This window comes from Grampus griseus (genome assembly GCF_964374135.1).
Source record: "Grampus griseus genome assembly, chromosome: 1".
In the NCBI taxonomy this organism is placed as follows: domain Eukaryota; kingdom Metazoa; phylum Chordata; class Mammalia; order Artiodactyla; family Delphinidae; genus Grampus; species Grampus griseus.
Genome location: NC_139017.1, coordinates 48,064,791 through 48,123,492, shown reverse-complemented (window position 1 = coordinate 48,123,492; position 58,702 = coordinate 48,064,791). Strand labels below are relative to the sequence as shown.

Sequence of the window (58,702 nt, the reverse complement as noted above, 5' to 3'; positions counted from 1 at the left end):
TACAACAAACAATTAAACAACATTTCTGAGCTTTCCATAGGTATTTCTTTACTACTGTTCAATTGTCATCATCTAAACTTACTAACAGGCAAGTGATATTCAACTCCAAAGAAGAGAGGAAAAATTATGGAAGATGAGAAAATATAATTCATTAACTTAATTTTATTTATGAATTGGAAAAGATCACCATTACCAAGTTGAGCAGCAGAACATACCTCTTTCCAGCTCAAATTGATTTCCAAGGGAACTTGTTTGAGAAGCCCTGTTCTAGACAACCTTGCTCCCTTCTCAGCTTATTCTGTATATTGCTGGTGTGTTGCAGAGCAGTGCCTCTCAAACTTTAATGTGCACAAGACTCATGTGGGCATCTTGTTAAAATACACATGTGACTCAGTAGGTCTGGGGTAGGGCTTGGGATTCCACATTTATGACAAGCTCTCAGGTGATGCCAATGCTGCTGGTCTGTGGACCACACTTTGGGTAGAAAAAGTGTACAGAGACGGAACAGGAATCAGCAAAGTCTGAGGATTAAGGAAATAGGATTGGAGTCAAAGAGACCTGTGTTCAAATCCTAGTTCTACCCCTTCCCTTTTGTATGCCCTTGGAGACACTACTCATTATCTATAAGTCTTAGTTCCTCATCTGTAAGAGGGGAATAATAGTACCTTCTTCATAGGGTTATTATGAGCATTTAAAACAACAATGCCGGGACTTCCCGGGTGGGCCAGTGGGTAAGACTCCACACTCCCAATGCAGGGGGCCTGGGTTTGATCCCTGGTCAGGGAACTAGATCCTGCATGCCTGACGCAACTAAGAGTCCAGACCCGGTGCAGCCTAAATAAATAAATATTTTAAAAAATCAATGCCAATTATAAATCTCAAAGTATTTAGAAATAAAAAATCTTTTTAAGAAGCAGTATCTGACACATGATGTGTTTAATAAGTGACAACTGCTTTTATCAATTGTGGTATCATTTTTACAAACCCGATTTCTAGTCCTGACTTGCTACTGTATAGTCTTGGGCAAGTCATTCGCCCCTCGGAGTCTTGGTTTTCTCATCCATCAAATGGGATAATAATTATGACCACCTCATAAGGTTATTATGAGAATTGAAACAGGGAAAAAAGTATTAAAAATGCTTAGTACAGAGGCTTGCACATAGAAAGCATTCAATAAAAGATAACTGAGATGCTGATGATTGCTACAAGCTTACGTTCTTATCCTGGCTCTGTGACTTGCTAAAAGGGAGAATTCTATAATTGTGTTTAATCTCACTGTGTTTTGGGGAGGATGGAATGAGCCATAGGAAGAGAAAGTGCTTTGGAAATGAAATCCTGTAAAAATTTAGGAAAAAGCACGGGAGTCAGAATCTGACCTGAGTTCTGGTCTGAGCTGTGATGCTACTTACTTTGTGATCCTGGGCAAATCACTTAACTTTTTGGAGCCTCAGTTACTTCATCTGTATAGTGAAGCTAATGCCTACCTCACAGGGTTGGGAAGACTAAATGACATAATGTGTAAAGCAGTTAGTAACTCTCCTGGCACATAAGAGTGTTTTAATAAATGTTTTCTTTCCTCCCTGTACTAAATACATTCAGGATTATGTATTTTTCCAAGGAAATTATGTATTTCCAAGAACGTTTTGGTTTTGTTTATGAGATTCTCTACATGTAGGTTTATTAACTTGAAGATTAAAGGTCTATAAAACAGAATTGCTAAATGTATTCTATTTAATTATACATCAAGTATCATTCCAATGCTGAATATTTCATCAGTGGCATCCCTGGCTGTTAGGATACAGAGCATGGGAAGGAAAAACAATCAAAAGAAATTTAGTATAACCCCAAACAGAGGTAATCTTTGTTTTACTGCCAAGAAAAAGAACAACTAGAAGAACAAAGTAGAAGAAGAAAGTAGAAGAACAAAGTTTCCAGAAATTTTTTAGAGTAACTGACCCAAAGCTTTCCAGAAGAAGCGCTGAACATTGCTTTGCCACAATTCATTTCTCATCAGTAAGATTGGAAGACTAGTAATGCTTTTCCAAGTCTAAATGTTTTTGATCCTTTTTCCACTATGTTGCCTGGCATTTTGGTGGAACTCATTTTTGGTTAATTTCTTTACCTGCCACAAGACCTTGTAACACACGTTTTTATCTTTCTGGGCTGATCCTGGAAGGAGAAAGATGGATAGCTGAAAACCTATCAACACCCTTTTCTTTGTCTATATTATCTTTTTATTTTTTTAATTTGTTTTTTAATTTTTGTTTATTTATTTTTTGCAGTACGCGGGCCTCTCACTGTTGTGGCCTCTCCCGTTGCGGAGCACAGGCTCCGGACGCGCAGGCTCAGCGGCCATGGCTCACGGGCCCAGCCGCTCCGCAGCACGTGGGATCTTCTCGGACCGGGGCACGAACCCGTGTCCCCTGCATCGGCAGGCGAACTCTCAACCACTGCGCCACCAGGGAAGCCCTATTTATTTTTTAAAGCATTTTTTAAAAATTATTTATTTATTTTTGGCTGCTTTGGGTCTTTGTCACTGTGCGCGGGCTTTCTCTAGTTGCAGCGAGCGGGGCTACTCTTCACTGTGGTGCACGGGCTTCTCAATGCAGTGGCTTCTCTTGTTGCAGAGCATAGGTTCTAAGTGCGTGGCCTTCAGTAGTTGTGGTACACGGGCTCAGTAGTTGTGGCTTGCGGGCTCTAGAGTGCAGGCTCAGTAGTTGTGGCGCATGGACTTAGTTGCTCCACTGCATGTGGGATCTTCCCGGACCAGGGATGGAACCCGTGGCCCCTGAATTGGCAGGCAGATTCTTAAACCACTGTGCCATCAGGGAAGTCCCTGTCTATTTTATTTTGGTAGAGGTTTTCTGGAAAATTCTGAAACCTGAGTTCCAAAACATTTTCCAGCTGGCTTAGTATGTATCTATCCACATGTGCCAAACACAATGCCTGACACAGAGTATGCTCAATATATTTTAGCCAAAAGAAAATATTTCATATCATCCTCCTGCCTATCCCCTTTCTCAGGAATCAAGCTCTGCAAGATGGAGGCTTAATGCAGGTGAGGGTTAGGATTCTGAAGCAAAGGTGGATGGAAGGCATTCTGGTCATGAGAACATTCCCCGTCCCCAAACTGTAGAGGAGAGAGGGAGCACTACCCAACAAGCTTCACGTGCGAAAAGGGAACCCTCTTACACTGTTGGTGGGAATGTAAATTGATGGAGTATGGAGGTTCCTTAAAAAACTAAAAATAGAATTACCATATGACCCAGCAATCCCACTACTGGGCATATACCCTGAGAAAACCATAATTCAAAAAGAGTCATGTACCACAATGTTCATTGCAGCTCTGTTTACAATAGCCAGGACATGGAAGCAACCTAAGTGTCCATCAACAGATGAATGGATAAAGAAGATGTGGCTCATATATACAATGAAATATTACTCAGCCATAAAAAGGAATGAAACTGAGTTATTTGTAGTGAAGTGGATGGACCTAGAGACTGTCATTCAGAGTGAAGTAAGTCAGAAAGAGAAAAACAAATACCGTATGCTAAAACATATATATGGAATCTAAAAAAAAAAAAAAAGGTTCTGAAGAACCTAGGGGCAAGATGGGAATAAAGATGCAGACCTACTAGAGAATGGACACTTCAGGATACAGGGAGGGGGAAGGGTAAGCTGGGACGAGGTGAGAGAGTGGCATGGACATATATACACTACCAAATGTAAAATAGATAACTAGTGGGAAGCAACCGTATAGCACAGGGAGATCAGCTCTGTGCTTTGTGACCACCTAGAGGGATGGGATAGGGAGGGTGGGAGGGAGGGAGATGCAAGAGGGAAGAGATATGGGGACATATGTATATGTATAACTGATTCACTTTGTTATACAGCAGAAACTAACACACCATTGTAAAGCAATTATACTCCAAGAGAGATGTTTAAAAAAAAAAAAAAATCTCTAAGTGCCTGGAAAGCAGGCCTTGAACCTAGCTGAGTGACCTTCCTGTGTGTCAGTGTTTAGGGTTCCTGTCATTTTCCTGGAGCTGATTTCAGAAGCACTGATCTAGAACTTTCTCAAAATAGAGCTTAGTGATCCATTAGCAGGTTTCCAGATGACACGAACACACATATCCTGTGTAGGGAGTATGACCGTTTTTTAAGGGTGAGGAGGAATAAAGGAAAAAAAATTGTATTAAATTTAAAATATCATAAAAATAATTCATTTCAAATAAAATTTTCAATAGTCCCATATCTTGGCTTAAAATTTATGATTATTTCTTAGCACTCCCCTCCCATCTTTATCCAGGCTTTATCCAAAATTTTATCATTTCGTTTATATCATCTTTAATTCTTACAGCAACACTGGAAAGATATATATTTCTGTCCCTATTTTATAGATGAGGAAATTGAGACTCAGGTTAAGTGACTTGTCTAAGTTCATCCAGCTAGTAACACAGGTTCACCCAACCCCAAAGCCCTTATTCTAGCTCAACACAACTTTGCCTTCTAATGCTTTCCTTTTATATTAGTTAAAGGCGGCTTTTCGTGTCTCTAACTACTCTTCATATTTCTCTCTGTTAACAGCAGCTTGATATTCCATTACACTGCTGTGCCACTGTTAGTCATTCACTCCCTATCCTTGGGCATTTAGGTTGCTTCAGGTTTTTCACTGTTATAAACATTTTTTTGGTGTGTTGTTGCCTGTTTTCTTCTTTTGAATTATTTCCCAGGATAATTCCCAGGAGGGTTTTACTGGGTGAAAGGGTACAGACATTTATATGGCTCTAGCTATATATTACTGAATTGTGCTATGTCATTGTATCTTGAAAGAGAGTACTGTCTTCTTTCACCAGCACCCTGTGAGAGGTTTAAGGCACGCCTGGAAGATTCACCAATGAAAACAGCCCTTTGTCCCTCTATCTGCTTGGATATGCCCCAAGGCCATATGAGACTCCCTGAAAATGATTTATAACACAAGCATGCATGCTCCAGAATAAGATCTCATATGGGATAGTGTGATTCCCGCTTCCCAGGAAAGATTTCCTGGATTAAGTTGTCTTTTTCTCTTTGCAGTCACAAGATCAGCAGACGGTTTTTCAAGCAACTGACATTTCCCTCTTGATTCAGAGAGACTGAAGCTCTCCATTCCTGTGTCGGGAAGAGGTGTGGTAGCTATTAAAAATGAAGCATATGGGCTTCCCTGGTGGTGCAGTGGTTGAGAGTCCGCCTGCCGATGCAGGGGACACGGGTTCGTGCCCCGGTCCGGGAAGATCCCACATGCCGCGGAGCGGCCGACCAGTGAGCCGTGGCCGCTGAGCCTGCGCGTCCGGAGCCTGTGCTCCGCAACGGGAGAGGCCACAGCAGTGAGAGGCCCGTGTACCGCAAAAGAAAAAAATGAAGCATAGACTTCAACTTATGGTTTGCTATTCCGAACTAGGTGCGAAGGGTCAGGATAAATAACAACAAGGAAAGGAAGCCCCAATAGTCAAAGCTGAAAAGGGTTTTAGGAACTGTCAGGAGGAAGTAAAATTGAGGAAAAGTCATACTAGAATAAGAAGCTCTGTTCCAACTGGTGGAAGGTAATTTTGAGCTATATATTAATATCTCTGAATCTTAGTTATCTTACAATGCAAGAGTACCATTGGATGGTATTGAAAGGTTTAGACTGAAATTATATGACATATAATAGGCACTCAATCCCAAAGTAACAGTGCAGTAGGCATTGTGGGAAAAGTACAGACATTGAAGTCAAAAAAAACTGGTTTGGCTAGCTCTTTCTAGCCAGGTGACATGGGGCAAATTTTTAATCCTCTTTGAGCCTCAGTTTCCTTTACTGTAAAATGGAGATTGATACTTAACTACAAAGTTTGTTTTACAGACTAAGTAGGAGTGTGTTCCAAACATATAGTAAGTGCTTGATAAAAAAGGAGCTATTACTAATTGACAAATCTATCAATAAATGTGATCAACCAAGTCTTCCCCTACATCTGTGGTTCTCAAACTTAGTGAGCATAAGAACCACTTAGGATACTTGTTTCAAGGGCAGATTTTCAAGCTCCACCCCTGGAAATTCTGTTTCCATTAGTTTGGGGTGAGCCCAGGAATCAGCATTTGTAACTAAATTCCACGGTGATTTATGTCGCTGATAGTCCATGAACCATACTTTGAGAAACACTGCTCTATGGTCTCAGGGAATAAAAAGAAAAAAGGGGCTTCCCTGGTGGCGCAGTGGTTGGGAGTCCGCCTGCTGATGCAGGAGACACAGGTTCGTGCCCCGGTCAGCGAAGATCCCACATGCCGCGGAGCGGCTGGGCCCGTGAGCCATGGCCGCTGAGCCTGCGCGTCCGGAGCCTGTGCTCCGCAACGGGAGAGGCCACAACAGTGAGAGGCCCGCGTACCGCAAAAAAAAAAAAAAAGAAAAAAGAAGTTTTTCCCACCACTAACGTGCCATAAAAGTTCTGTAACATGCAGATGTAAAATTAAAGAGATTCAGATATTGAGTGATTCTATATTCAAGATGATTTATATAGTTCTTACCTACTTAAAGGCTTCAGAATCATTCTAAAGTGACATTTGATCCTTTTAACACTCGTGATATGGATGAATGTGCATAACACTCTTCCTTGGAGTCGTCTTAATCCCTCACAGAGATCGCTCTCTCTCTGGACTGTGGTACTTATCTCCCCCTTGGAGTATTGACAGACATTACCACTTCAATCTTATGTTGTTGTTTTACATTTCATTTGTGTCTCATTTCCCCAGCTGGACTTTAAGTCCAAAGGCAGGGACCAATGTCTTTTTTTGTTCTCTATCTTCCACAAGCATGTTGTAAAGCCTTTGTAAATGATATTTATTTCATGAATATATTTGAATGAATGGAGATACATCTAACTATAGCCTAATACTCACTGATAAATTCTTTACCACAAGAGTGGCTCAAAATTACAGTTGTGAAAGGACTATTAGGCTATTAGGCTTTTAGCTTTAGAGTCAGACAGAGCAGTGTGTAGCTCTCAGGCCTATGAAAGTGCTATAATCTCTCTGAGCCTGTTTGCTCAGTTGTAGAGTGAATAACCCTTACCTTGCAGATTTGACATGGGGATTAAGAGAGAGTTCACAGGGTTCCTAGCAAAATGCCTAACACGTATGGTTCTCTTTAAACACCTATAGTTCTCTGTGCTTGCTCTTATTATTATATTTAAAAGTACCGCATAGAATAATAGATGGAACTGCCATAGATATTTATCTTCAGATGTAAAATAATAAAAACTGATTCTCTCTGAGCAAAGCAGATACCTTCTCTTCTCTTTTTCTGATTTTTTAAGGTCTAGCATTTTCAGCTTTAAGTAACAGACTGTCCAGAGGTTTGTATGGGTTCCCTATGGAGATGGAGAAGGACACAAAGCAGCCATTTTACCAGTCCCAGGCTCTCACAGAGAGCAGTACAATCAGGATTTAAGTTCATGCTTCACAAACCTCCTCTGTTCATGGCCGTGATGCTTGTGACTTTTCTCCCATTACTGAGAAGCGACCAGCACCCAGAATGAAGAATATGCATCCTACCTGAAATGAGAAGCAGGAACTTCCCCTTTTTTGTATTACGGATAGGAGATTCACCGCTCCAAGGAAAGAGTCAAACTTTGGATCTCCCATGCAAGTCTTAGGAAAGCTGCTAGAAAGATGTGGACAAAAGTGGCGATCTGGGTTCGTTTACTCCTTTATAGCGTTGCTAGTTAGGTGTCAGAGAGTCTATGCTATGGAGGAAATAATATATATTATTTCTCGATAAAAATAGTAACTACAGTTTTATACCTGAAGGCAAAAAATTGAAACAAATAGCTAAGAATAAAGTGGATAGTGGTCAAATAAACCATGATACATTCACTTGATAGGATGGTAAACAATCATTTACAATGTTTACCAAGACATATGGAAATATGTCTAAGTAACAGCATATGGAATAACATGGAAAAATATAATAACATATTGGAAAATGCTTCTGAATACACTTTAAGTAAAAAACAGGGTAAAATTTAGTTTAGACTCAAGAGCTTTCTCCAACTCACGAGTGATGCAGAGCCTTCCCAGTCCTGCCTGCCTCTTACAATAGCCAATAAAAAGCCTGTACTTAGGTGGTGGGATTGTGACATCAGCAACAATCCAGCCAATCTCCCTGACGATTATTTGCGTAGTTTACACCTCCTAATCCAACGGAACCCAGTTTCTTTTAGGGAGAGCATTGAGTGGAAGTGGAAATCTCCAAAAGAAAGGGAAGAAAATTACATTAACAAAGGAATACTTGTAATGATGTTGGTATCAAAACACAGTGATCAAAATTATGATAACTGGTTTCTCAAGAGAGTACTTTTACCTTCTAAGCAAAGCACTCTAGTTAGTATGTTAAATCCTAAAATAGCTCTCTGACAACCCATTTGATGTTTAAATTTTTTTAAAGAATTTTTGCAGAATAGGATAATTAATTATCCTTGGATAATCTACAAGACTCTTGCTATTGGAAAAAGAGAAGCCTTTTATTTCTTAGAGTTAATTGATCTTACAAAAGAAAAAAAAATCTACTTTATGCTTACCTGTTGATCTTGGCACCTTATCTTCCACAATTAAAGCTGCATCAGTTTTTCAAGGTAAATGAAGTGGCTGTCGACAAGGATAACAGGATTCCATAACCCTAATCTTTATCCTCCTTGTTTACACACTTATTGGTTTAGCAAATTTGATATTAGCAGGATTGCCCCCTTCCATTAGCCTAACTGGGATTTCCTTTCACAAAAAGCATTAAATTTAGTGGGATAATCCCGCCTTTCTCATGTGGCAGACAGTGGGCTTGGACAAGTTTGTTAATTATTTTTGTTTCATTCAGGTTTACTGAGCACATACCATGTGTCAAGTGTTTTCACAAGCATTGTCTAATTTAATCCTTAAAATAACCATGTGAAGATAGATATTATTAGCCCCTGTTTACAGATGAGAAACCCAAGGATGAGAGAGGTTAAGTGATTTGGTTGCCCAAGAACACACAGGGAGTAACAGAACCAGAATTCTTACATGTATTTTCTAACACCAAGACCAGTGTCCTTCCCACTACACCATGTTATTTAATTATAATTAACCAGTGGTGCCAAAGCAAAATGGAAAATGCTACTCCTACATATTGAATATAATCTCTTGTATTGTAAACCTGTAAATGTTTGTCTTATCTTGAACGTCAAAAGATAGTATGTGCCTATATTTTCCCGAGAAACGTAGAATGATAGAATGATTTAATCCTTTAAACAAAATTTCAGTCAAAGTATTTTCAAGTTCTCTTTATTTTAGGTACTCAAGAATCGACTATGACTAATGAAAATTTGTCATCAGCTTCAAACTGGTGGTTGCAGGTCACACAGCTCTCTACACAACTTCTCACCCAAACTTCTTTGGCAGTAGCATATTTTTTCTATAATATGACACTCAGTGAAAGTCAGAAATGGGTGAGACACATTTGAACTCCCAAGGATAGAACCACTGGAGTGGAATGTTCAATGTTTTGAAGCTGGATGACATCTCTGTTTAAAACCAGGGAGCTCACTCTGTGCCAGGCAATGTCTAAGTGCTTTACATATATTACCCAACACCCTATAAGGTTGGTATCCCCACTTCTCAAAGAGGAAACTGGGGCTTAAAGAGGTTAGACAACTTGCCTCCAATCACATAGTCAGTGGAGAGCAGAGCCAGGATTTGTCCCCAAGCAGTCTGGCCACAGAGTCTGAGCTCTTAAGCTCTGCACAATGCTGCCTCTCCAAAATGGAATGTAAAGCATTGGCTGATTTCATGAAACCCACCACTTTTTTGTTGACCTGCTAAATATGGCCACAAACAGGAAATCTGTCCATCAGGCTATGGGTACAGGAAAATATTATAAACATCAAATTCAAGGTCAACTTCAACCTAGTATGGAAATGAGACATAATTCAAAATGATTATGGTCTCTGCTCCCTTAAAGCTTCACACCAACTGCCTCCACTTTTCTTCAGCCTAGAGTCAGGTCATGAACATGTGTCCACATGTGCTCACCATTTGCCACCCAGGGTCTGTAGGGCCCCTGCACTTCACTGGGGCGAGTCAGGCAGGGGGCAGTAGACTCTGACATCTTGCACTGAGGTCATCTGCCCCCACTGGTTCTATCTACTCCTGCCACCGACTTCAAAGGCACATTCTGCCTTTCCCTCACCATTGAAAATGCTAAAGGCTTGTGGCCTTGTGTTTCCACATTGTGCCTGATACTGTGTAGTGGAGGTGGGGGTGGTTCTACATTTCCAGCCCATCCTAAATTCCTGTTTTCTAGAAATGGAGCTGCCTTGTTTAGAAAGTAGCTGCTAGACTGAAGTAAATTCTTAACAACTTAGGCTCTTCTAGGACACACATTAAAATGAGTGGGAAAAAGACAGAACAGAGTCAGGAGACTTGCAGACTAGTAGGACTGAAGTGAGGCCAGAATGGTATGATGGGTGTGAAAGAGACTGGGAAACTGTGAAACACTTTAGAGATCACTGTGACTCACTGACTGAGTGGCCCCTTCACTACAGTCTAGGCCAGTGCTTCTCAAATGTTAGCTTACATCAGAATTACCTGGAGGACTTGTTAAAACAGATTTTGGGGCCCACTATTTTTGATTCAGTAGGTCTGGATGGTGTCCAATAATCTGCATTTCTATCAAGTTTCCAGGTGATGCGATGCTGATGCTGCTGGTCCCAGGACCTTACTTTGAGAACTGTTCGTCTAGGCTGCTGGGTGGACAAAAACCATGGTATCCACAGTTAGCACAGGGTAGGCACTCATATGGGGTTGTTATTATTACTAGGCTGAATATTTTGGTAACCCCAGTATTTGCTCTCTTGTGCCTCCAGATTAGTCGGCGCAGTTTGGCTGAGATTTATGGGAAAAAGAGATTGCATTCCTTTCCTCTCTTCCATGTCTCAACCTCCTGCCATAAATACCCCTTCTTATTTAAAAGCTGCTTCACAGTTTGCAAAAAACTCTCACATACATTATTGTGTTCAAAAATGAAATACATTCTCATTTCTGAGCATAAAGCTGAGACTCATAAGATAGTTTACTTAAAGTGGGGGGAAGGGAAGGGGCGATGGGGCAGAACACCCGCTTTCTTCTGCTTGCATTCGCAGCTCTGAATGTAGGCATTGGTAGGTGTTTCAGGTCAAGCGTCAGAGAGGATCCGCGTCTTCCTCATTGAAGAGATGTCATAATGTGCAAAGTTAGAGCAAAAAAGCAGCGATGATAAGCATCCCTATTCGTCTCCTCCCCGCCAAATAAAATGAGTGGGTGGGGGGAACCCCGACAGAGTCCTTCCTGGAAGACTCACGCATCTGAGTGAGTTTTAGCAGATCCTCACGCATCTGCTAAAACCGCGTTCCATTGGCCAGCCGCCCCTAGTCTCTACTCCGCAGCCCGCTCTCTGCAATGCTAAAACACAGCAGCCTTGCCCTCCAGACCTCTCCTGGGGGATTGCACGATGCAACCAACCCTAAAAACGTGGCCGCGCGACGCCCCCCTCAGCCCTCCGGGCTTCCCATTGGCCCGTTGCCGTTGTCACTCCCTCCTTGCCTCGCCTTCCCCCTCCCGGGCCGAGGCACTGGGCGGGGTAGGTTGCGCGCTTGCCGCTGGCTCTGGCGGCGGTCGAGGCTTTGCAGCAGGCGGCGCGGAGGGCGGGGAGTGGGTCTAGAGCGCGCGCGCGGGGGAGGGGCGGGGCGCGGCGAGCTGCGGGCTGCGCTGCCGGCCAGTGTGGGGCGGGGGCTCGCGGCAGGGCTGGGGGCCGCAGTCGGCGCCGAGGGCTGCCGACGAGGACTTGCCCGGCCGGCCGCGCCATGCCTGCCGCGCCCAGCAGCCCGGCCCGCCGGGAGGGATACGCTGTGCCGCCCAGCTCCCCTCCGCCCGGCCCTTGCCCTGAAGCAGAAAGTTTGGGGGCTGGGGGCTATCTCCTCCCGCTCCAATGACTGCCCAAGGACTCCTGCTGCCCAGCCTCGATTGTGATCTGTCTCCGCTCCCCAGGTCGTAATGAACTATTCCAAGCTGTAACCAAGGCTCCCCTCCTCTCCCCTCTCTCACCCTCCTTTAAAAAGGTTTATTTTTTTAATTCAAGAAATTGTGATCCGCCGACTCCTCTCCTCGTTAATCATTTAGACCCCGAGCCTCGTTTCTGAGTGTAAGAGGGGGTGCGGTCTCCCCCAAGAAGGCGCGCTGGAAGGACAGATTCCCCTTGCCGACCCACATACACCATGAAGAGGTGCAAATCGGACGAGCTGCAGCAACAACAGGGTGAGGAGGATGGAGCTGGGCTGGAAGATGCAGCTTGCCACCTGCCGGGCGCGGACCTCCGGCCTGGGGAGGCCACGGGTGCTAACTCCGCTGGCGGGCCAACTTTGGATGCGGGCGCTGCCGCGGCGCCCAACCCGGGTCCCCGAAGCAAGCCTCCCGATTTAAAGGTGAGCGCAGACCCTCCCCTTACGAGTCCAGCCGGCGACTTAGCTTTCCCCGCCCCACGCAGAAGTGCTTTAACAGGATAAAAGTGATGGGGAAGCCAGACAAAGGTCAGAGAGAATGAGCAGATGTTGGGCCAGACCCTGTGCTGGACGTCAGGTACCATTTGTGCCTCTTTCTTTCAGCTTATTTCGGGCCTCTGTGTTTGTTCCTCATTATTCAGCAGACGTTCTAGTGACTTACGCATCCGAGATTGTTTGAATAATGTGTGTGAAGTGCTATTCGCAGACAAAGGGCTGGAGAAATCCAAGATGCTAACTAAAAAGTTGACATCACTTTCCCTCCTGTAAAATGGCAGGGGAAGACAATGACAGCGTGGGAGCCCAAGCAAAAGACCGTTAGTTTCCTTTGCTGAATTAGTTTCCTCCTTTGGGGACCTTCCTGGAGTGAAGCTCAGTTTGTCCATCTGTGAAAGGGGAGTGTGGGTTTCTTGCCGTTAGGTGGAGCCAGAGGTTAAGCTAGTGCTTGGAGATCCCTGCCCGCTTGCTAAACCAACCCCAGCGTGGAGAACTGACAGGTGGCCGCTTAGTGCTTAGGCTGGCTTGGGGCCTCGGTTCAAGTTGCACACACGCAGAGCCGGCATTTAGAACCAGGATCCGAAAGAGGAGATTGCATGCAGCTGGGAGTCCTTTATTTTCCAGCCTGAGGTTGCCGAGACAATTATTGAGCTGTATTGGATGTCTCTATATTAATTAAAACAGCAGCTGTGATAAATAATGCACCTTTGCTGGAGCTGCCACAGGGACTGCAGGCTCAGGCTTCTCAAGCCAGCTCACCACAGTGGTGAGAGAGATGTCAGCCCAAGGAAGGAACTTAGATGCATCGGAGATTGATGCCTGGGGTCATTTTCTCCAGAGAGGGTGCAAGGTCTTAGCTAGGGGAGCAAAAGGACTCCGTCCGTTATGTTAAATAAAGCCTGTATCCTATGGCAGCAGCCACTAAGGAGCTCACCAGAATAAACCAATGACATTCCTCGTTTGGCCTGAGCGGCACAGAGTCAGGAAGTTTAGAGCGCAGGTGAGTGTGCTCTTACCTGTGTGTTACCTGTCTGTGTTTCTTGGGGAGGGGTGAGAACGTAACTGCTACCTCCATGTATGTACTTTAAAAATTTGTGGTAGTTATTGGAATGTGACCTCTGGTTTTGCTGCTGTCCTTTTCAGAGTTTTGGGGCTAGCCTTATGTCTAAGATGAGCTCCACTGGGTAGGCTGTGCGCAGGAAGTCCTTGGTACCTGGCACACCTGCCACTTCTGAGCCCACCCTGTGTGGTCAGGAGGTGTGGTTCCTGTTTTAACTGAGATGGTGAAGGAAAAGAGCTGCTCTTAATGCTGATGTGGGGAGGGGGCCAGCCTTCTGCTGCAGACTTCATCTTCATTCTGGGCCGATCCAGATGGGTCTGGCCAGCAAACCCTGATTCCTTGACCAGGTGGGATTCTCACGCTGAGTCCATGAGCAGCAGCCTTGGAAACTCCCCGACTCTTCAGCTCAGGCAGCACTGGAAACGGCCAGCTCCATTCATTCCCCCAGCTGCCTTCGTGAGGGAAGGTGGACTGGTTGTGGTATGGGGCTGCAGTGTCTTTGTCTCTGTAGATAAAGCTGCTTAAAGAAGCTCGTTCATCTCCACCCTCTTATACTCCCTCTCTTTTTCTCTCTTTTTTTTTTTTTGTGACACTCTCATTCTGGTTGGGGCAGACATAGCAACAACTCTACATTTGATGTTAAATGCTGACTTTCCCCGAACCAAAATTGTGATCAGGTGTGAGAAAAGATGTTGTCCTTCCAAGTTATCCTCCACCCCCACCAGAAAGCGTATCACCGAGGTGACCACTGCCATGTGGACCCAGGCTGGCAGCCCAGAGAAAACCTAGCTGCTGCCTGCTCAGTGGGAGCACAGGGAGACAATCAGGGCCTTTTCCTGTTTATCTCTGTCTGCTTTATCACGTGTTTACAGCGTAGGGACTTCAGAACCAGGCATGAACTTGGGGGCTGTCGCAATTTGATTTGCTCTGTGATCTCAGGCACATCACTCAACTTTTCTGAGCCTTTTTTCTGGGGGAAAGGGACCAGGAATATTGAAGTGTGTCCAAACTCGTTTACCAGTGCTGGCACAGTTTTCCAATGATGGAAAAATTCCATCTTCGGCTCTAGCACTGGGTAGAAGCTAACTTGTTTTAGATTTGATGGTGGTACCAAAACGGGGTAAGTTTGATTTTTAACACCCACCCTGTCTCATACCTGTGTTTGGCCTGGAGCAACCAGCAGTTCTGGCTTGCTTTTGTTTTCATTTTAAACTTTGGAGATAGGAACTTTTGGTCCCTTAAGTCCCACTTCTGTTTTCTTCTGACAGCTCCAGGCATTGTGATGGATTAGGTGCAATGGAGGAAATCATCTTGAGAAAGGGGGGAAAAAAAAAGGCTTTGTGTGAAGCACCTCTGAGGAAGTTGTGCAGAGGGAGAGGAGAGAATTTTGGTCTGAATGTGCCCTAGCTAGTGGCAGCCAGAGCTTTCAGGGACTCCCGTGGTCTCCCTCCATGGTCCTTCAGTGTTGTGGAGAACCGCACTGTAAATTTCTCCTATGGTGGCCCGGGATCTGTGATTATGGGGTGGGGAGGACCAGTGAAAAGAAGGAAAAATAATTAAGCAGCAATCTTAAAGGAGCACTCATAAAACTGTAACTGTATGCAGGTACTTTGGGGGCCTTCTCAGCTACTCCACACATTTGATGTGACCTTCAGGGGTGATCTCAGCAGACGCTCCTGCAACAGGAGCCCAACAATTCGGAGTCACATCCCCTGCCCCCTGTGGCTTGGATTCCTGTTGAACCACTTGAGTTCATGTCTTGATTCATTTGTGATCATTATCCAGTCCTTTGCTGCTGCCAGGTTCCTTGCTAGTTGGGAGGAGATGCTAGATTGCTGGTCACAGAGAGTGTCGGCTGACCAAAAGTACACCAAGATTTTCCGGCAAGTAAATGCAGTACCAGTGAGAGTGGGAGTGGGAGGGGCTCAGGGAAAAACTGCAGAAAGGGACACGAAGCACACGTTCCTGTTAAAAATACAGCATGTGGTAGATGTTGCTGAGGCCTGGGATGAGTGGCTCAGCACGAGAGTCAGCTGGCTCTGTCCTGATGCCTCTTAGAATCCCAAGGGCAGGGGAGGAAATCGCAGACCTCTCCACCTCTCCCCAGCCTTTCCTGAAAGGAAGGCTCTCGGTTTGCTGGCTGGAGGCCTTCCCCTAGACTTCCCCTGAGGTTCTCTTTCCCCTCACAAAAGCCCCTGCAAACAATTTCTCCAGGGATTTCTGAACCATACTAATATTTTTTCCTGGAAGAAGGGGGTGCTCTGAGTTGCACCATTCCAATCCTGGTTCGAAGTGCTTTTTATTTTTAATTTTTATGTATTTATTTTTGGCTGTGTTGGGTCTTTGTTGCTGCACGCGGGCTTTCTCCAGTTGTGGTGAGCGGGGGCTACTCTTCGTTGCGGTGCGCGGGCTTCTCATTGAGGTGGCTCCTCTTGTTGCAGAGCACGGGCTCTAGTCATGCGGGCTTCAGTAGTTGTGGCACACAGGCTCAGTAGTTGTGGCTCTGGGGCTCTAGAGCGCAGGCTCAGTAGTTGTGGCGCACGGGCTTAGTTGCTCCGCGGCACGTGGGATCTTCCCGGACCAGGGCTCGAACCTGTGTTACCTGCATTGGCAGGCGGATTCTTAACTACTGCACCACCAGGGAAGCCCCTTGAAGTGCTTTTGACTCAGGACTCATTTGGGTTCTTTCATCCACACCATTCACTGGTCTTCCTGTCTGCTCAGAGTGAAGAGCGATTAGAAACCAAAGAGCTGAGGGAAAGTCGCAACTGAATCCTGTATGATTCTCCTTGCTGGCTCGCAGCCTGTGCTGCTCACAGATGCGTCACCTGTGCCTGATGCCCCTTGTTTGTTCAGCGGTCCAATAGAGAGCCTGCCGGCAAGGGGTTCATGGGTTAACAGATACTGATGCCTTCAGTGGGGAAGGCATGTTTTAAATTGTAAAACACGACATCCATATAAAAGTGTCTGAAAACATATGTACCCCTTAAATAACAACAGCAAAACAGACACCCCGTCTACCTACCACCCAAATTAAGAGAGAGAACATTGACATTCCCAAGAAGCCTCTGCTTATTTTTATCTTCTTTTATTTATTTATTTTTAAGGCCCAGGGTTTTAGTAAAATTAATGGGCCTCAGCTTCTCCACTTTTTCAATGGAGAAGACAGGCGACTTCATGGGAATGCGGGCGGGATGGAGGGTTGTGTGTGCTCTGGGACCCTGAGGAAGGGTTCTGATGGTAGGGCAGGGCTCTATGTGGTCTTGCTGCATCATGAGGCCCCCAGCTCTCCTTCAGAAGTGATATGTTCAGGTGTGAAGATTCCCACAGCCTCAGGTGGGAGCAGGACCCCTGGGAGAGGTTTCATCAGGGGAGGTAGGATTGCGGTAGACCTAAGCACAAGGAAATGGGAAATCAGTTCTTTGGCAGCAGGCACTGCCTCTGCCTCCAGGCAAACAGGGTAAAGCACTTGCAAGAAAGTCATCCGTTGAAGCACATGTAAGTTTGAGGGTGCTTCGAGCATCACTGATGGAATCAGAAACATATGGGGTTCTTCAGAAGAGGTGCACTTAGAGCAAGTTGTAAAGGGTGGAGACGTTAATTACCAAAGAAGAGGAGAGCACTTTCTAAGTGGGGGAAGTGAAAGGGCACGTGCCAGGTCCCTTGTAAAGTCAGTGCCCTTTTTTGACTGGACAGCAGTTCCCCAGCCCTGTAAATAGTCAGGGACAGTGGAGGGTGGTGAAGAATGCAGAGGGTGCCTGTTTTTGTCCCACCTGGACCTAATGTGAGGCGGGCAGAGGGTCCTAAGGCCTGGGGTTGTCCCTCTCCTACCCCCTCTGCCATCAGGAATTTTCAGAGCAGCGCTGGATATGGGCTTGGGAGGAGGAATTGGTGGCCGACGGGAAAGCATGTGGTGAATGAAGCTGTCTGTTCTCCTGCCACATGTTGGGTTCTAGATGAATTCCCAGCTACCCTTGTTCCAGTGGGAACTGTCGTGCAGGCTTGGCATTTACAGAATGTGCTGCTTTTCGTGTATTTAATTGTCTTAACTGCCAATCCCATTAACAAGAATCTCTCCGTCAACAGGAATTGAAACATTTGATAGGACCTGAATTTGGGGTTGAAGTTTTAAAAAAGTGTGGGTGTCAGGAGCTGGGGGAAAAATATCTCAGGTGGCTTCTCAGTGGTGGTCTTGGAGGCCAACTCAAAATTCATGCCTATTTTCATCTCTCCTCTAAGAAAGACATCTCGCTTTGAAATGCTCATGGATGAGGAGGGTGCATTCTTAGAATGAGGCCATACTAGACAGGGTCCACCTTTATCAGCCAAACACTTAAGCCTCTCTGCATGTTGAAAAGTTAAAACAAAACTGTTGAGGGATTGCAGTTATGTTTTGTGATTGTGTGAGAAAGGCAATATTTGACTTTTCAAACCAAATGGCTAAAAGCTTCCTTATTCCAGCCAAGCTGGCTGAATGATGTCCACCTGGAAAACAAAGCTGGCTGTGAGAACATTAAGCCTTGACCTAAGCCATTTGTGAGGACAGTAAACACATTCAGGCTCCTGGGTCTGTGTTCATCTTTTTTTTTTTTTTTTTTTTTTTTTGCGGTACGCGGGCCTCTCACTGTTGTGGCCTCTCCCGTTGCGGAGCACAGGCTCCGGACGCGCAGGCTCAGCGGCCATGGCTCACTGGCCCAGCCGCTCCGCGGCATGTGGGATCTTCCCGGACCGGGGCACGGACCCGTGTCCCCTGCATCGGCAGGCGGACTCTCAACCACTGCGCCACCAGGGAAGCCCTGTGTTCATCTTTTTCCAGGCAATTACTAAGATGATAGACTGAGACGAGGTTTTAACTGCAGCAGGAGGGATCTGGGTTAGACACAAAAAACTGTGTGAATGAGCATTTTAAATATTTGGAAAAGATAGTTGTCTAAGGATTAAATCGCCTTTTTAAGATGGTCTTGTAGATGCACACAGTTTCCACTCAGAAAATAATTAAGTAGCAATGGCCATGTTTGTGTTAAGGTCTCTCCCCCTACTACTGGGGGCACAAAGATAATAGATGTTATAGCTCCTGCCCTCCATTTGCTCATGGAGGATTCCATCCAGAAGCAGGTGAAAAGTTGGATAACAGTTTGACAGAGCCGTGTCACAAGGCAGAACATGATTAATTGCGAGATGTGTGGTGCAGATGACGAGTTCAGAGCAGGAGTTCAGAGCAGGGTGGTGAGGTCACTTTAGACCAGCATGGTCAGACAGGGCTGTATGGGACGGGGGGCAGTGAACGGGGTGTAGGATAAGAGGCAGAGAGAGGGCACACCGCGAAGATACCTTTAATCAGAATCTTTTAGGACTTCCCTGGCGGTCCAGTGGTTAAGCCTTCACCTTCCAGTGAGGTGGGTGTGGGTTCAATTCCTGGTTGGGGAGCTAAGATTCCCACATGCCTCGCGGCCAAAAAACCAAAACATAAAACGGAAGCAAGGGCTTCCCTGGTGGTGCAGTGGTTGAGAGTCCGCCTGCCGATGCAGGGGACACGGGTCCGTGCCCTGGTCCGGGAAGGTCCCACATGCCGCGGAGCGGCTGGGCCCGTGAGCCATGGCCGCTGAGCCTGCGCGTCCGGAGCCTGTGCTCCGCAACGGGAGAGCCCACAGCAGTGAGAGGCCCGCGTACCGCAAAAAAAAAACAAAAAAAACGGAAGCAATACTGTAACAAATTCAATAAAGATTTAAAAAATGGTCCACATCAAAAAAAAATCTTTTATGCTGATAAAAGTTGAGCCGATTCTGCCTTAAGATCTGCTGCATGAGGTCACCTTGCCTGACTTGCACTGGCTCAGGCAGAATTCTCTGAGCCTAAAGGAATGAGGAATTAAAATAAAATTGAGAATGGGGAAATCACTTGCCCCTGAGTTGAGATCTGTTTGTTTCATGTCAGCTGGGATGCTGGGGAAGAAAAAAATGCTTCCAAAAATCTTTCATCACTGTGTTTCTAAGAGAAACAGTTGCAGCCGCTCACTTTTCATCATTGTGGCCATCAGCGCCAAACCTGGGGTGGCAGTTCCTCTCCTGCTCCAACCCCAGGCTCCCCACCCAAGGCCTCCTAAGGGCAATTGAAGACTTCTGCAATCCACTTTGTATCTCCAGAGTAGGACTCTGTGGGTTTTTTTACAGCGATTAGCTCTCTAATGCTGGCCCTGTTTCCATAGAGACCCTATAAATAGAGGAACGTTGGCGACCTAGGCTTGCTAAGGCTCACGGTAACCCAATCACCCCCTGAACCCTCCCAGCCGGACCTGTGGTGGGGCAGAGGGAGTTTCAAACCCAGGCAGGAGGAGGGGATGTGCAGTCAGCGCTGCGGTCAGCTGCCAGGTGGGATAATTAACTCTAGGTTAGTGTCACTTTTAAAGATCCTTTCAGCTCTAATGGGAGTTGTTAAGAATACAGGGACTTGGAGGAATTAGAAGCTGCTTCTGGCTATTTTAAACCAGATGGTGCCAAAGTCACTGCACCCCGAAGCATTTTACTTTTGACCTCATGCAGCTGTGTTTGCAGCTTTTGGAGCAGACTTCCCCTTTGGGGGACCCACACCCAGGGAGGAAAGGGGATGAAGCCTAACTGTTCAGAGACCACAGCCTTCTCAGGAAGGATCTTTCAGAAACCATCTAGCCTACGCTTTCTTCCTGAGACGATGATAGCACTCCAAGGAGATGGCGTCCTTTCTGCCCTTTAAGATAGTTCAGGGAAAGACAGCAAGCTTCTGTCATTTACCTGCCCAGGTACAGGCACCTGGCCTCAGGATGCTCTCCATTCTGCCTTGCTTCTGGCCTCTGGGCAGTTCTGGGACAGCCCTTGCTTGTTCTCATGGATCAGGAGAGCTGTTTGTGTCTCATCTCTAGCTCTGAAACGTCTCAGCTCTCTTTTCCTAATAAATACATGGCTTCATTTGGCCACCAAAATGGTTTCTGGCAGCTGGGGAAAAGCAATAGTCAATGTGGAGAAGCAAGTGACATTTAGTAGCTGGAACCTGTTAGTCAGAGCAGGTGGTGCTTTCTGCCGCGTTGGTGGCTGAGTTCCCTCAAGCTAGTCACCATGGTTTTCCTCATTTCCAAAACTTGTGGCTGGTTATGTGTATGTGCTGGTTTCTTTTTCTTTCTTTCTTTCTTTTTTTTTTTTTTTGAACACTTACTCACCGTGTTATGTCAAAACTCCTTAACTCTCTCCTCCCTGACACCCACATGCAGAAACAGCCCAGCCCATGTCTTATAAGTGAGGAAAAACCCCTGCATTTGGTGCCATCTCTCTCCCCCCATTATTCTTTGTCTTCTTTTTTGTTCTTTTCCCTCATCTCTACCATAGACTTTAGCAGACTCCTCAGCGCTGCTGGGGCAAAGGTCCTGGGGTCACCCTGGCTTTCCTTTACCTGCAGAACAGATGGGAAGGTGGGAAAGGAAAACCCACACTGGTTACAGGTCTTGCCCCAGTCCTACAATGTGGCACGGGAAGATTCACCGCTGCAGTTCAGGGGGCGGAACCCCCCATGGCCCAGGCATGTTTGTTTTGTTTTGATCCTGCCTGTGATGCTGTTCTGGGACACATGTAAATACTGTATCTGCTTTAGTCTCGGAATCAATGTGTGAGCCAGTGAAGGTAGCTTAGACTAGAAGTTGGAGATTCTTCCGTGTGACTGGGATGAGCCCCTTAACTGTGCTATGCTGCAGTTTCTTCATCTGCAAAATGAAGACACTGATGCTCTGTGACATCCTGCCTCCTGGGCTTAGGCTAGCGTCAGGTTAGAGTGACAGCACACATTGGAAAGCACTTTGAAAAATGCTGTTGTATGATAGTAAAAGTCATTTGACCAAGGATTTTAGGATTCAAAGCAGTATAGCAGACAGTGGTGGCTGCTGTCCCCAGCGCCTGCCCCCTTCTCCTGGGGCTCAGGGAGAGGAAATGCCTTGGGACTCCGGTGCCGTCTTTTGAAGGGAACCCTGTATCTGAGTGGATGTGGAAGAGGGGCCTCAGTGTTGGAGAAGCTAGGCTAGGAGTGGTGGGGAGAGGAGAAAGAGGCTTGGAATAGAATATGCTAGAAAGACAATTTGGAATATGTAATGTGACCATTTAGCAGAAGTTGCTGGGCAAATGCCAGAGCCAGCTGGCCCCATCTACAGTGCCTGCAGGATGGTCTGCTATCAGCTTGGGCCCAACGAGGAGGAGGGTGTCCTGGCCTGTCCCTGGTCCAGAGGCGGCAGGATCCGGCCATTTCCGAGTCCGGCGGAGTGCACGCCTCAGTCCGGCCTGCCTTGGACGGGGTGGTTTTACCCTGAGCAGACTCTCCCTCAGGCTGGCCCCGAGGAGATGGTAGCTCCCGTCGGGAGACCTGGCACTGTGAAACCTAGCATCTGCGGGGCTACCCCGGGATTAACTTCTTGAGAAGGAGTAATGGTCACCTTAATTTCCTCACCTAAAAATGGAAATGTTGCTGCTGTTGCCTTTATTAGTTTCTGGGAAAATCAAGTGAGAGAATGCAGGAGAAAGAGCATATTGAAAACTGTAAACCGTTAGTTCACGGTGAGCTGTGATGATATAACTTATCTGGCCTGTAAAATGGGTTGTACAAAGGCCCCACCTACTTTGAGGATTGTGGGGCTACTCAAACGAGGTGAAAACGGAAAATCCTGCACTTTGACGTAATCCGCAATAGTGTGCATTGTTACTGACATCAGATGTAAGTGCAGCTTACATCGTAACAGTAGTGTCTGCACAAACCACGCTGAGGTGTAAAGTTAACAGTGAGAGTGGGGTCAGCTAATTCAGAAGAGCTGAGGATGGTTTTCTCCTTGGTGTCTGCATGGTTCAAGTTTTCTGCTCTGTAAGTTTGTTTCTAGAAAAAAAAGAAAAGCCAGTACTTGTAATTCTTTGCAAGGTTTCGTAGATGACCGAGGCTGCCTCCTGAGGTGATGAGTTGTTCCTTACAGATGAAGACATTGAACCCCATGTGGCTGGGTTCTGAGCTTCCCTCTCAGGAGTTACAGAGTGGGCGTTCTCACCTGGTCCTCAGAGTCCCACCCCTCCTCCTGTTGGCTCTGAGGCTTTCTGCCGAGGGTTCGGCTCCACCACATGAGCCGACCCCCTGACAGAAGCAGCTGTCTGGAGTTATCCCACACGTTGCCTCACCCTGGCCGGGTGGTTGGGCCGCCTCTCACTGAGCAGTGCTGCCTGGGGAGCAGGTGGAACATCTCAGCGGCAGAGCTAAGAGGGAAGGCTGGGGCCAGTGCAGCACTGGGCTCCAGAGCCCCTTTGGTTTGTTCCAGTCTGAGTGGAAAGACACTAAGACTATATTCTGATTGTCTTCTAAAGAAGTGGTCACGTTACCGACCGCACTACAAAGTATGCCCATTGAGGTAGTTTATTTACTTTTTTAACATTTACCAGTTTATTATACAGGATACAGATGAACAGCCAGAGGAAGAGGCACATACGGTGAGGTTTGGAAGGTCTTGAGTACAGGAGTTTCTCGGGCCCTTGGACTGCGATGTGTCACCCTCCTGGCATGTGGAAGTATTCACCAACTCAGAAGCTTCAGTAAAATTTATTTTACGGCTATGTCAGGAATGAGATTGGCTATAAATAAGAGGAAATTATTCTAGAGTTGTACAGATAAAGATAGACTTGTTTATTTCATGAACCAAGAATCCCAGCGTAGTCATTCACAGCTGGGTTGGTGATTCCATAAGGCCTTCAAGTTCCCAGGCCTGTTGTTGGGGACTTTACCATCTGTGTGTAGGTCTTCATCGTCGTGCCAGTTACTTGCAGTTGCAAGACGGCTGCTGCATCTCCAGGCATTGCCTCCACGTTCCAGATGGGAAAAGTAAAAAGGGCTAGTACCTTTATTAGGTAAGCAAAAGTTTCCCCAGAAACGCTCACCTTGCTTTTCATTGGCCCAAACTATGTCACGTGTCTACTCGTAGCTGCAAGGGGGTCTGATGAAGCAAGAATTTTTAGCATGGCACAATAAGGCCATGCAATTTGGTAAGAAAGAAAGGAGAATAGTTATTGGTAGGTCATTAGCAATATCTGCTACAGTTGTATAACCTGATTGTATGACCCTGATTTTCCCAGTGAGTGTTGCAATGAGGCGTCTTTGGAAATGGATGCTTGGTGGGCCAAAAGAGCATCTGGAGGAAGGACCTAATTGGAAGGAGAAAGGGACTAGGGGATGGAGGGAGAATCAGTCCAGAGGGATAAGCCTCATGAGCCAAGTGCTGCCCGCATGTGCCACTGAGCCCCAGACTATAGGCACAAGGATATCATGACCAGTAATCCTGAACCGTGTGTGGATTTGGAATGTCCTGTGGGAAGCCATACAGGTACATTTCTTTGTGAATGAGAGGAATTGGTCTGGGTTGCCACCTTTCTGCAAGGTGACCTTTAAGGCATGACAGGACATTCATGGGGATCTTCCAGATTCACATGGCTGTAGGAGCTACACTCATATCCCAGGAAGGGACCCCTCACCTCTGCCCGCAACTGACTAGGCGTTCGAGAGCTTTCCACTCACCAGATTCTTCATCTTTCCTCCTTAAGAAAATCCAGCAGCTCTCAGAGGGCTCCATGTTTGGCCACGGCTTCAAGCACCTGTTCCACGGCCGCCGCCGGTCACGGGAGAGGGAACACCCGACGTCTCAGGATTCCCAGCAGCAGCATCAGCAGGGCATGTCCGACCATGACTCCCCGGACGAGAAGGAGCGCTCCCCGGAGATGCACCGCGTCTCCTATGCCATGTCCCTGCACGACCTGCCCGCCAGGCCCACTGCCTTCAACCGCGTGCTGCAGCAGATCCGCTCCCGGCCCTCCATCAAGCGGGGTGCTAGCCTGCACAGCAGCAGTGGGGGTGGCGGCAGCGGGGGCAGTAGCCGGCGCACCAAGAGCAGCTCCCTGGAGCCTCAGCGTGGCAGCCCCCACCTGCTGCGCAAGGCCCCCCAGGACAGCAGCCTGGCCGCCATCCTGCACCAGCACCAGTGCCGCCCCCGGTCTTCTTCCACCACTGACACGTCCCTGCTGCTGGCTGATGGTGGCAACCTCTTGGCCGAGGAGGCCGAGGGTCTCAGCGACAAGGTGAGGCGGGGCAAGAGGAGGGCCTTCCGGGTCGGGGCTACTCAGAGGCAGGAGCCACCTGCGCAGGGGCCTCTGGCCTTGAGGACCTGAGCTGGGGCCTGGCCTGGTGGGTGTGGACACACTGCCATCTGCAGAGCTGTGTGTCTCATTGAAGGAGCCAGAGATAGGACAAGCCAAAAGCAAGAGATGATCCCCAAAAGGCTGATTTTTGTTTGTTTGGGGATTTGTTTTTGAAAATTATCTTTTGCTCAGGCTGATAGTAATTGTGGTTTGTTTTCCTTAAACATGCTCTCAAGAGGTAATACATGCAGTGGTTGAGAGCACAGTCTAGCATCAACCCTGGCTCTGCCACTTACTGCCTGAGTCACTTAATTTTTTTGTACTTCAGTTTTCCCAGTTGGAGATGGGGATAATAATAGTAGAATTGCTCTAGGATTAAATGGGTTCATATATGTCAAATACTTGGAATGGAGCCTGGCGCAGTATGGTTTTTAATATTGTTACCAACCAAAGAAGTTAGAGGAGGAATCCATGAAGGGCTGTTTGGTAAGAAGAAAATCTAGTTTGGTACTTTCTGAATCTCTATATTCATTCTTTTATTCATATAATAAGTATTGATATTTCTTGCCTACTTGTTATGTGCTATAAGAACGAATAAGCCGGAAGTACTGTTCTCACTGAATAGAGGGGAGACAGACTGGTGAATGGACAAGATATGGTGATGAGGCTGTGTTGAGGATACGGGAGCTTGTTGGAAAAGACCTTCTAGAGGAAGCCATCGAGCTGAATCTTGAAGAAGGAGTATAATTTAGCCAGAGAATTGGGAGGAAGGGTGGGGGGAGGAACGGTGTAGTGTGTACAAAGGCAAGCGAGCTGATGCCAGGGACTACCCGGGGTTCATTGTCGTTGGAGCGTCCAGCACTTTTGGGGGCTGACAGGTAGGTAGAGGTTAGGTCACAAAAGGCCTTGCCATGTTGAGTCTGGGGTAGTGTGAAGTTATCAAAGGGTGTTAGGCAGGAAAATGGCAGGAGGAGGTCCCTTTGGGTCTTAGTGTAGACAGTAGGTTAGGAAGGGGGACAGGAATGGAGTCAAATAAACCGTTATTGGAGCTATTGCCGGAGTCTAGGCTTCAGCAGTGAGGATGGAAAGTCAGAGATAAATTCAGAAGACCTTTGGCAGTTCTCATCGATAGTATAGGCGAGAAAGTGGACATGGAAGACGAAGGAAGAGTAGAGGAGGACTCTAGTTTCCTGGCTTAGCAGCTTTAGGAATGGGGCATTCTTTAGTTGAGGAAACACAGAAGGAGCATGTTTTGGGAGCCAAGTGATGCATTCACTTTTGGACACGTTGAGTTGTAGGTGCCTTTGGGAGCTGTCCATCTAAAGAGCACCACCTGGCAGTGCCTTGGGGGAGAGGTCTGGGCTGGGGCGAGCACCCTGGGAGCCAGTACTGAGCTTGAAATCCTGGGTGCGATGAGACGGTCGAAGGACATGTGTCGAGGGGGCTGAGACCAAGGACAGAGACGACGTATAAGGGACAGAGTAGCCAGGTCTGCAGGAGTGAACCTGGAGAGAAATGATGCCGAAGTATAAGGAGAAAGGAGTTTAAAGAGGGAGGAAGTAAGTATTCAACAGAGTGAAATGCAGCAGGAGTGACAGGTCAGATCTGGATTGGGAAATGTACGTAGATAGTATCAAGCAGTGGGGGTCATTGATAACTGTGGCAAGTAACTAGTTTTAGTAGATTGAGGAGATGGCGGAAGTGGAGGGTCAGCTCTTCCGGGGAGGAGAAAGGAGGCCAATATTCGTTGAGGCAGTCTGGTTTTTGTTAGTTTTTAAAAGATGCGCAGGGAGGGCTACAGATCACTAGTAGGCCAGGAAAAGGGCTTTTGACTTTTTTCTCTAGTGAGATGAGAAGTCATTAGGTTTTGTACAGATGAGTGACACCCTTGAAGAAGACCGCTCGGGCTGCTGTTTGGAGACAAGGCTATGAGCCACAGCGTGAGCAGGGAGTCTGGCTAGAAGCTGCTGGAAGCCTCCAGGGGTGAGGTGGCAGTGGTTTGCTGCAGGGTGAGAGTGGGGGAAGTGGCTGGATTCTGGATTTGCTTCAGAGATCAAGCTACAAAGGTTCCTGATGGATGTGGGGCACAACAGAAGGGGAGCGGGCAGCGATGGCTCACAGGTTTTTGGCCTGTCAGCTGGAAAGAAGGAATTGCCGTTAACTGAGTTGGGGAAGACAGCACATGGACCAGATATCTGGAGGGGCTGTGGGGCAGCAATAAGAGCTAGTCTTTGGACACGTTACGTTTGAGTTGGTTGTTGAACATCCACACGGGGAGGCCAAATAAGCAGTCAGATGTTGGAGTCTGGAGTCTTGGGAAGAAACCCAGGCTGGAGGCAGACACTTGGGGGTTGTCAGCATGTAGAGAGTATTTAAAACGATGGCACTGGACCATCTGCAAGCTTAGTTTTAACTACAGAGAAGTCTGTGCCAAGAGTGAGATCTGGATGTGTCGGCTAAAAGGGAAACGTGGCCTTGTGGAGGGAAGGGAGACCCAGAGGGACCCACAGGGTGAGCCAGTTGTTCAGCCCTTAATGAGCAAGTTTTTTTTTTTTTTGGCCGCATAGCCTGGCTTGTGGGGTGTTAGTTCCCCGACCAGGGATTGAATCCGGGCCACGGCAGTGAAAGGTGCCGAGCCCTAACCACTGGACTGCAGGGGATTCTCAGTGAGCAAGTATTTTGTTTGCAACAGCTGCCACGCCCGCCTCTCACTGCTGAGTCAGCGGATACATTTTTAAAGTCAAATTTGTACGGTCCTGTCAAGCCAGGGTCTCTGGTCCTAGAGCTGTTTAGCGAGGAGGGAGAACGGGAACCTTGTAGTCCTGAGGCTGTGCAAGTGGGTGCGGGGTGGGCACTTTCGGAGGCTGGTGAGGGGTTGTTGATGTTTGCTGACTGGGAGTGCAGGGGGGAGGGGGTGGGGAGCCCATCAGCTGGGGAGCTTCTCTGCAGGCTCCCGTTTGGTCTTTACGCCGCCCCCACGGTATCCAGGAGGTGACAGTGGCAGGGTTCTGTTCTTGTTGCTGGTGGAAGACAGGCCAGGAGACTTGGGTGAGCACACTGGGGGAAGGGTCCCTGGGTTCAGGCTGGGAATGGGGAAAATGGTTATTCCTATGACTGTTTTATATCCTTATTGAGAAATTTCATCTTTCCGAAGCTTTGTCATACATATACTCCCTGGTTACTCCTCATAACATCCCTGTGAAGTTGTCAGAGCAGGTACTGTTATCTCCATGTTACACATGAGCAGACTGAGGCCTATAGGAATCAGGAAGCTGCTTGCCTAAGGGCACCCAGCCAGTTCATGGCAGAGAGGAGACGAGACCCCATGTTTCTAGCATGTCCACAAGACCAGACTGAGATCTGAAGTCACTAAAACCGCCAGGGACCATTTTGTGCAATTTCCATCATGAGCGGGTTGCCTCAGCCCAAGGACGGTGGCTTTATCTCTTGGTTGCAATTTCCCCTTCAGTTATACATCCTTTCTGATATGGCGCTGTCCCCCCAGGGATGGCCGTGGCCCTGGGGGATGCTGAGAAGAGGGGGTGCCTCCATGTCCTGAGGAAGGGGGTCTTCCAGCCATCAGTAAACCTGCATGGTCAGCTGACTCCCCCAAACCCAGAGGCCGTTGGCTGGTGTGATAAGCTGGTGGTGGTTCCACCCTGGTCTCTGGGCATGAATAGAAGGGATTCTTCTCTCTCTAGTAAACATAGCCCCACATGCTCTCTGCAAGCTCCCTGGTGATTACTAACATCTATTTTTAATTCATAAGCCTCCCCCACTACCCACACCCTTGCCATTGTTTAGAGCTTAGCAGCTGACTTTCAGACCAGAGCCGGCCCTATCAGGGGTTGAATTACTGAAACACCCGGGAGGCAGCTAAAGTTCCTTAGCTGTCCTGTGAGGCTCACCCCGGCCCCTCCCTAAGAAAGTAGGGGTCCTGGAGCCCCACGGAGAGCAGGGGTGCGGCAGAGGCACAGAGAAGCGTTCACAGTCCCAGGAAGCAGCTCAGTCTTAGTGATGTTGTTCGCCTGTCATTCGTTCCCTCCAGATCTACTTGGTTGTCTTCAAGGTTGTGTCTTAAATGATTCCCCTTTCAGAACAAAAACAGATTGTCATCTCAACCTCGCCATTCTGCTTTCTATTATTTGTGTGACACTGAGCAAGGTAACCACTCTCTGTCTTATGTCTATAAAGTGGAAAAATTAAGTCATCATTATTGGTGCCCTGGGGCATCGGCAGGTAAATAGAGAATGCAGGTGACATCTGGGTTCCCCATCTGTGTGTGGCCTTAAGCTCTGGAAATCTGGGCCCTGGAGTTTTCAGCAGGGACCACTGGTTATATGTACAGTGGCAGAGGAATTGGACCTCCTGGTTCCTCAGCAGATGAGTCTCACCCCCCTTCCCGGTCTCTCTTTTACTGAGCAGCAGTTCCTAGAAGACGTAGTGTACACTCAGGAAAATCTAGCAACTCTTCTGTCCTGCCTTGATAACCTGCTCCCAGACTTTCAGAGAGTGGATTAGCCCTTGCAGGGGTCAGAGGCTTGTTTTCCCTTTCTCCCACATTTGGCTTGGTCATTGATGCGCTCTCGGCCTTGTTCAAAAGCTCTCTCCAGCTGTCGCCGCGTTCAGAAGGCTTGTGCAAGGTGTTCCAGCTGGAGGGTCTTGGGAGAGGAAGAGTGCAGGAGTGCTGAGTTCACAGCCAGCTCTACCTGCCCGGCCCCTGACCTCGCCCTGGTCATCCTTCCCCGTCTGTGCAGTGTGGCTGGTCCCCAGAGGATGAGGAGCAGCGTGGGTTGGGGTGTTGGGACCCTGAAGTTCACAGAGGATGTCCAGAGCCTTAGGAGACCAGCACGGAATGCTCAGTGGCAGGAGGACTTTACCGACAGGCCAGCCTGCTGCCCCCTGGCTTCGAGGGTAGGCAGGGCCGGAGAGAGGACCAGGTGCTGAGGGGTGAGGGGGAGAGTGTGGAGATGATGCCACGATGGTCGCTTCCCCGTGGCCTCATGGAGGTGTTATCTCCAGGCCCCAGACGGGGAGACCAGGGACGTTCCGCTCATCACGTAAACCAGAGCAGACTCTGGACAGCCTGTCCTGTACACTCCCCCACCGGATTTCTCCAACAACAAGATTTCTCCTCTGCCCTAATAAATAAGGGGCATAAATAAGCACCCCTGTTTACTCTGAGGAATGGCAGGTGAGGGGCTGCCCTTAGCCCTAGGCTCTTGCCAAGAAGACAGATCTTGGCAGGTGTCGAGGAGCCTGGTTTTTTTAATGTCTGGAAGCCTGCCGGTTCAGAGGTGGGTGGGACCAGCTCTGCTGAGAGAGGTTTCCAAACAGGTTCCCTCGGCAGCTGGGGGAGGCTGGACCGTCCATCTGTGAGGCCTCCTGATGTGTCTGAGCTTGTTGCCCAGGTTCCGTGGGAGGCCGACGGGGCCCTGTCCGGCTGGCCCATTGGCCTGTCCACACAAACGCATCCACCTTTAGAGCTGCGTTACACTCTTTCCGTTCAGTCGCTCGTGTACATGCGCCAGTCCGTGCCAGCCTGGACTCACACCCAGTGGCTGGGGAGGACAGCTGCCTTCTCTGTACCCCTCTTCCACCCTCTCTCATCCCCTCTTCCCTTCTCTCTTCCTCTGTGTGGAAAGCCTCCTTAGGCAGAGGGGCAGCCAGCCCAGCGGCCTCAGGAGGGCCTCCTAAGGCAGTGCCCACGCTGCCAGCCGCCCACCAGGCCAAGGCAGGGCAGCTCTGTGCTTCGCCATGAGCTGCTGCTCCCTGTCTCAGTGATTAAAAGCCCCTGTTGCCCAGTATATCTGAGGTACCTGGTGAGTTAAGTTCTTCCTTTAGTCCGATTTGAGTTCCTCATGTTCAGGTGAAGCCCCGTTGCTTTTTAGGGGTCCTGTCCAATCAGGAGAGGGGCCGAAGAAATGACTCTGCCCCTTACCTAAAGCTCTGACACCAGAGATCATGAACAGCAGAAGCCTCTTGACTTTAGAGCAGGGTTTTGGACTCAGTTGCCCCAGCAGGCAGCTGGCCTCTGGAACTAGCCTTTATTCGTCTTTTCCCTACTGACATCCATGACTTTCTTTCTAGATAGAAAGTACCCAGTGCTCTCCGGATTAGCTCTGGCTTCTGGGAGTACAAAATTCCCCTAGGTACAGGGGGTGAAGTTAGATACCGTCCAAGTTACCTATCAAGACCTGATGTCATGCCTTCTCTACCCACCTGACTCTAAGCACAACCCCGGGGGTGGGGGGTGTGTGTGAGATGCTACCAGCCCAGACACGGGTGGGAGACACCAGTCAGGCCCCCAGCCTTCCCGCCAGGAGGCTCAGCCCCCTCAGACACGCCCCGGTGGAAGGTGTGCTCAAGGTTTGGGTGATAACAGAGCTGATAAAAGCAGCAAGACGAGCTGTCTGTCATCCGTTCCAGATGACAAGGAGCCAGCGCTGGTGATGTGGGCATGGGTCCTGGCAGCTAGCACAGGTCTCCCCAGCCACCGGGCACATTCCTCCCTGGATTCACCACATCCCTGAGATGTGAAACGTGACCCTGGTCTCTTCTGGTGCCAGATGAGGCAATGGAAATACAGTATCACTTACCTGATCCCTGCTCTGCTTCTTCTTTCTTTTCACAGGCACAGTTTGGGCTTTCTCTATGCACCACAGGGCAGAGGACTCTGAAACAGGAGCAGTGATGAGTGCACACACCCCATTGCATTCCTTCTAGGCTCCTAGGGAACCGAGGGCTCCCCTGAACTGCAGTGAGGGCTGGAGGCAGTGAGCAAAGTTCCTGGGAACAGAAGCCTTCTCTGACCTCCCTTCTCTCTCCAGTGGCAGGCGCTGGGGTGTTGCAGGCAGCTTGTCTGACTGTTCTTTGCCTCCAGCCATCCCGCCGCCCCAGCTCCTGCGCCCACATCCTCCGCATCCTGAGTCTGGTGCCCCTGATTCTTTTGTCCCTTTGACCTTCCTCCAAGTCTGGATTTGGGGAGTGTGCTCACTTCAGGTACCCCACCACCGGGACCCCAGAGCTGGGCCAGTATCCATAGCTAGTGAATAATTCAGCATGATCCGCAGAAGCTAAATCAGATCCTAAGTGATACTGTGACCGGGAGGCCTCCTTTGGGTGGCCGGAAAGGCGAACCCTGCCCTGGAAAGAAAAGTGCTCTGTAATATTAACTTCATTATATAAGGTTTCTTTGCTGCCTGAGAAGGCAGCTTCAGACCCAAATATTATCTGGGTGCCATGCCTGTCTACTGGCTCCTCAAGGGTTCAGGGCATTGTGGACACCCCCAGGCCATGCCAACCATGGCCTTTGACGTGTCCCTTTGAGCCCACTGGCCAGCATGCTGCAGTTTGCAGACCGCTTTGCTTTCACATACATTTCTCATTGAATCACGTCAGCTCATGATGACCTCTGAGCCCTGAGTCAGCAGGACGCCCCAAGAGTTCTATGTTTCAGTCCTCTGCTTTTAGAAGGGAGTCATTCTAAATTATTCTTGGCAAATAGGGTGGGGCGGAGGGCGCTTTGCTTCCTAAAAACTGCCCAAAAAGGAGACACTCCTTCCTCTCTGGGTCACTTTCTCCCAGGCCTGTTCCCAGTGTCGCCTCCCCCAGGGAAATAGAGTGGCTATAGAAGGCATGGAAATTGTCCCTCTTTCCTACCCAGCTGGCACCAGATTTGATTTTCCTAAAAGGGACCTAGGTGTGGTCCTCTCCACTGCCCGGCGTCTGGCTCATGACCATGAACTCTGTAACAGGAGTGTCCATGGCATTAGACAGGGCGAGGACCCATGGGCGAAAGAGATGGCCTCCTCCCTCCCTGGAAGCAGCTGCAAGGCGGTGTGGTGTGTGCACGCCCCGCAGCGCTCTCTACTCTGGCCTTTCCTGTCTGCTTTTCCAGCTCATGTGGCCGAGCCTCTCCACATGCTCCTAGGAAATGCGCCCACCTTAGTTGCTCTAGTTCACCCTGAAGAAGGTGGCCCTTCCTCCTGTGTGTCCCCAGAGGGAAGCCGGGCTCTTTGGTGACATGAGTTTCTAAGAAAATGCACCAACTGGCTGGCTCTAAGAGTGAGTGTTAGGGGAGTGACCTCTGAGTACTGACCAGTTCCCAAACCCCCATTTCCAAGAGGTGAGCGTTGGGGCAGCTGCCAGCCTTTCATGGAGGAATCCTAACCGGGAGATTTTCACAGCACATTTGGAGCCTGAAATGTTTTGAAGACATCACCTTGTATTTGAAGCTACTAAATTTAGCTGCTCTTCAGCATTAGTCTGCTCCTGAAGCCTATGACTTCTCAGGTTTCCCACCCTTCAGTGTGTGTGTGTGTGTGTGTGTGTGTGTGTGTGTGTGTGTGCGCGCTTCCCCCCCCCCCGCCCCGCAGGAGAAAGAAAAATAAGATTTTTTTAAAGAATGTGTGTTGTGGGGGGTGGGTGTGGGGACCTGAAGAGTAATAACAATGGCAAAGGAAGAGACAAGAAAAAACTTAATATTTAAGAGTATTAAAGAAAGAAGGGGCACTGCATGAAAACGAGGGGAAGAGGAAGAAAAAACTAAATTAAGGGGAACCTGGGGAAAGAGAGGGCTGAAACCTGCTGGGCATGCAGAGGAGAGCCTGGCATACAGGACCTGGGCTTCCTTCAGGGTCCAGGCTTCCTTCCAGGGTCCCCTTCCAGGATGACGGGAGCCCGTCTGTCGCCCTGGACTCAGGGTAACTTGTGAGAGCGGAAAGAGTGTGGCTGGAGACGCCTGCCTTGGCTCAGCTGCCTGAGCCTGCGAAGGGCCAGCAACTGCCCTGTCCCCCTGCTCAGATGAAGCCTGTCTCTGCCAGGCCAAAGAGGAGGTGGCAGGGCAGCCAGGACTTGCCAGGAAGCACACTTGGTGGCGGTTACCCAGCAGCACTTCTCTTTGCACAAGGCCAGTTGCTCGGTGGCTAATGTCTTTCCATAGCCTGTCGCTTTAGTGCAGCTGCAGCTCTTCCTGTGTCCACTGCCACTCTCAACTTTGCTCCGTATGTAGCTACTTTTTGGCTTTTTCTGTCCCAGGCGGAGTCTTCGAGGCACCTCCTAGAATAACTGTGTGTGTGTGTGTGTGTGTGTGTGTGTGTGTGTGTGTACATACGCATGTGAAGGAGCCTCAGGACTAGTCATTTCTTTCTCTTTTTAACATCTTTATTGGAGTATAAATGCTCTACAATGGTGTGTTAGTTTCTGCTTTATAACCAAGTGAATCAGCCATACATATACATATGTCCCCATATCTCCTCCCTCTTGCATCTCCCTCCCACCCTCCCTATCCCATCCCTCTAGGTTGTCAGAAAGCACCGAGCTGATCTCCCTGTGCTATGCGGCTGCTTCCCACTAGCTATCTATTTTACATTTGGTAGTGTATATATGGACATGCCACTCTCTCACCTTGTCCCAGCTTACCCTTCCCCCTCCCCGTGTCCTCAAGTCCATTCTCTATGTCTGCATCTTTATTCCTGTCCTGCCCCTAGGTTCTTCAGAACCTTTGTTTTTTTTTTAGATTCCATATATATGTGTTAGCATACGGTATTTGTTTTTCTCTTTCTGTCTTACTTCACTCTTTATGACAGACTCTAGGTCCATCCACCTCACTACAAATAACTCAATTTCGTTTCTTTGTGTGGCTGAGTAATATTCCACTGTATATATGTACCACATCTTCTTTATCCATTCATCTGTCGATGGACACTTAGGTTGCTTCCATGTCCTGGCTATTGTAAATAGAACTTCAATGAACATAGGGATGCGTGTGTCTTTTTGAATTATGGTTTTCTCAGGGTATATGCCCAGGAGTGGGATTGCTAGGTCTTTAGTCATTTATTTCAATAAAACCTGTGATGTGTCAGGCATTTTTACTCATGTTCCCGTTTGATCCTCCCCTCCCTGCAGCCCTGGGAGATAAGGATCATATGTATGATTTTGCAGCTGAGCTGCAGAGAATCTCCAGGGCTCAGCTCACCCACCCTCTCCTCCAGCTCCGGATGCCACCGGTCTCATCCCTGAGGCCTTTTTCTCCAGACTGCTGCTTTGTGGGTGCTGCCGCCTCCTCTTGCAGTTGTGAAGAGGCGTGTACAGGGCCTGTGGAGGCTGCATTGCTAGCGAGTGGCGGGATGAGGAGTCACAGCAGGCCTTCTGACCCGAGCCCTCTGCCGTGTGCCGAAAGGTGTAACCTGCCCCCAGGGAGCGAGGTGTCTTCCTGCAACACACTCCTCTCCTGCCGGGGCTTTCCAAGCCCCCCCTTCACGCACTCCTCCCAATGCAGTGGTAGACACTGAGTCACAGAGCCTGTGCTCGCTCGACCAAGCTCCCATAGCAGGTATGGAGCTGAGACCCACACCCTGGTCATCACCTTTTCCACCACGTCATGGCACCTCGGGCTCCCGCTTCCCACCCCCAGGGCAGGAAACTCTGCATCCCTGGCAGATTTGGGAACGTTTCAGACATGTTAAGACGAGAACATACTCTGGAGGCAAAGGGACCTCTCTGCTGCTGGTTTGCCTGGCAGACATCACCCCGGTTCCTGTTCGTCCCTTTTCTCTCAGCAGACTAATGGTTCACCCTGAGCGCCACCCCACTTTTTCCTGCTCTTCGGTTATTGTGCTGATGGGTGAGTTGTCCCTGGAGGTGAGCTGAACCCTCCCATTAGGGAGACGCCAGATGCCACCTCAGGGTCATCTTGGTGGTGCAGTGAGGCCTCGAAGGAACCTCTTCGTGGTGCTTCTGAGCCTTCATGATCCTGGGCAGCTGGGGAGTGAGACCTTGTGAGGTGTCATGAGAGCCCCAGGGCTCGGCTTACTCAGCCGCCTCCTTGCCTCTGGGCTTCTGCTGCTACTGCCTTCTCCTTTTTCTCCTCCCCGCCCCCCCGTTTTGCTTGTAAGAAAAGGTTACATATGTTAGCTTGGCGGAGCCTAGAAGGGGGTGGGGGGCAGAGGAAGGATGTCTTGAGTGTGAGAAGACCAGGCTGCCTCCGTGGCTACCTAGGACAGACTGCAGTAGCTGGACTGCCTTCCATCTCAGCTCCGTGGGATAGATCAGGCAGTCATCTACAGACGTCAATACCAGGAAGGGTCAGTCTTACGCTAGACACAGCGAAGGGCCAGGATATAGTTAAGATCTGATCCCTGCCCTCCTGGGATCATTAAGACTTAAGACTTGTTTATGCAAGAGGAACAGTGCACATGCCCAAAGCATGAAGAAAAAACTCAAGTGCCGTAGGCGGGAGGTCATCTACAGGTGTGGGAAGCTGCTGGAAGCGTCCCTGACCCCGCATGGCCCTGACTGCTTATGCTCGAGCCGGCCCCACAACTTGGGACCTCAGTGTTGTGCCCTTGCTAGGCCCCTGTCCTCACAGACCCCAAGTCATTGCCACCACAAATGTTTGTAAGGTTTCCACGAGCCTAAGGTGTGGGGACTTCTGCTCTTGGTGTTCTGGCTGAGGGCCCTGGCATTGGGCCCTAGAGATAGCACTGGGCCCTTATCTCCGTGCACCTTCTTGAATTTGGGCCGCCCCGTCAGCGTGATCCATGCCGATCCTTAATATTTAAGCCCCGAGTCTCTCACCAGGCTCAAGTTGGTGCAGAATCTGCGTCATCTTTGGTGATTCTGCTGTGGGAAGCTGCCCTTAGAGAGGCCCAGCAGATCCCTGAACTCCGCTGGCCACCCCGGCACCCTCCTTACAGCTTGCTCTCCGCAACTGTGGGTCTCTCGCCCCCTCTGCTGGCCGCTCACGGGATTTCTTGCTGGGACTGTCAAGATGAAGTCCAAGGAGGAAGAGACGGCTGTGAGTTTGCCATCCATGTTTTATCTTGGGTGTTTTTGCTGGGGTGGGGTGGAGGGGGGGGTGTGACGAATGGGAAGTAGAAGCTAGCGGGGAAGTAGCTGGCAGCGGTGTCCAGAGCAGAAAGTCGATTTCTAGGATCTCAGAGACGAGGAAATCCCCTGGTGAGGCTGGCTACTGCCTGCTTCCTCCAGGCAGTTATTGGAGTAGGGAGGAAGCCTTGGGAGTGATGGTGCCTTCAGCCTGTGGGCAGGGCAGCGGGGAAAGAGGCAGAAGACTGCAGGCTGAGCTGGCTGTGTTAGCATCTGCCAGAGAGTTCCCTCCAGGCTCCAGCCTTTTTGGCTTTGAAGAGCTTGCCTCCATCCTGGAAGCCTGGCTAGGAGGTCCACTTCTGTTCTGAGGCTGAAGAAGGGAGTTGATGGGACTGTGCCTGTTTGTGAGAGGGGCTTCTGACGGTGAGAGGCATTTGTGCGTGCATGAGGGGAGGGGAGAGGAGGAGAGGGGAGAGGAGGGGAGGGGCGGAGCATCCATCCGGTTGGGTGAAAGATGCAGGTGCACGTGTTGCCATGTGCTTCCCCAACCTGCCCCCAGGCAGGAGTTGCTATCTGTCACACCTGGATGTCCTCATGAACACTGGACTCATAGTGGCAACAGCTGGACTTGGGGATGGGCAGGGTGGAGGAGGGCACCCGCTTGGTGATCCTCCCTGTCTCCTCCCAGATGGGAAGGAGCAGCTGTGAGCCCCAGGGAGGGAGAAATCTCCCAGCGCAATCCGCCCCTAATCCCCAGGCTGGGCCTCAGACTGGAGATGGCGGCTGCAGAGCCTGGGAGCTCCGGCACACCTGCTCGCAGACCCCGGCTTTCCTTGGCAAGCCCAGCACTGCCCAGGGACTGTGATCCCGGGGGCCTGGCACAGCCTGCAGAAAGCTGGGGCCTCAGGGCCCCTGGTACCCCAACACCAGCACGGCTTTGGGAAACGGTACCTACACAGGTGAGGCCCTGGTAGGGATGGGGGTGGGGTTGGGGGATGGAAGAAAGCCATTTCTGGAGTTTGTCAGGTGGGCTGTGCTCCCCTCCAGTCTCTTGGGTTGTGGCCCCCTCTCCTCTTCTCTCTCCATTATAGAGATGGGAGAAGGGAGGAGGGGTGAACACCAGGCCTCCAGGCTTAGGCTGACGGGTGCTGGCAGGGCCCTTGCGGTTGGGTGAGGGAGCCCTGGCACAGAAACCTACAGACGTCACAACGCGTGGGGCCAGAGGAGCTGACATGAAATTAAGCGGAAGGGGTGTTCCCGCTTGTGGCTGCCTCTGTCTACAGAGAAACAGTGACCGGGAGGGAGGAATGTGAAGGGCCAGTGAGCACCATCCCAGTAGGAGGGTCCGGAAGGAGCAAAGTGCTGGGTGCTTGGAGCTTTGGGAGAATTTGGAGGATTGAGAATAAAGGAGGCGCCAAGGTGGGAGGGCAGCTCCGGGGTTCCAGCCAGGGTGTGGGTATGAGGAGGCAGAGGGAACAGCACAGCAGGGCATTTGTGTGGACAAAAGGGCATTGTTCTCAGCAGGGCAGGGAATGAGGCGGCTGAGCTGAGGATGTAGTTTTGACCAGAACCAAGGGGTGGACCTATCAGAAAGGACTGGAATCCGAGGGCTAGATGAGAGGAGTGTCGCTCTGCCAGGAAGAGTCACCCTTAGGCTCAGGGCGGGAGGAAGCACTTGCTGGCTGCAGGAGGAGGCTGATTGAAGCCTCCACCCAGTGCCCGGCTGCCTGGAGATCGTAGGTGCTGCATGAAAGGATGCAAGAGTGAGTTTCCTCATCTGTATGGACTCTGCACCCTGCAGTCCCTCGTAGCAGCGTAAAATTCCTTGTAAAGCCGCTGAGGGCACTCATGCAACGAGGAAGGGGCACTGCAGGAAGAGCCAGGTCCCTCACGCACCTGCCCTTGAATCCCTCGTGTGGCAGCTGGGGTCTCACTGCAGGAGTTTTTCATCTTACTCTTACCCAGTGAACAGCCCCAGGTGTATATATGTAATATATCCTCCTCCACGTGTACCCCTTTATCTAAGCATTTGCCTCCCTGCCCTCTGGAGAAAAGCCACGTGGGCTCCCAGGCACCAATGGAACCACTGGATGGGCTGGTGCCTTCCCCTCCCCCACCCCCTGCCCCTCCCCGCCCCTCCCCGCCCCTCCCGCACCTGGCTTGGGTTAGCTGTGATGATGCCTCAGAGCCGGGGTTGAGCGGCTTCATAGCACCTGCATTATCTGGGAGAATGGGAGCAGCCCCTGGCTGAGGACCAAGGGTTGGCGTAACCTTCCCAGTCTGCCCTGGCTGGAGCATCAGGTTGGTGTGGGAGATGTCAGGTTGCCTCCCTCCCAGCTTCATTGTAGGGTCACACTGCCTCTTTGAGCAGGGGGTGGGGTGTTTGCTGGCCATGGCTGTCCCTCTCCATCCTGGCCTGGCTTACCTCCCTTTCCCTCGAGGAAAGAGGGGAATCTGTGTGTTCTCCATCCTGAGAAGGGTGCTCAAATCAGAGTCACAGGGCGAGAAGTCAGCAGATGGAAGCATCTCTGCTGAGTCACCCGGGCTGACAGGCCTGTCACACTCACCTGCGGGGCTCTTAGTCACTGCAGCCCAGGAGCAGCACCCTGCGTGGACCTCAGCCCATCTGGTCAGACCCACAGACAAAGCAGGGTTGACACCCGACTCCATTGCTCTCCACCCTGGGAGGGGGCACACAGGCCACCTGACCCGGGATGACAGGGCCACCCTGCTCTCCTAAAGGGGGGCATAGGAGCCCCAAAGCTCTTTTCTTTACTCTTTTTTTTTTTTCCAAGAGTGACCTTAGTGTTGGCTTTCCAACCCCTGAGCAGGTAGCTAGGACAGGAATCATCTTCTATGCGGCTTGCTCTGGGGACCCTAACAGGAGAGCACTTTGTAAATGTAGGAGGAGGCTGCCTGTCCCTGGGGGAGGGGAGTCACAGGCTGGGGGCCATCTCCGGTCTCCTGGGAACCTGGGAGCGCAGGTGTGGAGCATGCATTCCTTGCAAGTGTAATTGTTGATATGGTCCATCTTGAAGCATGTTTATAATGTGTTTGTACTGTTGCCAGAGAAATAGACCCATGATTCACATCTCAGAGTTTACATGGCTAGCGTCCTTCCCCTTTGCACTGAGGAGCTTCATGTAAGCTTGGATGCTTCTGTCCCAACAGTGTCTGCCTCAGGGACCCAGGCTGCCGGGCCAGTGTGTGAGAGGAAGACCCATGGCCCGTGTCTGGCCGGGTTAACATGGAGATGTGAGCTCAGGCCCCGGAGGAGGTGGGAGCCCTGTAACCTGGCAGAGCGCCTAATCCGGCTTCGCTCAGCTCTGCTGGAAGCGGGCAGGGAGAAGAGTCTGAGGGGCTGTGAAGCCTCGTGGAGGGGGTGCTCCCAGGGGTGTGTCTCTCCAGAGCAGGGAGACGAATAGGGAAGGTTGTGCCCCGGACACTTCTGACAGCATCCCAGCTCTGGCTCTTCCAGAACATTCATCAGCACTTCTCGAACATCACTGTCTGTGTAGAACAGTGTCAGTGACCTCAGCCCTGGCTGGTGGGCACCCTGAGCAGGGAGCGTGACCTGGCCTCTGGGTTGCCTTGTGTGGATAGGGGTCATGGAAGAAGCATGGGCCACTCTCCACGGTTCTCCTCTTCTTAGAACTTGCCCCCCTGTGCACAGGGATTCTTCCTGGGGTCAGGTGCCTGCGGAGTGTCTGGCCCCTCTTAGGCAGGAGAGTGGGGTGAGGAGGCCATGGTGTTGGTGGCTAGGCATGGACAGAGGGCTGGGTGGCCTGGGCCATGTGAGGCTCTGTGACAGTTTCGAGAGAGGAACAGCAGTGCCTGTGTAGGCCACCCACTGCCGTGCTCCAGGCTGGGGCACCCTGGGAGTTTTCACCTGCTAGTGACCGGGAGTTCAGTGATCTGTATTGCTCCTCTTTTTAGTGAGTGAGTGAGTTAGAGCTGCTTCTTCCTTTTTTTTTTTTTTTTTTTTGGGCTGTGCTGAGCAGCGTGTGGGATCTTAGTTCCCCGATCAGGGATTGAACCTGTGCCCCATGCCTGCAGTGGAAGCACAGAGTCTTAACCACTGGACCGCCAGGGAAGTCTCAGCTAGAGCTTCTGCTGTATTAAAAATGTGCCCATAAGATGAAGGACTCAGATACCCTCCCGCAGACCCACTCTGTAATAGGACATGGGCTGGCCCTGCAACCTAGGCCAGCAGATTGAGGGCCCTGGCCTTCCACACCCAGGTTGTGCAACCATCACCTCTTTCTAGTTCCAGAACATCTTCATTATCCCTAAAGGAAACCTGTACCCATTAAGCAGTCACTCCCCATTTCTCCCTTCCCCAGCCCCTGGCAACCGCTAGTCTGCCTTCTGTCTCTATGAATTTAAGTATCCTGGACATTTCATATAAATGGAATTGTACAGTATGTGGCCTTTAGTATCTGTTTTCTTTTACTTAGTGTAGTGCTCTTGAGATTCATCCACATTGTAGCCTCTATCAGTACTTTATTCATTTTATAATCAAGTAAGATTCCATTGTGTGACTCTACCAATTTTGCTTACCCATTACCCAACGATCAGTGGACATTTGAGTTGTGTCCACCCTTTGGCTATTGTAAATAGTGTTGCTGTGAACATATGTGTACAAGTACTTGTTTAATACCCGCTTTCAATTCCTTGGGGCTGCACCTAGGGGTGAAATTGCTGGGTCATAAAGTAAATCCATGTTTAATTTTTTAAGGACCCTCCAAACTGTTTTCCACAGCAGCTGTGCCATCTTGCATTCCTGCCAGCAAAGGTGTGAAGCTTCTGATTTCCCCACATCCTCGTCAACACTTGTTATTTTCCTTTTTAAATTTTAGCCGTCCTAGTGGACGTGAAGTGTCAGTTGATTGTGATTTGTTTTTGAGCACCTGCCGTGTGCCCTGAGATTGTACTGTGACCATTGCCTTCATGGTCTCATTTTATCCTCCTGACAATCCGTTGAGGTGGGTAGAAATACCCCCTTTTTCTAGATGAGAAAGCTGAGTCCCAGAAAAGTTAATGACATATCTAAGGGCACACAGCTGGTAAGTGACAGAGCCAGGAGTCTAAACCGGTGTTTGCTTCCACACTTAGTGCCCTTTCCATTGTCCTGCATGGGCCGTGTATCCTGTCTCATTGCGATTCTTCTTCTTCTCTTATTTTTTGTGAGCAAATCTCATTCTCCTCGTGCTCTGCTAGATTCATCCCTCTTAACAGCTTTCTCATCTTTTTTCTTCTAATGCTCTAATTTTCCTTCCTTTGTTAAAGCATAATCCCTCTTTGTACCTCTGCCTGTCTGTCTGCAGCCTCCTTGGCTCTTTTTTCCTGGTTACCCTGTCTCCCTTTCGTCCTGAAAGGGCGCTGCAGCCTTGGGGGGGGGGGGTGAGCTTGGGGAGAGGAGGGAGCGGAGAACTCCCTGGGGGCAGGGACAAAGAGGCATGTTCTGTGACTGGAGCCAGCCAGAGGCTCCAGGCATTGTAGACCCAGTGGAGGGGCAGGAAGGAGCTGGGGTCCTGCCGCAGGAACCCCAGGCTTGAGTCTGGGCCCCAGGGCAGAGAAGAGGGGCGGGCGGTGGGGAAACGGGTGGGACTGCAGGCCCTGCTGATTTTCCTGGAGTGCCTGTTCTCTCATTCATGGGGATTTCACAGCCAGCTTCAGCTCTGCTTTTCTATTTGTAAGCCAGACAGCCACCAAATTGAGGGGTAAAAGGCTCTGAGCTGCCAGACTGGAGCCCGGACGGGCAGGGAATTTGCTCTTTCACACTCCCTTGTAGTCCAAAGCACTTTTGCTTTTCACAGCGAGTCCATGTCTCATTAGGTCCTCCGACACTCCTCCAAGTAGGTGGGACCGACGCTCTCCTCTTTATAAAGATGAGCCCGCGACCTAGCTGAGCATCAGGCAGTGAGGCCGCCAGATCCCAACTCATTTTCTGAATATTGTTTCTCCCACGCAGCGAGTGGAAGAGAGGGAAAGTGTTGAGTCTCTTTGGAAAGCACAGCGGCCTTATAAAGGGGTCAAGTTCTTTCATCTTAAAAGCTGTGTGTTGCATATAGAATTAAATTTTGCCTCATAGTATCAATGTTGAGCAAATTTTTTGGTATAACCTTTTAAATAAACTTCATTTCCTCCGCCACACACACAAAATGTTGTGCTGGCAGATGCAGACGGCACCGATGAGTGCCTCTGCCTGTGCTGTGCCGACTGCTCGCTGCACATCATCTTGTGTTACCCTCACCAAAGGCCTGAGAGGAGGTATGATGATCCCCATTTTACAGGGGGGAATACTGAGGGTCAGGAAAATCGAGAGATGGGGTGTTTGCCGTCACTGCAGGAACAGCACAGGAAGAAGGGGTTTCACTGCACGATGCAGTTTGAAGTCAGATTGCTGCAACGAGTAGACCTTGGGACGGGTCATTAAGGGAGACTGTGGAATTGGCTCCTCTGATATACAAGGTCCTGAAGGTATCGGCACCCGGCAGAGGGCAAAGGGACATGCGGGGAGACCCAAAGCACATGTCAGAGGAAAGTCCTGACTTCAGGAGGTATGGGAAGGGATGGGTTTTGTACCCAGCGTCCCCAGTGGAACGGGGACCTGAAAAGGCTGAAGAGGAAGCCCACAGAGGAGACACCCTCCTCTGGCTCCTGAGTTTGGCAGGGCTGTTGTTTTTAACAGCGTTTGCCAATCATTTTGCACCTCTGCAGAGATGGAGCCCAGTGGCTTCTGCCTGCAGTTGGCACGGGCTGCTTCCGGTGCGTGAGCTGCGAGCTGGGGTCACTTTCTTTGTGTTTAACCCCTTCCCCCATGTGCACCTCACCCTGCCCCCACCCCTACATACACAAAAATAGCGAATATCTGACCGGCCCAGGGTGTGCTGTGTGTAAAAATACAGGGGGTTGAGCCATTTCCTGCTGCTTCCGTTGTTGCGTGGAGATAAGACACTGGGACTCGGCTGTGGACAGTGGTCCTCCAACAGGCTGAGGCAGGTCTGGCCCTGGGAGAGTGGGGCTCCAGGCCCGCCTGCTTTCATCCGACCTTGCTTCCCATCTTTCCTATCTTCTGTGACCTTTCCTTCCCCTCTCTCCCTGCCCCCTATCCTCTCTCAGTCTCTCTGCTCCATTCTTTGTGCCACCCTGATGCACTCAGGAAGCCTGCCTGCCTGCGAGGAAAAGGCGCTGTCCTCTCCCTCCTGCACATTCACCTCCTTCCACGCTGGATGGCTGGTACCCCCAGGCCCCCAGCCTGGGCCCCGCTTCCCTGTGGGTTACTTCTGGGACTCGAGCCCTTGGGGACCCAGCCAGCAGGCAGGTGGGGGTGTGCTCCTCTCCCTGGCCTGGGAGACCGGGCAGGGCTGGGCGCTCCCGCCATCATGAAGCGGAAGAGGTTGCTGACGACCCCAGGGAGCTGGAAGGTAAGGGAAGGGCTGCGAGAGGTGTCCGCTGAGGCAGGTGGCCCGCTGAGCTGCACTGGGGAAGCCCAGGTGGGGAGGGTGCAGGGAAGTGCTTCCTGTGCCTGCATGGGGCCCAAGTGTAGGCTCTGGTCAGCTCTGAGGGAGAGGCCTGCTCCAGGCAGGAGCCTTATGGAGGGCTGAGTCCAGAGGGACAGCGTGTCTCATCCCCGAGAAATAACCCCGTGACTGCAGTGAAGCCTCAGACCTGCTTGGTCCATGTGATGGGGCAAAAAGAGTTCTGGGCTGCCAGTTCTGTCTTCCTGAAGCTGTTTGTCCCTGAGCAACTTGCTTGAACTCTCTGGGCCAAAGGAGGAGCAGGTCTGCCTAGACTGCATTTTAGGGTTGTTGTGGGGATTGGGTAAATAGCAGATGTGCAAGCCCTTCCTAAATGGCAGCTGTGAGGGAATACTGTTGTCATTGCCATTATCCTTTCGGACTCTTTCCTTAAAGTTTCCTGTTCATCCCGCATCTGTTTTCCAGGCAGTGAAAACCAAGTCCAGAGTTGTCCAGGGACACACGAGAGACCCCTGTGGGCCCCCTCCCTTGGTTTCCTGATTGACTTACGCTTCTTCTGCTTGCCTTCTTCCCCAGGTCGACAAGGGGGACCTCGCGGCCCTGAGCCTCCCTGGCGGCCCTGGCCACGGTGACGCCGATGGCCCCATCAGCCTGGACGTGCCGGACGGGGCCCCGGACCCCCAGCGGACCAAGGCCGCCATCGACCACCTGCACCAGAAGATCCTGAAGATCACAGAGCAGATCAAGATCGAGCAGGAGGCGCGGGACGACAACGTGGCAGAGTACCTGAAGCTGGCCAACAACGCTGACAAGCAGCAGGTGTCCCGCATCAAGCAGGTGTTCGAGAAGAAGAACCAGAAGTCGGCCCAGACCATCGCCCAGCTGCACAAGAAGCTGGAGCACTACCGCCGGCGCCTGAAGGAGATCGAGCAGAACGGGCCGTCGCGGCAGCCCAAGGATGTGCTGCGGGACATGCAGCAGGGCCTGAAGGACGTGGGCGCCAACATGCGCGCCGGCATCAGCGGCTTTGGGGGTGGCGTGGTGGAGGGCGTGAAGGGCAGCCTCTCCGGCCTCTCACAGGCCACCCACACCGCCGTGGTGTCCAAGCCCCGGGAGTTCGCCAGCCTCATCCGGAACAAGTTTGGCAGCGCTGACAACATCGCCCACCTGAAGGACCCTCTGGACGACGGGCCCCCCGAGGAGGCGGCGCGGGCGCTGAGCGGCAGTGCCACGCTCGTGTCCAGCCCCAAGTACGGCAGCGACGATGAGTGCTCCAGCGCTAGCGCCAGCTCGGCTGGGGCGGGCAGCAACTCGGGGGCCGGGCCCGCTGCGGCGCTGGGGAGCCCCAAGTCGAACATGCTGTACGGCGCCCCCGGAAACATGGATGCCGTGCTGGAAGAGCTGCGGGAGATCAAGGAGGGCCAGTCCCACCTGGAGGACTCGATGGAGGACCTGAAGGCTCAGCTGCAGAGGGACTACACCTACATGACCCAGTGCCTGCAGGAGGAGCGCTACAGGTGTGTGCCGCCCGGCCCGGCCCTGGGGAGAGGGGCCGAGCACCGGCTTGCAGACTTGGTGGTAGCAGCAGACGGGGGAGCATCTAGAAGGCTCCTGGGCTGCTGGAAGGGGCCAGGAAGAGGCTCCGAGGCCCCTTCCACCAGCTTCCAGGGCAGCTGGAAGTTAGGATTACGGGGCCTGTGGAAGGAAGGCTCTGCCCGTCTCAGGAGCTTTGAGCGTCCCTCCTTGATGATTACATGGTTGTTGTACAAAAGGGGAAACCGAGGCAGGAGCCAGCTACATGGCCTTTTATCTGGAGAGAGTCTGGCTAAGAGCGCTGACTCTGGAGCCAGGTTACCTGGGTTCAGATCCCAGCTCTACTCGTTACCCTTTACCTTGAACAAAGTTCTTAATACTCTTCGTACCCGGTGTCCTCATCTGTGAAGCGGGAATAACGTGAAGCCCTGTTCACAGGGTTTGTGAGGGTTGAGTCCAAACCTGTAAAGTCACCGTATGTAGGTGTCTGGCGTGGTCCATGTGATCGTTCAGCCGGGGCTCCCGAGTCAGGCTGTCCCCTCCTTCCCTTCTGTCGGCTCTGCTTTTGCTCTGCGCCTCTCGTGTGCCATTTGGCACCTGCTCCTTGGGAGTCTTCGGGATCTTTTCTTTAGTTAGCACCTTTTCTTCTTTATATATGGGAAGAAGGTTTGGAAAATTGAGGGGGAAACCTGCCTGAAAGCTAACTCCCCCCCCCGCCGCCCGCCATAGTAGTCATCTTCTATATTTTGTGCCTTCAGAGCAGGGATTGTGTCTCTATATCCCTGGGTCCCTGGTACCCAGGAGAGCCTGTTAGCCCAGGGCTTAAGGGTTGAGGTTGTTGAAGTTAGTCAATCCCTGACTCCTCCATTCATGAGCTCTGTGATCTCAGGCAAGTTCCTCAACCTCTCTATGCCTCAGTCTTCTCGTCTGTAAAATGGGGATGACACTAGGACTTATCTTGAAGGTTTGTGGAGGAGGATCCTATGGGATAATGTGGCGAAAGTGCCTAGCCCAGGGCCTGCATATAAGAAGTGCTGTGTACGTAGTAGCTTTCATTGTGGTTGCTGTTAAAATTGGACAGGGCTGGACACCTGGGGTGGGTTGAGTCATTGTTGAGAATGAGTGAAATTGATCCTGGGGAGAGACAAGGGGCTTGGGGAGCTGGGACTGGTGTCATACCTTCTCCCTCCGCCAGGTATGAGCGGCTGGAGGAGCAGCTCAACGACCTGACCGAGCTTCACCAGAATGAGATGACCAACCTGAAGCAGGAGCTGGCCAGCATGGAGGAGAAGGTGGCCTACCAGTCCTACGAAAGGGCCCGGGACATCCAGGTACAGCAGCCTCAAGAGGAATCCGGGAGTGGGCTGGTTCCGCCGCTTCCCCTTAATCAAGACTTCCACTTCCCACCGTCCTCCCCAGATAGTCATCATTAAAGGACTCGGGCCCCTAGCTGCAGCTGATCACTCTCTGCCCTGCCTGGCCTTCGGAGGGGGCACCCTGTGCATTGTCACCTCCTCGGAGGGGCAGGTAGGGTTTAGGCTGGGGGTCTGCCCGCCCCGAGCTCCAATGCACCCACCCCTGTGTCCCTGCAGGAGGCTGTGGAGTCTTGCCTGACCCGGGTCACCAAGCTGGAGCTGCAGCAGCAACAGCAGCAGGTGGTGCAGCTGGAGGGCGTGGAGAACGCCAACGCACGGGCGCTGCTGGGCAAGTTCATCAACGTGATCCTGGCGCTCATGGCCGTGCTGCTGGTGTTCGTGTCCACTCTCGCCAACTTCATCACACCACTCATGAAGACCCGCCTGCGCATCACCAGCACTGCCCTCCTGGTCCTCGTCCTCTTCCTCCTCTGGAAGCACTGGGACTCCCTCACCTACCTCCTGCAGCACGTGCTACTGCCCAGCTGAGCGGCCGGCCTGTCCCGACCCCGTGCTCTCCCCAGCCCCCAGCTGGCCATGCTTCTCCGGGGGAACCCTGGGACTCCCGAGTCCTTGGACTTCATCATGTGTCCAGTTTGGCCTCCTGCCCAAACTGTCCATTCCAGCAACTTCTGCCCCCTTCTCTGTCCTTGCTTCTTCTGTCCAGTGCCTCCTCCCTGTTGGCCTGAAGGGAGCCGTCAGTGTAGCCCTGGCTGGAGGCGGTGGGGGCGTCGGTGGCCAAATGGAGCAGAGGACACCCGGATGGACTGTTCTGATTATTTACAGTCACACAAGTGCTCCTCCCAGCTGACGCAGATGCCATGGGTCAGGAAGGCCAATGAGAAGAGGGGCGGGAGAGGGCCATGCCTCGGCTTTCCTGGGGAAGAGCCCATGCTTCAGGCAGCTCCGGCTCCCTCTTTGTGGAGATGGTCAGAATGAAGGCAAGAGTTTCAGGAAGGAAGCTCCCCAGCTCACCCCTCCCTCCTCCAGAGCTGGGTTGAGGCTGGGTTCTGGGTTGGGCCCTTCTGGGATCTGAAGGATGCAGGCTCTGGAGGCCAGTTAGGTGTGGCTTTGGATTTGTGTGTTCCCTGTTATCCTTTCTGCCTGTCCCTGGATCTGCTCTTTTCAGGGAAAGAGGCCCCAGGGGTCCCAAGCTCTTAGGGTTCTGTTTATTTATTTATTTATTGGTTCCTTTGTCCCTTATTCCCCTGAGCTCCAGGGAGAGGTCCCACCCCCGCCCCCCTCTCTGGTCCTCTCTCTGAAGCCAGGGCTGCTGCTTGGCTGTCGGGCACTTCCATGCCATTTAGATCTGGAGCCTCCTGGCTGGGGGAAGTGGGGCAGAGCCGCCCAGCCCCACTCTCCCAAGCGGCGCCTCAGCCTCTTTTATATGTCTGTTTATTCCGTATGTGTGTATCTGTGTGGGGGAGGTTGTCTGTTGCTTTCTTTTTTTTAAGGCTCTGGAGTGTTGTGTATGGTTTCTCTTCACATCCCAGCCTCCCCAAGGGCACTTCCAAGAAGAGAGGGGATTTCTCAGAAAAGGAGAGAGAAATCCCCTGGAACAGGGGAGGGCAGTGCCTGCCAGCTGTTGTGGACCTTCCCGAGAAATAAATATCCTCTAAATTTTCAAACCATCCCGTCTAGCGTTGGTTGATTAGGCTGTTTCCATGGAAACCACCGAGTCTCTCCCAACACTCAAGCATTCTGGGTAACACAGACTGGGCCTCACCTATTGGCCTGTGGCCTTCATCCTCCAGGATCTGACATTGAACAAAGTGTCATCCACCCTTCCCATTTGCTTTCCACAGCCAAAGCTCTGGCCTGGGTGATAGGGAGGTGAGATGATGTCCACCCCATCCAGCCTCCCTGGAGTGCTTTCTAGGAGGAGGGAAATTGGGAGAGATTTCCTTAGTTTGGAGAACATAAGCAGCTGGAGGCCTCGATGACAGCAGTCATGCCCAGGTATGGCCACAGGAGGGCAGCAGAGTCCTTATTCAGCACTTTCTTAGGGTTCAGCTCCAAAGACTAGCATCTGTTGGCGTTAGCTTGGCCTTTCAATTCTGTCCAGCCAGAGCAGAGATCACCTGCCTTGAGCATAGAGGCCCTCAGTGTCTGCTCTGTGACTCTTTTTCCCACCTCTGACAGTTAAGGGCACCCACAGAAGGCACTGGATTCCCAGCAGGAACCCTGTGGGAGCTCAGTTGGCCCACCTGAGTCTCCCTACTGCGAGGAGATGCCCCCAGTTCGTGAAAGCAGGAGGGCTGTAGGGAAAGCACCTACCCCAGAGCCCTGGCCCATAATTAGCGCACCTGTGGCCAATTCCCATCTTTCTGGGCCTCAGTTTCTACATCTGTAATATGGATGGATGCAGTAGCTGCTAATTTCAAAGGGCTCTGACATTCTGTGGTTCTGTAGGTCTGAGAAGTCAATACACAGATACACAGATGTATCCGTGACCTTGGGCTTTAGGGGACTTAGGCGTCGGGGACTGGGCCCTTAACTGGATCAGAGAGGGTGCTGCGCTGGCGCTGGCAGGAGGGCAGCACTGATGGTTCATCTTCACCCTCTATAACCGGGTAGGAGTTTCACCAGGTGACCTTACAGGGCCTTCCAACAATGTCACTCCTGGGCCCTGCACCCCCCATTTCTTCCAACCACATGCACACCTCCCTTGGGGGCCATGGGCTCTGGGCCAGGAGCCCACATTCCTGGGCCCCAGGTGGGGGTGGCTGCTCCAGGCTGCAGACATTTCCCACATTCCTCCCCAAGGTCAGGTGCCTTCCCTGCATTGGTTCTTAAATGTCACTGCCAGCCACAGTCCACACTGAAAGGGAGGAGGGAAGAGGGAGGCTGGGGCGTGACATTCTCAGCTGATCCTGAGGCTGCAAAGTAAACAGCCCTAGGAGAGGGGAACATCAGCCCCACCTCCACCCCCACCCCCGGCTACAGAGCCATCTTCTGCAAAAAAGGACGGAACAGGCAGACCCTATATTTGCCTCTTTGTGACAAGGGGCTTCTCGCTAAGCCCAGGCCCCGACTAGGAGTTGGGTTTCATTCCTCTGACAGTCACTGCCCTTCCTTGTTCATGTCTGAGCCTCTCTCCACTCTGTAAAAATGGGACAAATTGCTCCAATCTGGACCTGCCTGCCTCTCCCGCCAGGGGTCACAGGGTGAGACATTGAGTCAGGGTGGCCTCTGCAGGGGACCACCCTCCTTTAGACTGCAGGACCAACGGGCAGGCTTTCTCCCCGGGGGTCCGTCCTGCAGGTCCCAGCCCCACACCTGGGGTTCACAGGGCCCGGCCAGGCCAGCACCCTCCCGCAGCCTCAGTGGCCCAGGCTGGGGGCAGCTGAGAACTCATCTCTGCTTGGACTTGTGCGGTAGTGCTCCAGCAGCACTTGGCGGGCAGCTGGCTGGCCTGGAGACGGCATATTTGCTGTGCCATGTTTGCTGTGCCCGTGCAGAGCTGGTGCTCCCTGCCAGCCTCGTGGAAACGGTGGCGCTGCAGCAGGTGCAGCCTGGGCCCACACCAAAGCCTTCTGACGGCACGGGGCAGAGGGCAGTGACCTGACCCCCGCCACTCCAGGTGACTCAAGGTGATTCTGGGGGGAAGGGGAGGGAAAGGAGGAAAGACCTGGGGCCACAGGGTGGGAGAGGAGGGGAGCTTTAGCCGGGACGCCTGGATGGATCCACGTGGCAGGCCCCCCGTCAGTGACGGCGCCCTTAAGTGAGGTCAAGTTTCCAATGTAAGAGCCTGGGCTTTGGAGCCTGCAGCTCTGGGCTCCAGTCCCAGCACTGTCACCCACTTCAGACAAGGTTCCAGTCTCAGATTAGCCTCCTCCTCTGCCCATAGGAAAGCAAATGGCATCTGGCTCACAGGTTTGGGGTGCAGGAGAGAGGACATTCTGCGTGTCACACCTTAGCCTGGCGCCTAGAACCTAATAAGGGACTAACCAAGGCAAGTTATGACTCCTCCCCCTTCCTGAAGCCAAGGGGATGTTCAAGTGCAGAACTGCTCAGAGACGTCTAAGGCAGACCCTACAGAAACAAGCAAGGCTGAGGGCGACTGAGGAGGTCTTGGCCTCCAACTCCTGACGGCTCAGTAGAGGCCCTCACAGCTCCCCTTCCCTGCAAGCTGAGAGCCTGCTTATTCCAGACACCTTTCCTCTAGGACTTGCAGACAAAGCCGGCCCAGTCCCAGGGAGTCAGGCCCCAGCTTGAGACAGGACTGGATGAGGCCTGCCTGGCCCAGGCTGGCTGCCTCCACCCGGGTCCTGTGAGTATATCAGTGCTTGGGGCCCAGCCTCCTCCAGACCACGGGCCCAGGTGTGTGCTCAGGAATCGGCATCAGGAGGCCCAGGTTTGGGTGGAGGCTCAGCCACTCAGCGCTGGCTGTGGGGTTGCAGGCTCGCGTCTCCTCGTCGAGATAAGGATGCCTGGGCTGCCCAAGTGGCAGGGCATTCGTGAGGCTCAGAGGAGATGTCAGATATGGGTGCCTGCACCCCAGGTTCCCAGATCTCTCTCCCTAAGGGAGACAACTGTCAGGCTGCTGCTGGGCCATCTGGGGTCCCCACAGAGGGCTCTGAGCTGCTCGGGGCCAAGCCTGGGGCAGGGCTTGAGAGAGTGGCTGGCAGTGGCCCCTCAGGCTGAACGGTTGTAGCCAACCCCCCAGTGGAGCTGGAAGGAGGAGGCTCGGCCTCCACCAGACGTGCTGGGACAGAGGTGGAGAGGGAGGGAAGGCTGGGACTTGCCCCAGCACATCCAGACCTGTCAGCAGGACCTGAGTCACCCAGCTAGAAGGACAGTCTAGGTTGGTGACGGCGGCACTGCTTCCCACACTCGGGTCCTCCCAGAAGAGCCCTCCCTCCCCGGTAGCCGATCCAAAGTCTAACTCAAGATGAGGGGCCCAGGGGTGCTCGATAGACCACCTTGGCCATGGCCCTGCCCCCAGGCAGCCACCCACCAAGTTGGCTCTGCTTCCAAAAGCACCCGGAGGAGATTCCACAAGCTCTGGGTGCCTGGACCCTGCTGCCCGCCCACCTCCCAGCCTAAAGGTCCTTTGGTTGCCTTACTCTGGTTGTTCTTGTAGGGATTTCAGCTCACTGAAGAGAAGACTAAAGTAAACCCTTTAGAAGGATCTGGGTCTCCAGCTGGTTTGGGTGCTCTGATCTCTGGGCTCCTGCAGGAAGGCTGAGTTCTCTCTGTGCCACTCTCTTGGGTCCCTTTGTTCTTTTTCTACTTGAGCCCAGCCCCAAGCACCCAGAGTTGAGGTGGAGGTGAGGAGGAGAAGATTTCCCACGAAACTGGGCATTAAATAAACTCATGCAAGAGACAAGTCACCAGCACGGACCTGTTATATGTCTCTAGCTGGTCCCTTCTCCATCTTCTCAGTCAGGCAGGGCCACGCCAGGCCAAGGATGGGAAGACCTGAGCGACAGCTGCGTGGATGCCGAGGAAGAAGGGGCTGACCAGGGGTCCCGTTCCTTCCTCTCCATTTCCTTCTCTGCTGGTCTTGGAGCTCTCATCAAAGGTGGGCAGCCTGTGGTCCAGGTAGCCTGTAGCCCAAACCACTAGGCTTAGGTTCAATGAAATTCAAGAAATGCAGTTTTGAACACCTGCTCTGTGCCAGGCACGTAGACACAAAGAAAAGTAAGACATGGTCCATGCCCTCATGGAGCTCACAGCCTAGCGGGGACACACACACACACAGCCCTCTAACAGAGGCAGGAAGAGATAAGTGCTGCAGCAGGGGACGGAGTGGGAAGTCCAGGGAGGAGAGCTCCACTCTGAAAGGGACCTTTGGGGAGGCTTCTCAGAGCACTGAAGGACGGGCAAGAGGCAAGAACGGAGAGTGTCCCAAGCAGATGGTTTTGGTCAGGTTCTGGGCGTGCAGGTGAGACAGAGGCATCGTTACATGGTTTGAAGGGATATGCGGTGTTTCAGGCATCAGTACTGCCCAGCCTACACCCCAGAGGGCAGGATACCTGGGGAAGGGGCTTCTAAGGCCACTCCAGTGAGAAGGAGAGGGAAGAGGGGAAGGGAACCCCCACTCCAGAACTTATGGGACTTGGGGGTTTCAGAGGGGTTGTTTGTGCTTGAAAGAGAAAGGGAAGGTGAGGGGAGTTTGGGGAGAGAAGGGAAAGGGTGAGCATTCTCCTCAGGAAGACCTGGGACCATCCAGAAGTCTAGGGACTTGGGAGCTAACACTCAACAATGCTGTGTGATACTGAGAAGGTCATGCAACCTCTCTGGGCCTTAGTGTCCCCACCTTCACACAAATGGAGAATTTAAGATGGAGAGATTGACGAGGCTAGTGAGTTTCTGGGAAATCCAGAAAGTATCTCTGTGAAGCAGACTCAAGTGCAGGCTCCCAGTGTGGTGGAGAGGCGGCTTGGTTTGGTGAGGTCCGTGAGCAGGAACGCACGCAGACAGAAGAGTCGGGACCGGTGTTCTAACCGTGGGGAGTCCTCACTGCTGGATGCCCAGGTTGCGAGGAGGGCATCTGGAGGTGAGTCGGAGAGCAAGGTTGGCTCCAAAGGCTCTCCTGGCCTCCCTCTCATCTTCCCCCGGAAGCAGGGCAAAAGACGAGGGAATGCCAGGGTTCTCTTCTCCACTTGGCAGCTGTGAGATTAAAAGGGTGGTGGCTTCCACGCACAGCTGTCATCTGCTCAGGTATGATTTTGAGGGTGAGGTGAGACCCCCTCCTCCCTGGCCCAAAGTCATGGCAATATCAATCCCTTTTCCTATCCAAGACCTCACAGCTAACAATGCTTTTTGTGTACATGGATTCATTTTATCTCCACCATAGCCCTAGTGGGTAGCTAGAGAGGTGACATAAGACTCCGCTTACAGATAGCAAACCGAGTCTCAGAAAGATGAGGGGAACTTACTCATGGACACAGCCGGTGAACGGCTGCCGCAGGACAAACCCAGGCTTGCTGACAACGCCGCCGCAGCTGTAGCTGAAGCCTGACACCCACAGGTAGGCTAAGTGTTGCTTGTTACATGTACAAATGCAGGTGACCCTACGAGGGGTAAACCTTGAGCCATTCACACCTTAGTATGAATTCGTTTTTCCCGTTGAACACTTTCTTTACTCTGCCAGAGAAAGAGAAGGTTAGGGTTTGAGAGGTTGAAGAAAAAACATTTTCAAGGAGGCAGAAAGGGAAAAACAATTTTCTACAAATTCCATTGACTTTCTATTTTTTCCCAAGGCTGAGTCCTTTGAGCCACAGAGCTTAATACCAACTCCAGAGGGAAAAGCCTAGGGAGGATCCAAAGGAGCAATTTTTTCATCTGTTCATCAAACCTACATGAACATCTGTTTTATGTAAGAGATGGAGGATACTGAGGTGAACTAGACAAACTCTTTCTCTTCGAACATCTCAAAATCTATCCAGGAAGACAGAGGTAAAAAAATGACAATGGAGCTTGGTAACTGCTAAAACGAAGTTATGATCTAAGAAAGAGAGGCTAGCTGCTGGAGGGGAGCTGGATTAGCAAAGTTCTCTTCCCTCCATGACACATCTTTCATCACACATTTTTCGCCCGTCCCAGCACCTCATAAGCCTGACAGCCAGACAGTCCTTTCTGTCACCTCACTTAAGTACCTCTTGCTCAGCAGTGCCCAGTACCCCTGGCCATGCCCAGTGATCCCAGCCTGTGACCTCAGCAGCTAGGTAAAGGGCCGTGAGGTCTTTATGGAATCTCTGGCCAAGACTCCCATTATACATATGAGGAAACTGAGGCCGAGATAGAGGCGGTGACTTTCTCGAGATTGCTACAGTGAGGCGGTGCTGAGCCTGGGCTCTCACCTGCAGATGTGCACATCACGACAAGCACACCTGGAGGGGTTTGACCGAGGAACCCCTGCGCTCTGTACAGGGTTGGAGAAGGAAGGTAAGGTGGCTGAGGGGGAGGCAGTAGAGGAAGGTAGAGGAAGCTCTGAAGCCGGGGAGGAAAGAGAGGGCAGGGAAGAGGGCACTCATCAGGAAGGGTTCAGATGGTGACAGGGCAGCACACTTTCTTCTAGAGGCCAGCATCAGGAGGTCCCTGGTGGCCTAGTGGTTAGGATTCCAGGCTTTCACTGCCGCAGCCCGGGTTCAGTCAATCCCTGGTCGGGGAACTGAGATCCTGAAAGCCGCGTGGCGCGGCCAAAATAAATCAATAAAGCCCGCACCATCATGCACAGTCTGTCTTATTGAACCCTCAAAGGCCAGGCCTACTTAAAATTAAATGTAAGTTAATTAAAATTCAATAAAATTAAAAATTCATTTCCTCGGCTGCACTAGCTATATTTCAGGAGCTACGTGTGGCTGGTGTCTGCTGTACTGGACGGCACAGACGGAACGCGTTTCCATCATGGCAGAAGTGCTGTTCTAGACACTTTACATGTATAATTTCATTTAAATAATATTTTCTCAGAGTGATTAATACATGTTTGTCATAGAAAATTTGAGGGAACTTCAGTCACAGATGATACCCTCCACCCACTAGTAGCATTTGACATACATCTTTCTAGCCTTTATTTTTCCTTTACAAGAAAATTCAAATAATGCACAGTCGGTGTAAAAAATGCAAACAATATGGGGGCTGGAGAGTAAAAATGTTGTCCCTCCACAGGGGAAAGCACTGTCAGCAGCTTGGCACGTGTTCCTCCTGAGTCTGAGTTTCCCTCAGCCCCACGGTCTCAGGAACACTGAGGGGCTGCTTTAACCACAGAATCTCTATTTCCTGGCTCTGCCCTCATCCACCTTCGAGAAGACTTCCGGTCCCTCCCCTTCCACTAACCCGAAGTGCCACAGGCCCGGGACCCTCGCAGTGGCCTCTACTTTGGACCCAGAAGCCCCTCTCTCCTCTTCCCTCACCCAGCCCTGCTCCCTGCGACACCTCATCAGGGCCTGGGGAAGGGGCGCTATATCCTGTTACTTCACCCCCGTCATTTCTCCCAGCCATTCTCCAAGGCCACGGCAGAATGGCAGAGTGGTCCAGAGCACGGGCCCTGGGATCAGACAGTCACAGGTTATGTCCCAGCTCTACCACTCATCAGGATTCCCGAGATCCTGCACGAGGTATCTGAGCCTCAGTTTTCTCATCTGAACGTTGGAGATAATATCTGCCTCAAACTGTTTGCTGTGAGAGTTAAATGAGATAATAGATGTAACACATTCTGCATTTCTAGATAATAATTATTGTCATTTTGCAGATGAGAAAACTGAGGCTCAGCGAGACCTAAGTACTTCTCAAGGTCCTGCTGGCAGGAGGTGGCAGGAACCAGGGTTCTAACCTATGCCTGTCTGGCTCCAAAGCCCACGTTGCTGACCCCACAGGGCCATCCCTTTCCTAACCTCGCTCCTACGCTCCAGAACACCTTCATATGGGTCGAAAAAAGCAAAGAAGCAAGGGAGGCAGCAGGAGAACTGTCAGGTGGCTCTAAACCTCAGACTTTTCCCAAGTCAGAGGCCTGCCGGGGCCAGGAGGGCAGCAGTCCCCTGCCATGCAGTCCCCCAGCTTCCCATTGCAGACTGGGCGTCCTGCTGCTTGTGTCTGCTCTCTGCAGGCCTCAGTTTCCCCATGTATATAACAACCCTGACAGTCTGTCATTTTGCACTTCTGTGACCTCCAACCCCGGAAGTCATCAGGGACCCAGAATTGACTGGAGGCAGGAGGCCAGCCCCGCCCCTCAGACCAGACCAGGCCCTGGTGAGGGGCTGACCCACAGTTACCTCACTCTCCCCAGGCTCCCCTGGGGCCCTGAGATGGGGCGCGGTGCTCGACAGGCCTGCTGGGTGAGGGCAGGTTTGGAAGGAGGTTTAGGAAGGGTGTGGCAGGGAGGGTGCGCCTGGCAGGCTCAGGTGAGGTCACTAGAGAGGGGGCACGCCTGCCAGCCTCCTCAGCTGTGCCAGACAGGGCCGGGCAGCTTCCGCCTCAGACCACGTCTCTGGGCTCCTCTGTGGGACCCCCATCCATCGTGAAGTGTGAGTGGAGGTGGACAAACTCCCCTCAACATCCATCCAAGGCCAGCTCACGGGACCTGCCCTGCTGGGTGGTGGGCCAGGAGGGCCCTGAGAGCTGTGAGGACAGGAGTGGGAAACCTGTGTGCCAGCTGTGAGCAAGACAGCAGGGGCCATGGAGGAAGGGGTTTGACCACAGTTGATCCAGGCAGTCAGAGAAGACTCCTTTGTGAAAGCAGGCAGAGGCCACAGGGGCCCAGATCTGGCTTGCTGTTCCCTGCCCTGCCCCTTTTCCCCTCTACAAGACGACACCCATTCTCCCTGAGTCCCAGGGGAGGAATGGTCATTGTCTCTTCTTCCTCTTCTTCTGGGATAGAGCTTAGAAGCTGCAATTTATTCCCTTCCAAAAGACCAAATATGTGGGGTAGTGGGGAGTTCCAGTCCATCTACTCCATGAAGCTCACGGTTAGAAAGTATTTCCTTTTACTAAGTTACTATCTGCTTCCCTATAGAATCCACTAGAGAGCATGTCAAGAATTTAATGTCCACTCCCAGTCTCCATCTACTCTGTAATTCTTTGCTCTGAGCCAAATACCCTCAGTTCTTTTAGTCATTCCTCCTAAGACTGGTTTCAAGACATTTTGACAGCTTGGCCTGTGTCCCCTGGAAATATTTCCATTTATCTGCATTCTTATAGTAACATGGTATCTAGAATGGGACTTGGCCTTCCAGTCCAAATCAGGCCAACATAGAGAATAGTACAGAGCAATCGCCTCCTAGACTTTGGCATGATATAGATCCCATGAGCTCTATTGTCTTGCTGGCCTGCATAGAACTTGGGCTCAGCAAACACCTCCTTGGCGATTTTGGACTCATGTGGCTGTTTAGACATGTCCTTGTTGGGTGGGTACACATAGGTCACTCAGCCTGCATGACTGTTGCCTCCAACGATTCGGAGGCCCCTCGGCCTTCCTGGGTCGGGGTTCCCTGGCAGATGACCCCCAGAGATGAAGCCCAAGGCTCGGGCAGTGGCTCTCAACAGGTCTTCACTTGTCCACTCTCTTGAGGGTCTGATGAAAAGCTCTGCATCATCTTCCCAGAAAATGTACCTTCTCAAAAAACCTACAAATGCCACCAGGACTCCCTGCAGAACATCGGGACCCCGGGTTAGGAATCCCCATGTGGAAGATGATGCCTGAAAAGTAAACTCTGAGACAGCCTCCCTGTTCTAACCATGGGGGGCTCTGGACTCCCACAAAGTAACAGCCTTTCACACCAGTGCTGTGCTTTACAGCTCACAAAGTGTGTTCACACATGTTGCCTCAGACAGACCCTGGAGTACAGATTATACTTGAACAAATAGGAGGTCAACGTCCACTGACTTGCCCAAGGTCACACAGCCAATCTGGGCAGAGCCAACACTCTCCTTCTCACATGGGGCCTCAGAGGAGCCAACACAGTCTGTCTGACGGTGGGGAAGGCACAACAGAGAAACGGCTGCACTTGGCTGCAGGGGAAATTGGTCCTGACTGCTCCTGACCGTGCCCAGCGGGCTCCTGCTGCAGCTCCAGAGAGACACACCCCGCCTGCCCCCGTGCTGAGCTGTGCTGCTAACAGCCTCCCTCCTGGCACAGCAGTGAGGGGCCAAGCTACCAGGCTGCAGCTTGTGAGAGAGGAGAGACAAG

The 58,702-nt window shown here is 51.2% G+C and overlaps 1 protein-coding gene across 3 annotated transcripts; it reads left to right on the top strand.

Annotated features, from left to right (window-relative positions):
• Window positions 1-12,293: 12,293 nt before the first annotated feature.
• TMCC2 (transmembrane and coiled-coil domain family 2) lies at window positions 12,294-47,556 on the top strand (the record flags this gene model as incomplete). Of its 3 annotated transcripts, XM_082652685.1 has the most annotated exons (5): window positions 12,294-12,500; window positions 24,216-24,746; window positions 44,696-45,636; window positions 46,848-46,983; window positions 47,245-47,556. In XM_082652685.1, the coding sequence occupies 5 exons, from the start codon at window positions 12,294-12,296 to the stop codon at window positions 47,554-47,556; spliced, it is 2,127 nt and encodes a 708-aa protein (XP_082508811.1). The 3 variants fall into 3 exon arrangements, with proteins under 3 accessions (XP_082508811.1, XP_082508813.1, XP_082508812.1); XM_082652687.1 differs by lacking the exons at window positions 12,294-12,500; window positions 24,216-24,746 and adding an exon at window positions 36,580-36,606; XM_082652686.1 differs by lacking the exons at window positions 12,294-12,500; window positions 24,216-24,746 and adding an exon at window positions 37,412-37,594.
• Window positions 47,557-58,702: the final 11,146 nt, after the last annotated feature.